Source organism: Bombina bombina, chromosome 5 (assembly GCF_027579735.1).
Source record: "Bombina bombina isolate aBomBom1 chromosome 5, aBomBom1.pri, whole genome shotgun sequence".
NCBI classification, from domain to species: domain Eukaryota; kingdom Metazoa; phylum Chordata; class Amphibia; order Anura; family Bombinatoridae; genus Bombina; species Bombina bombina.
The window spans coordinates 75,321,423-75,393,511 of NC_069503.1; the positions used below are offsets into that span (position 1 = coordinate 75,321,423).

The 72,089-nt window shown below is 37.2% G+C and overlaps 1 protein-coding gene across 1 annotated transcript; it reads right to left on the reverse strand.

Annotated features, from left to right (window-relative positions):
• Nucleotides 1-22,916: 22,916 nt before the first annotated feature.
• LOC128659902 (gastrula zinc finger protein XlCGF26.1-like) lies at nt 22,917-40,854 on the reverse strand. The gene is made up of 2 exons (XM_053713490.1): nt 40,742-40,854; nt 22,917-25,231 (listed from the first exon to the last, which is right to left on the reverse strand). The coding sequence occupies exons 1-2, from the start codon at nt 40,758-40,760 to the stop codon at nt 23,574-23,576; spliced, it is 1,677 nt and encodes a 558-aa protein (XP_053569465.1). The 5' UTR covers nt 40,761-40,854; the 3' UTR covers nt 22,917-23,573.
• Between the last annotated feature and the right edge of the window lie 31,235 nt (nt 40,855-72,089).

Below are 72,089 nucleotides of genomic sequence, written 5' to 3' on the forward strand. Positions count from 1 at the left end.
CCCTCTATGTACCATAATCGTGATGACATTAGTATCTTATAGGGTGTTTATCTTTAGCGATTTAATACAACCTTATGCTAAGGTCCAAGTATTGTACTGTTCATAATATATTTACCCTTCAATTATTATGATGCTATGGGTATAGGTGATGTACATTGTTTTAGTTAGTTTATATCATCAAACTGTGACAGTCTGTAATACTTTTCAACTGATATATTAGCATTTCTATATATAACACCCATGTTTTATGCTATTCAATTTCATATCTCAATTCTGTGCCATCCCAGAAGGCTCCGCCCCCCTCCCCTATTGAGAAAATAATTTGGCAATTTGTCACACAATTTTTATGTTATTGGCTTCCAGATATATATTTTACAAACGTGACTTAATTTCACTCATATATGTTATATTTTATATTCCAAGCGGTGCTAATTTGCTGCTTCCTATTAGCCACCATAAAGTCCAAAAGTGGCTGCTAATCTGACTACCATATGTCTTTCAGTTTTCACGACCAAATTGCCTATGAGTGGTCATCCAATTAGTCAGCCAATTAAGCTGTCCCATTATAAAATAGAGGTTTGAGAAGCCTATTGACTGTTATTCATTGTTGTGTTTATCTATTTTCCTACAAATATCAATGTCTCTTAAACAATGGTATATATGTCCTTGATGTTAAAAGGTAATCACTGTATATTGCTTATATCGCAAAAAACCTCAATAAAAAATTATTTTAAAAAAATAATCTCGCCATCCCAGAGACCTTTAGATATTCGGCACCATTTAATGTCCATCCTCAGAGTGCTTGTTTTACAATGACTTAGTTTCGCTCATTGAGTGCTTTGTCAGACGTCTCTGATGAAGTCACAATAAGAGGTCACAATAATGCTGCATCTTTCTAATAAAAGCCGCCTTGATCCATAGGGCTGTTCCCTGCTGTTTGTTTATTACAGTTTATATGCAGTGAATAGAGGAATCACTATAACAGTAAAGACCCTTTGTACCACTGAAGTGTTGGCGTGCAGCTGCCGGAGGAAACCTAAAGCAACACAGGAAACTCCCCATTACCGGAAGTGACTAGTAGCGCAAGCGAGTGGGATGCTCTTTCTGCATACAAAACGATAATTCAATCAGAAACAAAAAGGGAGTGATGCCCAGACATACCACAAGCAAGTGGATCACTTGCAGGGGCGGAGAAACATTAAATGGCTTCAAAATTAAAAGGGAAAATAAACGCAATTTTTTTCTTTCATGATTCGGATAGAGAGTGCAATTTTAAGCAACTCTCTAAATTATCTATTATCATTTTTTTCTTTGTTCTCTTGACATCTTTATTTGAAAAAGCAGGAATAAAAGCTTTGGAGCCAGACCATTTTATTTTGAGAACCTGGGTTGTGATTGCTGATTGGATGGCTAAATGTAGTCACCAATCAGCAAGCCCTATCCAGGGTACTAAACCAAAAATGGGCCAGCTCCAAAGCTTTCATTCCTGCTTTTTCAAATAAAGAAGCCAAGAAAACAAAGAAAAATTGATAATAGGAATACATTAGAAATTGCAGCTCTATCTGAATCATGAAAGACAATATTTGGGTTTACTGTCCCTTTAAATACTGAGTCAGTGACGTTATTTCTATGTGTTTATTGCATTATTAGTCACTGTACGTCTGTGACACACAGATAATATCCCAGCACACAGCTGATATAACAATACTATTAGACAATAAATAGTGAGTCAGTGAAGTTATTTCTATGTGTTTATTGCATTATTAGTCACTGTACGTTTGTGACACAGATAATATCCCGGCACACAGCTGATATAACAATACTATTAGACATTAAATAGTGAGTGAGTGAAGTTACCTCTATGTGTTTATTGCATTATTAGTCACTGTACGTCTGTGACACACAGATAATATCCCGGCACACAGCTGATATAACAATACTATTAGACATTAAATACTGAGTCAGTGACGTTATTTCTATGTGTTTATTGCATTATTAGTCACTGTACGTTTGTGACACACAGATAATATCCCGGCATACAGCTGATATAACAATACTATTAGACATTAAATACTGAGTCAGTGAAGTTATTTCTATGTGTTTATTGCATTATTAGTCACTGTACGTCTGTGACACACAGATAATATCCCAGCACACAGCTGATATAACAATTCTATTAGACATTAAATAGTGAGTCAGTGAAGTTATTTCTATGTGTTTATTGCATTATTAGTCAGTGTACGTTTGTGACACACAGATAATATCCCGGCACCCAGCTGATATAACAATACTATTAGACATTAAATAGTGAGTGAGTGACGTTATTTCTGTGTGTTTATTGCATTATTAGTCACTGTACGTCTGTGACACACAGATAATATCCCGGCACACAGCTGATATAACAATACTATTAGACATTAAATAGTGAGTCAGTGAAGTTATTTCTATGTGTTTATTGCATTATTAGTCACTGTACGTCTGTGACACACAGATAATATCCGGCACACAGCTGATATAACAATACTAATAGACATTAAATAGTGAGTGAGTGAAGTTATTTCTATGTGTTTATTGCATTATTAGTCACTGTACGTCTGTGACACACAGATAATATCCCGGCACACAGCTGATATAACAATACTATTAGACATTAAATAGTGAGTCAGTGAAGTTATTTCTATTTGTTTATTGTATTATTAGTCACTGTATGTTTGTGACACACAGATAATATTCAAAAAGCAGAAAAGAAGGATGACTCCTCTGTGGTTAAAATCCCAAGTTTATTGATACAGGATCAGACAAAAAAGACCACAACGTTTCGGGGTCAATACCCCTTAGTCATGTGATAAAAAAACACTCATGACATACCTGTTTAAATAGGCAAAGACAGGTAATTAACCCTTTACAAACTTTACACATATAATAAATCACAGTAAGATATTTTTACTGACCTCTACTGGCCTAGTGTGAAATGACATGTATATTAAAAACAAAAGACCAAGCCTCAGGACAACATTGGATATATACACCCTTATATGTGGTTACACACAACAATAATTCATATTCTATACGAAAGATGATATTGCATATTATATACAAAGCACATTATTTTTTCTTTCAAAAAGAAAAGAGAAGGAAAGGGAGAGAGAAAAAAAGTTAATTACTCATCCCAACAGAGAAATGAATGAACTCACATAAAATCATTTTGCAACCATTTTAGAAACTAGCGTTATGTACCAAAATTATCTGAAATGAACATTACCACTATTACAGAAACATGCTCCCAAGAATAATTATAGGACTTAGAGTGATAACTCATTGTCCATGAAGCATGACACAATATAATAGAGTGGGGGATATCACATCAATAGAAAACTGTCCAATTAATTTCTCTATTCATCCCCTTTGGTTCCAGGGTATCCAATTTAAAAATCCAATATGACTCACGCTGTTTCAACAGTTGTATTCTGTTACCACCACGTCTAGGTATCATAATGTGGTCGATAACCTGGAACCGAAGTTGACTGATATGATGACCAGCTGACAAGAAATTATGTTCTACAGGGGCCGTAGTTACCTTACACCTGATGTTGCTCTTGTGCTCAGTGATACGGTCACCCACCCTTCTAGTGGACTCGCCCACATAGGCCAGCCCACAGGGACACTTAATCAGATAAATGACATGGCCCACTTCTGCCGTAACCAAAGAATCTCTTAGGACTTTATTTCGCTTGTAAGCTGGCAGGACTCCTCAACAGGGATACATTACTAAGAAAAATTTGGAATGTTTCCCCTGCTTCGAGTGCGTTAACTGTGGATCAATCATTAAAAGTCCATACTTTGTATATCCACAAACAGGTCACAAATTTAAATATAGAGACTACTACACTTGTAACACTAGCTATGTCATTTATCTGATTAAGTGTCTCTGTGGGCGTGCCTATGTGGGTGAGTCCACTAGAAGGGTGGGTGACCGTATCACTGAGCACAAGAGCAACATCCCGTGTAAGGTAACTATGGCCCCTGTAGCACATCATTTCTTGTCAGCTGGTCATCATATAAGTCAACTTCGGTTCCAGGTTATCGACCACATTAAGATACCTAGACGTGGTGGTAACAGAATACAACTGTTGAAACAGCGTGAGTCCTATTGGATTTTTAAATTGGATACCCTGGAACCGAAGGGGATGAATAGAGAAATTAATTGGGCAGTTTTCTATTCATGTGATATCCCCCACTCTATTATATTGTATCATGCTTCATGGACAATGAGTTATCACTCTAAGTCCTATAATTATTCTTGGGAGCATGTTTCTGTAATAGTGGTAATGGTAATGCATGGGTTTTTGGCAAATAGATGGCCTCCAGGTCTATGCCTGTGCATACCTGGATGACATCGCCATCTATAGCAAGACCTGGAAAGACCATCTGGTCCACCTAGGCATCGTCTTTCTGGGTACTGAAGCTACTACCGGAGGTTTGTCCCCAATTACAGCACCCTCGCCAAACCCCTGACTGACCTGACCCATAAGCGACTTCCCCGATAGGTCCTGTGGTACCTCGAGTGTGAAAAAGCCTTCCAGAGTCTTAAATCTGCCTTAATCTCTGCTCCAGTACTGGCCGCTCCTAACCCAGCCAAACGTTTTTCTGTCCACACAGATGTCTCTATGTTCAGGTTAGGGGCCATACTAGGCCAGGCAGACAAGGAAGGACAGGACCACCACGTCACCTACATTAGTCGAAAACTGCTACCCTGGGAAGTAGGCTACGTGGTGGTCGAGAAAGAGTGTCTAGCACTAGTATGGGCTTTAAAAAAGTTGTAGCCCTACCTATATGGAAGACCCTTCACCATCCTCACTGACCATAATCCCCTTGTATGGCTCTGGGGGCAACGGGAGACTGTTGAGGTGGAGCCTAGCCCTGCATCCATTTAACTGACATTCAGTAATGACCGGGAAAGAGCAATGGGAATGCTGACAGACTTTCCCGGCGGACTGAAGTGGCATAAACTCCTCGGACATGCCCAGGCTGAACCGTGTGTGGATCTAGCCGGGTCTACCAAACTGAAAGGGGGGAGTTGTCACAGATACTGGGCTGCAGGGGTTGGACCATTACCCACCCCCCTACAACCTCACCCCTGTTGTTTCTCAGTGGTTTTGGGCTCCTCGGAGCAACCACAATCTCTGGAAGCTTTTGGTTGCTTATTTTGTGTTCTAAACTTGTCAAGAGAAGAGCTGGTGTATGACCAGGAAAACCCTCCAACGCTGACCATGCTCCTGGAACTCCCGGTCAGCCACACAACTTTACCCCTGGTCGCTCCAGCAACCATGTGCCTCAGAGCTCCGCTCTTTTGGGGATTGGTGGCCCCTGGGGAGCACAAGAGGTGGGGTAATTGCCAAAATGGAGCTCCTTTGGGAACCGGAGGTTTTGGACACCCCTACCCCCATAACTTCAACGGGCTGTATCTCCGGTCCCCAGTAATGAATGATGCCACTTTTTGGACTGTGGCATCTGGGGACTGAGAGCTTTCAAATGCCGCTGCTCCCCCAGGATCACCCCGAAACCCTCACCACTGGCTTCTGGGATTCTGTGGGACTATGGCTGCTATGGAGGCACAGGTCTGTCTGGAGGGGTGGGAATGGTGGGAAAATTGTGGGATTGTCCAGTGTATTAGCAATATGAGCTTTGTCTATAAAAGAAGTGTATGTTTTCCAATAAAGTCTGTTACTGTTTCACCTGAATGCTAGTATGTCTAATTATTTGGGTGGGCTCCAGCTAAAATCACTTTCCTGGGCTACATAGCAGCCTGTTCCAGGCAGAGGAAGGACCCGTTTGGCGGAGCTGCCCAGTCGGGGTAGCCGGGGTATCCATCACAAGTATCCCCTCAGTAATTCCTCTGGTAAATAATATGTATAATGTTTTTTTTTTTTTAACTTTTTATTAGGGAAAGTCAGCAAAATATGAGAGTCACAAGTCAAATTGTATATGCCACGCAGGGCAAAAAATAATAATATTGACCAAATTAATACATAGATATCAATCTAAACTTGATATTCATACATCATTAAACACGAGAGTTAGAGTCTTCAACATAAAATTGTCTAAAAGTACTCCTTAATGATGTGAACATATACTCTTTAGCTAGACAAACTTAAATCTTTCGGTTACATTTACATAATTACTATAACGTTAAATTAGGAGAAGTCCACAGACATGAAGAACATGGCTCAAATAATATATGCCACGCAGGGCTAATGACAGTCATCATTTATAACATATAAATCCTAATTAAACTCGTATCTTATGTGCATAGATACTTAATATCGTAACCCTAAATTGACTTGCGATAATCTTTGTGATATAAACCATAATTTTAACATGCTTAAATCTTTTTATCAAAATGATTAATATCAGAACCAGAGACTAACTTAATTTTTTTCTTTCTTTTCTTCTTTAACAAAAAACAGAACCAGTCAGATACTAAACAATAAGGGGGGAGAGAAAAAAAAAAAACAAAAAAAAAAAACACACACAACTCTCCCTCTCGCCCTCTCTTCTATCCCAAATCCTTGTTATACAGTGCAATCCTGGTTTATATTCAAGAGGTCCCCTGCTCCCTATAGCAGGAGACCCAAGATGCAGGGAATTCATTATGTAGTACAAATTCAGCAAAACTATCTGAACTTAAAAATGGAGACAAGATACGTTTTTGGATATTAAGTGTATAAGACTTAATAATAGGTAGCCAGTCTACTATAAATTTTTTAATTTTTTTCTCTTTGGCAGATTTAAGATGGTAGGATTCAAAAATTATTTGATTTTGTATTTCCTGGATGACTACGGAGAAGGGCGGAACCGATTTGGATTTCCAATTTTTTGCTATAAGATGTCTGATTGACAGCATGATAGATATCAGGGTTTTTAGCCTCAAATTGGAGCCGTTAATGTGAATATTGAAAAAAATAATATTTTCTGGACTAAATAGTATATCAATACCATAAGACTTTTTAAACCAAAAAGATAGTTTATTCCATAATTGTCTTAATCTGGGACAATAATAAAACATGTGTAATATATCAGCTTTAGGATATGAGCAACGAGGACAATTAGCAGATTGGGAGATATACATCTTTGACAGTCTTAGTGGCGTTATATAAGATCTATTTATAATTTTAAGATGTGATTCTTTCCAGCTCAATGAGATTCGATATTTGTTTACTAAGATACAGCTAGCTTTTATATCATCATCTTCAAAATTTGGGAAGTTGCGCGACCAAGAGCTAAGAATATTATTAAAGCTGAGTAGGCTCTGTTTATTGAGCATTATATCATACATGAGAGAAATTGAGGAGAGTCCTACTTTAAATTTTGAAATACATTTTTTTATATCAGACCATGCTAGACATTGATTAAGTTCCCAATTATGGCTACTGCAGTAATGCCTTAACTGAAAAAAAGCAAACATGTCCTGTCTACGGAGAGTATATTGTGAGACAAGAGATTCAAAAGAACGAATATAGCCGTCCTCCTGGAAGACTTGATATATATTAATGAGTCCTTTATCGGCCCATTTCTTGAAAACAGCCTGGGAATAGCCTGGAGAAAAATCTATTGTGCCAATTATTGGGAGAAATTCAGAGAAAGAATAATCAACTCCTATCAGAGTACAAAATTTTTCCCAAGCTTTAATAATATTTTTAATAGTTAACAAACCTTTAATATTATAAGGTAAATCCTTAAGTGGATAATGCAAGCTGGCTTTGATAGAAAACGGGGATAGCATAAAGTTTTCCATAGCCGCACAGGAAAAAATATTAGTATCTGCTAACTAGTCTATAGCGATTTTAGCTAGACAAGCGATATTATAAAGTTGAATATTTGGTAGTGCGAGTCCAGCTGACTCGCGATAGTGCATTAATTTTTTGAGCGCAATACGGGATTTTTTATTTTTCCATATAAATCTGGAGAGGATAGAGTATAATTTATGTTGATCTGACATAGAAATAAATAGTGGTAGATTCTGTAAGGGATATAATAGACGTGGAAATATAATCATCTTGATAAGACTGACGCAAGCTGATATTGACAAAGGTAATGAGATCCAGGATTCTAAATCGCTTTCGATTTTCTTAACAAGAGGAGGAATATTTAGTTTATACCATAACTCAGGATTGGCATGCAAGTGGATTCCTAAATATTTAAATGTTTCCGCTGATTTAAAAGGAAAATTAAACTTGGTAGAGCTGACCTTTTTAATCCACATTAGCTCACTTTTCTTAGAGTTAATTTTATATCCGGAGAAAGAGCTAAAAATATTAAGACTATCTAAAACTATAGGAACTTCCTGGCCAGGATTACCTAAAAATATTAATAGGTCATCTGCATAAATAAGTAATTTTAGATTTTGTGTGCCAAATCTAATACCGTTAATTGCATCTCTTAGCCATATCGCTAGCGGTTCTAAAGCAATATTAAATAAAAAATGCGACAGTGGGCAGCCCTGTCTTGTACCTCTGCCTAGCGTCAGTGGTGGGGACATACTAGAGTTAACTAGAAGATATGAGATAGGATTCTTATAAATATTATGTACGAAATGAGTAAATTGATTCTTAAAGCCAAATTCCTCAAGCGCTCTGAATAAATTATTCCATGTGATCACATCAAATGCTTTTTCGGCATCGAGACTAATTAAAGCTGTGTCTTGCTGAGATTGCCTCAGTTGGGCTTGATCACTATTATAGATATAATCAATGCATGTTAAAACTTTGCGGATATTTTTTGAAGAATTCTTAGTACACATAAAGCCTGTTTGATCCAGATGGATTATCTTATCGAAAGAGATTGAGAGCCTGGACGCTAAAATAGAGGTTAAGATCTTATAATCTGTATTAAGAACCGATATAGGTCTATATGACGCAGGATCTTCCGGGTCTTTATCTTTTTTAAGAATTAAAGAAATATTTGCTGCAGTAAAATTTTTCGACATCTGTTGACCATTAATGAAATAGTTATTAAACAATTTTTCCAGGGTCTCTATAATCTCTTCCGATAAGATCTTGAAGAATTCTGCTGGAAGAGCATCGGGACCCGCTGCTTTATTAAGTTTAGTTTTTTCTATGGCTTTCCTTATTTCATCTTGAGATATAGGAGCATTTAATGAAAGTAAATCTGTGTCTAGCATCTTTGGCGGCTTGATCCTTGACCAAAACATTTCTTCCTGTAAAACATCTGTTTCTGTACTTGAGTACAATTGCTGATAATATGAGTGGAAGAAATTACTAATTTCTTGAGGGTCTAGGTATTTTTTATTACCTTCTCTTAAAGATAGAATATAGTTTTTTTTTTCCTATTCCTGGTTAGCTTAGCCAAAAATTTAGCCGAACACCCGTGAAAGCTTTTATAATAGAGATTATTTTTTATTTCTTCCTCCTGAATTTTTTGCTTAATTGATACATCTCTTTCCTGCCTAGCTTCTGTGTATTTTTTCCAGTTTTGGTCACTACGCAAATTATTATATTTTTTATAGGCAATTTTAACTTGATTGGCCAAAAATATTTCTTGGTCTGCAGCTTTCTTTTTTTTATGGCACACATATAGGCTTTTATCTCTCCTCTTAAGACTGCCTTCGCAGTTTCCCAGAATATCTCTATTTTGCTAAGATAAGATAAATTATTAGTACAGTAGTCTCTCCATGCTTGCCTCAGCCATAAAGAAAATCTAGAGTTATTATAGAGATATCTAGGAAAATATAATGTTTGATTATTACTCTTGTTTGGAGTCAGAGAAGGTAACAGTATTGAGATACTAGCATGGTCTGATAAAACAATATCATTAACCTGGGGGACTGACTTAAAGATAGATAATGATTCCGATATTAAAATATAATCGATTCTAGAAAATGTTTTATATGTTTTAGATTCACACGTAAAGACACGGGATTCGGGATTCTTAATTCTCCATATATCAATAAGTTTCATCCTATAGCAAAAAGATTTGAAATATTTAGCTTGTCTATTATATTCCATTTTATTTCTACTATCAAATCTATCAAGTTCAGTGCAAAGAGACATGTTAAAATCTCCACCAACTATCATATGTTGATTAATAAAGGGAAATATTTTAAACTGAATTGTCTTCCAAAATTTAGGGGAAAACTTATTAGGGGCATAAATATTACATAAAAACAGTTCAGCATCTTGAACTTGGATTTGCAAAAGTATAAATCTTGTTTCCGGGTCTTTTTCAATCTTTGTAATTTTATAAGAAAGATTTTTATTAATTAGAATTGCAACACCACTTTTCCTGGTACTGCAAGGAGTGGCTAAGACTTCTCCTACCCATTTAGACCGGAGTTTAGATATCTCAGAATCTTTAAGGTGTGTTTCCTGAAGGAAAACAACACTTGGGTTTAACTTCCCGAGTCTTTGAATAACTGATTTACGTTTTATTGATGAGGTAATCCCTCCTACATTCCAGGATAGGAGTTTAAATTCTTCAGCTAAATCTAATCTTATAGAATTACTTATCTAAGATAGAAATATTCGGATGTGAACATATATTTTAAAATTTGGCAAAACAAGCATGGTTACCAATATCATAAACACAAGGGGGAGCGGAGAGGGGAGAAAGAAAAAAAACAAGAACACAAAAGGGCATGAATTTTAAAACTAAGATTGAGAGCCATCAGATAGATATTTTTGGGCTTCTTCTACAGAACTAAGCGTGATCCTATTACCTTCTTTCATTATTATTATTCTTGCAGGATAGAGCATACGAGCAGTTTCCCCTTTGTTAATCAATTGTGTACAGAAAGGGGCCATACTTTTTCTTTTCAAAGCAGTTTCGTTTGAAAAATCCTGAAATAATATTTTTTTTATTCGCTATAGTAAAAGGATCAGCTTTCTTGAACAGTTTAATCATTTGAACTTTGTCTTGAAATGTGAGAAGTTTAAATATACAAATTCTATTCCTGGCTGAACCATCTTGATTAGACCTCCTAGGGCCTATTCGATGGGCTCTCTCTATTGATAGAGGGAGTAGATGGGAGGGAAATCCTAATGCTTGTGGCAGGACAGTCGAGGTGAAATGCATTAAATCATCATACTCTGGGGTATCAGGCAAGCGGACAATTCTAATATTATTGCGCCTGGAGCGATCTTCCAGATCCTCTAGGCGAGTCTGTAAGATAGAAATTTTATCTCCTTGTTTTTGCAAAATATTATCCTGTGTATTAACTAACGGCTAGATTTAGAGTTTTGTCGGTAACGACCCGCGTAGCTAACGCTGGCTTTTTTCTGGCCGCACCTTTAAAATAACTCTGGTATTGAGAGTCCACAGAATGGCTGCGTTAGGCTCCAAAAAAGGAGCGTAGAGCATATTTTATTTTAAACTTTTATTTATAACCAATAAAGGTGCAAAGTTACAAGTAGCATCATCGGCCCGCCTCGCAGGGTGAGCCAAAAAAAAAAAAAAAAGAAAAAGAAGAATCAGATATAACAATACAAGCAGCTGCGATTTCATGCAATAATATACATGTAGCTTTGAAATTTACCATAGGTCAATCTAATAGATATGGGTTTGCACCACAATATTGGGGTTTTTAATATTTTTAACAAACAACCAAACAAACATAAAACAGGGGAGACAGAAGGGGGGGAGGGGGGATGTCAGGGGAGAAGGACGGGTAGAGTGGTAAGGGATGGGGGGGGGGACACAGCAAGTGTATACAGTCATATAAATAACATTCCTGCATGCTTCGCATAGCAATCCATGGTACAGCGTGTTAACATTAGTACAATACTAGGTCAACAATAGTGTTGGACCACTGCAGGTATATAATAAGGAAACTTGATGCGTATGTTGACATTTTGAACAGAATATAGGGTTGGCATTTATACTTAATAATAAGGGCAAGGGCTAGGCCCATAGAAGCATTAGGGCAGTAACGTGCTGCAGTCATGTAGGGGTTGATTTTATTCAGCTGCTATAATTAATATAGCGACTTGTGTCGCCCAGCCCTGATATGATACTAGTGCTCATGGGAGACATTAAGAGGAAAGTGTATGTACCTCAGGAGAGTAGGTATTAACAAACTACAATAACATTCCAAGATCTCCAAATATCAAAACAGCCCACAAACTAATAAGAAAACTGCAGGCATACAGTGAGGAAACTTGATAAGCATGCTGACATAATTAGACAGAATATAGGGTAGACACCTATGTAATGACAAGGGCAAGGGTTAAGCCCACAGACCATTAAGGCAGTAACGTGCTGCAATCGTATAGAAGCTAAATTTATTCAGAATAATGTAGCAACATGTGTCACCCAACTCTGATACGATATAAATGATAATATGTACATTGTTAGTCTAGTCTTAAGAATATTGCAATGGTTTATAAAATGAAAACAAATTGCCAGATCCCAGTTTAGTTCAAATGCTTCTGCAACGTTAGAGGGCAGTGTAGAGATTCAGTGCATGTCTAGTCATGACTGGCCAGGCTTTAATATTTTACAACCTAAGTAACGTAGCTATTAAGCAGGGATTTGTGCAGGTTGGTAAATTTCAGCAAGGTTACAAAGTAGAATCAAAGGCCACTCTAATTTTGTGTATTTCTAATCATGGTACTTTCTAAAATGTATAAACAGACACTGGCAAATAATAATAGTGCGTAAGTGTCATAAAGGAAAACATGTGTGTCAGGATTCAACACCCAAGATCACCCAGAGTAATGATCCGTTAAGTGTGAGGCAGACACATCAGAGACGAAATAAAGTAAAACTGCATACAGAGCGAGAACAGAAAAATGTAAATGCAGACACAGGCAAATTAGACAAATATCTGTTAAACCCAGTACACAAGTCCCAGCATTTAACCTATCAGATGTTGCCCATGACCAGTAACGCAACCTGATGTATATAGGAGATGGCAAAGCATAGAGTTAAAGTCTAACCGACCCCTTCACGGGTCATTCTACAATTATTGTCTAAATTGTCCCAGCTTTGCAGGTTCCATTGTGATCCTGGGCTTTTGAAGATATCCCCAGCTGGGTTCAGTCCTTCCCTTTCCCCTGAAGTACCGATATGCGCCATTGCTGAGTGGTTCATGTGGGATGCTGGCAGAAACAAGCCAGAGATCATGTGCATCAGAATGCCAGTGGGGAAATCCGTATCGGCTCGGTGCGCATCAAACTTGAAAGCAAGTGTCCGGGGAGAACTAGACATGGTCAGCGGTACAGTGGCAATTTGTCCCGCACAACGGGCCAGGATGGAGCTCTCCCGTGAAGTGCAGCGTCCAGCAGTTCCTACAGGGCTGCTCATCATCACACACAATGAAGACCTCGGGGGCATATCTTCTCCCTCCTATCGCATCTGGGAGCGATCTAAGGCAGGAGCGGGTGAGTCGTCCCTTGTGGCAATTCTATACAGATGAGTGCGGGGTGGGGTGCATGGATCGTGATCTGGAGAGTAGGCCTGTACCGGCTCCTTGTTTGTGAGATTAGGTTTCACAGCGGCAAGTGTTACTTTGTGTAGCCTGTCAAAACTCAGGAGTAAGCGATCTAATGAAGGCTGAAAAACTGCAAGTATCTGCACAGCCAGGTCACCCTCCGATTCCATTCCCTTGTGGCAATGGGCCTGCGGTTCACTATACATTAAGTCCCTCGTGGGATCCCTCTTGGGGTCTAGTTCAGTCAAATGACTTCCATGAGAGAGAAGATTGGGGTGTCTCTATCTGCTTAATATTCCCGGACAGCTTTCCTGTCAAGGGAGATGCAGATGGCATAGAATGATGGCAGTATAATGTAGATTAGAAAGAGAGTTCTTCAGAGCTACACAGGTTCGCAGCCATCTTCTAGAACCGCCCACCGGAAGTCGAGCGTAGAGCATATTTAACGCAACTTCAACTCTCGATACCAGAGTTGCTTACGGACGCGGCCAGCCTCAAAAACGCGCTTGTGCACGATTCCCCCATAGGAAACAATGGGGCTGTTTGAGCTGAAAAAAAACCTAACACCTGTAAAAAAGCGGCGTTCAGCTCCTAACGCAGCCCCATTGTTTCCTATGGGGAAACACTTCCTACGTCTGCACCTAACACTCTAACATGTACCCCGAGTCTAAACACCCCTAACCTTACACTTATTAACCCCTATTCTGCCGCCCCCGCTATCGCTGACCCCTGTATATTATTTTTAACCCCTAATCTGCCGCTCCGTAAACCGCCGCTACTTACATTATCCCTATGTACCCCTAATCTGCTGCCCCTAACACCGCCGACCCCTATATTATATTTATTAACCCCTAATCTGCCCCCCACAACGTCGCCTCCACCTGCCTACACTTATTAACCCCTAATCTGCCGAGCGGACCGCACCGCTATTATTATAAAGTTATTAACCCCTAATCCGCCTCACTAACCCTATAATAAATAGTATTAACCCCTAATCTGCCCTCCCTAACATCGCCGACACCTAACTTCAAACATTAACCCCTAATCTGCTGACTGGAGCTCACCGCTATTCTAATAAATGTATTAACCCCTAAAGCTAAGTCTAACCCTAACACTAACACCCCCCCTAACTTAAATATAATTTAAATCTAACGAAATTAATTAACTCTTATTAAATAAATTATTCCTATTTTTTTTTTTTTTTTTTATTTAGGCTTTATTCCACATTTACACATAATAATGTTTAACAAAAAGAACGGTTATAGAACTTCCTCATAATTAATAAATCATATTTAACACATTTGATCATTATATGTTCTTTTCTCCTTTCTATATTAAATTAAAGTCCATAATAGTCCATCAAAAGACCCCTTCAGGTTCCCTGGGGTCTCTTGCTGTCCGAGAAATCATTTTCCTTAACAAAAAGGCAAGTTAATAATTCCAAGTGTATGTAAAGCCTAACAAAAAATGAGAAAAAGAAAATATAACAAAGGAAGGTTATTCTCATGGATATAACCTTATATTATTATTTATAACGTCTTCAGCAACAGATAATTTTTATAACTACTTCAATATAATACATAAATATATTCCTCATATTTTCATTTGTAAAAGATTTTTTATATTATAATACAGGTCCAACTGATTCACTAATTGGTAATGTAATTTCTCCATGGATATAGAATATTGTATTTGCAACTGCCATTCTGTTATTGTTGGGGCTCTTTTCTGTTTCCATAGTCTCGGTATTGTCTGTTTTGCACTATTTAAAAGTATATATAATGCTTTATCATGTTCTATTGATAATTTTAAAACATGCTTGTACAATAGGACTATTGTTGGCTCTAATGGGAGTTGTATTGATAATAATTTATTTATTTCTCTGATTATTAAAGACCAATAATTAAATATTATTGGACATGACCACCAGATATGTATCAGTGTTCCTTTTCCTCCACACTCTCTCCAACATTGTCCTGAAGAATTAGGGAATATTGTTTTAATCCTATTAGGTGTTAAATACCACCTCATCAATAATTTATCATTTGTCTCCTGTATACTGGCTGATATTGAGGTTTTTGTATGACGTTGAAAAATTACCCTCCATTCTTGTGTTGTCGGTGGTACTGCTAGTTCTCGTGACCAAGCTTTGGTATATGTTGGTAACTCTAAAGTTGTTGCTGTAATCAATAATTTATATATCAAAGATATTGTCCCCTTTACTAATTGATTTCCTGAACATATTATTTCAAAGGGGGACCTTTGTCTAACTAATTCTATTCTCTTTGGGTGAGTGGTTAAAAATGATTTAAGTTGAAAATACCTCAGCCATGGACTTAAAATCTGCACCCCATTATTAATTAATTCTGGTTGTGGTTTTAGTATATTACCATCCATAAGTGTATAAATCGGAAATAGATCCTCCAGAGATCGTATATTAATATCTCCTATAAGTTCACAGAATGGTAAAGAGTAATTTAATATAATAGGTGTAAGTGGGGATGGAATAGTTGTTATTGGTTTTTCCATTTTAAGAATGATATTCCATGTTCGTAATAATTATTTTAAGATAGGGTATTCTTGCATTACTTTCGGCCAAGCTTTTATTGGTAGCCAGCACTTACCTCCTAATTGTTTACTCTGTATTAAATTGTGTTCCAATTGTACCCATTCTTTCTGTTCTATATTCTTACACCAATCAATAATCCTTTGTAATATAGATGCTCTCCTATATTTTATTAAGCACGGTACCCCTAACCCTCCTTTTTCCTTAGGAAGATACATAGTTAATCTTGATACTCTCACATTTGTGCCGTACCATATATATTTGTTTAATAAAGATTGGAATTTATCAATATAAGAGATTGGTAATGTCTGGAATAGGTGTAGCAGTCTTGGTAAAATAGTCATTTTCACCGCTTGAATTCTCCCAAGCCATGATAAGTTTCCATTTTTCCATCTGTTTATTTCTATTTGGGTTTCTTTAAACAGTTTATCCTAATTTAATATAACTAGTTCTTTCTGATTAGTTGCTATCATAATCCCCAAATATTTTATCGTATTTGAGGTTTCTTTTAAATTAACATTTTGTCTAATTAATTGCAAACTATTTCTATCTAATCCACAACTAAGCAATTCAGATTTCGACTGATTTATGGAAAAGTTAGAATATTTACCATAATCCTTAAGTGTATTTAAAACTGCAGGGATAGATTGAACCGAGTCAGCAAGTGTAAATATAACATCGTCTGCGTATAATGAGATTTTGAAGCTAATGTCACCTACATTAATGCCATGTATATCTTCATTTTGCCTTACTTTTGATGCCATGATTTCTATTGCTAAAACGAATAATATTGGTGATAAAGGGCATCCTTGCCGTGTTCCATTATTTATTTTAAATGGTACCGATAAAGAGTTATTGAATTTAAGAGTCGCATAAGGGGCGTTATATAGAGAAAAAATTTGTTCTACAAATAATTTACTAAAACCAAAATGATATAAAGTAAGACGTAAGAATTGCCAGTTAAGCCTATCAAAGGCTTTTTCAGCATCCATCGCCAGAATAATAGATGGTATACCCTTATTCTTTATATATTCTATGATCTGTAAAACTTTATTAGTGTTATCACGTGTCTCCCTTCCTGGGACAAAACCTACTTGATTTAAGTGAACGAGATAGGGTAAGAAGTTATTTATCCTAGTGGCCAAAATCTTACCATATATTTTTATATCCAAATTTAAAAGAGAGATAGGTCTGTAATCACTAGGCATTTCCATTAGTTTCCCTGGCTTTGGTATAACAGCAATCCTTGCCTCTAACATATTAGATGGAAATGGTTTTCCTGAGTCTATCTGTTGAAAAACAGCCAGTAAATGCGGGGTGATTATATCCTGAAAAATTTTATAATATTTCACTGTTAAACCATCTGGGCCTGGGCTTTTCCCAGCTTTTAAATTTTGGATAGTATCTATTATTTCCTTAGCTGAGATTGGTTGATCTAACATATTTCTCATCTCTGTTGTAAGGTGTGGTATATCTGTTTTTTGGATGTATTCTTTACTTTCATTTAAAAAATCTTCTGTAGTGTAATCATCATGTAGGTTATACAGTTCCTGGTAATAATTGCTAATCGTGTGTCCTATCTCCTTAATAGAGTTAACAGTTTTCCCCTCTTTAGTTTTTATTTTATGTATATAAGCTTTAAGGTTTTTTCTTTTAAGAGCTCTTGCAAGCAGTTTCCCTGACTTATTACCTTCAGTATAAAATTTCCTCTTTAAATAAAATGCCGATTTACATGCTTCTTGATTCAATTGATTTTGTATTGACTGTCTAACGTCTGTTAATTGTTTTAATATATTCTCATCCTTAGGGTGAAGCTTATGTAAATAATCTAATCTTGATAAATCCGTCGTTAATAAATTATATTTTTCTCTTTTTTGTTTCTTCAAATGGGCATTTATTTTTATGAAATCTCCCCTAATATAACATTTATGTGTTTCCCACAATATTAATGGGCTTATTTCCTGTGATTTATTTATAGTAAAAAATTCTTGGAGTGAACTTGATAGTTTCTGTATAATAGCTGGTTCTGATAACAAGAAATCATCCAGTCTCCATAAAAATGTAGTACTTGGTTTAGTTGGCCACTCCAGGGAAATTGTCATCGCAGAGTGATCTGACCATGTGGTATGGCTGATATAAGCTCCTTTAAGAAAATGTAAACACTGCTGATCTAAAAATATATAATCAAGACGTGAGTATGTTTTATTTGGGTTAGAAAAAAAAGTATAATCTCTTTTATTCGGATTTAAATATCTCCATGTGTCATATATATGCCTATTATAAAATTGAGACCAAATGTTTTTAATTATTTTTTGTGAGACTGCTGATTTTGAGGTAGACGTATCTAATTTGGGGTCCAAAGGGAAATTTAAATCCCCTCCCAAAATTAGCATTCCTTGTGTAAAGTCTAATATTCTATTAAATAATTAAAAAAAAAATCAGTATTAGTTTTATTAGGTGCATATACATTTATAATTGTTACTAAACTACCATACATTAATCCCTTTAATGCCAGATACCTACCCTCTTTATCCCTATCCACTTTATGTAGTGTAAATGGTAACCCCTTTCTAAATATAATACTGACTCCTCTTTGTCTTGAATTGTATGAACTGTAGTATCCAACATCAAAATTTGTATCAATATACTTTGGCTCTCTATTAGGTCGAAAATGTGTCTCTTGAAGTAGCAGAATATCTGCCCCTTTAAACTTGAAATCCAAAAATGCTTTCTTCCTCTTTTGTGGTATATTAAAACCCTTCACATTCTGTGAAATTATAGTTAATTGTTTATTAGTATGAACCATATATTAAATAGTAGTTATTGATTTCCTCCATCATATGTTGCTGAAGAGATTTATATTTATAAAAAAAACAGGTGTATAATTTGTACTATTATAAATCTATTATGCTCATTTATCCTGTTATTCATCAAAATTCCAGATATCCAAATACTGTGTATATAATTCAATTTATACCCATAAGAACTATAAAAATCAAGACATAACCAAAAAAAAAAAAAAATAATAATAAAAAAAAAACTTCTAAAAAAACCCACAACTTCATCCTATCGAGAATGAAGTTTAGAGAAGGACCTTGGAGACCATCTTCCTTTTAGAATTTGTAAAATGTATATCTATTTACTAAGCAAATATAGTAACTATAATAACTCACTTATTATTATTTTTTTCCAATATCTTAACAAACATTTTTATTTATTTAGTATATCATCAATATATTAATAAAGGAAAATAGAGAGATTATCATATATATAATATATTATCATATATGCTTATTTACTAGCAGAAAAAAGAGAAAAAATAATTCATCTCTTAGACAACCATCTTCTTCCACGTATAATTTAGCTCCCATATCCTTGGTATTTAACCTCTCCGTCGATATATCAGGGTTAAGAGTAGTCCTCTTTGTCTTAATCGGGATCCTTTTCCATTCTTCCTGTAATTTTCTCCTCGAGTTTCCATTGTCAGTGTTACTTTTATTCTGCGGATCTGTGGATAGTTCTGGTTGCTCTATTCCTAAGATTTTACAAAAGTCTTGTATTTCCACCGTTTTAGAGCAGGTTACTCTCTTGTCTTCATGTATCACTGAAATATGGAATGGGAATCCCCATCGGTAGTTTATTTGTTTTGCTCTTAACAGCCTAGTAAGAGGTGCAAACTCTCTCCTTCTCTGTAAAGTTCTTGGAGATAGGTCTGCATAAAATTGTAATTCTAGACCTCTAAATCTAACCGGTTGGTTCTTCCTGGCAGCTGTCATGATTTCCTCTTTCTTTAAAAAACTTTTAAATTTTATAATTATATCTTTTGGCGGAGCTGAGTCTGATGGTCTTGACCTCAGTGCTCTGTGTGCTCTCTCCCATTTAATGTTTGATAATGCAGGATCTCCCAGTACAAAAGCGAAAAGTGCTGTGAGATAATTTGGGAGTTCTTTTTGTCACCGACTCAGGAACTCCTCTAATCCTTATATTTTCCCTCCTGCTCCTATTCTCTAGATCTTCTACTTTATCCTGTAGAGAAGTAATTATATCCGCCTGTTGTTCTGTAACTTTTTGTATCCTAGATAGTTCTTCTTTTATATCTGACCCATTCTCTTCTAGTGCTTCTATTCTGAAGGCCATGGAATGAATGTCTTGATGAAGGTCCATTATTTCTTCCCTGATACAAGATCTGAGTTTTTCTATTAGATCTTTAGTTGACGCAAGTAAGGGTAAAGTGTTTGCATTCTGCTGAGTATTATCAACCAATAACGTGGAGGATGCAGAGGGAACAGAAGTCATAATGTCAGGGTTACTCCTGTTCGCTTCTTGTTTGTCCTGGGTGTTTATTTGTTGGCTGTAAAAAAAGTGCTTACTGTTTGCTCTTTATTACCGGTATTTTTTAACTGTTTTACCATCTTTGTTTATCTCACCCTTTTTTCTCCTTCTTCTTTTATTTGATTGGATCAGCCAATCGGATTGAACTTGATTCTGATTGGCTGATTCCATCAGCCAATCAGAATATTCCTACCTTAATTCCGATTGGCTGATAGAATCCTATCAGCCAATCGGAATTCGAGGGGCGCCATCTTGGATGACGTCATTTAAAGGAACCGTCATTCGTCGTTCAGTCGTCGGCCAGGATGGATGTTCCACGTCGGAGGTCTTCAGGATGCTGCCGCTCCACTCCGGATGGATGACGATAGAAGATGCCTCTTGGATGAAGACTTCAATCGGATGGAAGACCTCTTCTGCCCCGCTTGGATGAAGACTTCTACCGGATGGAGGACCTCTTCTTGCTCCGCTTGGATGAAGAATTTGGCTCGGCTGGGTGAAGACGACTCAAGGTAGGGAGATCTTCAGGGGCTTAGTGTTAGGTTTATTTAAGGGGGTTTGGGTTAGATTAGGGGTATGTGGGTGGTGGGTTGTAATGTTGGGGGGGGGGGTATTGTATGTTTTTTTTTACAGGCAAAAGAGCTGAACTTCTTGGGGCATGCCCCGCAAAGGGCCCTGTTCAGGGCTGGTAAGGTAAAAGAGCTTTGAACTTTAGTAATTTAGAATAGGGTAGGGCATTTTTTTATTTTGGGGAGCTTTGTTATTTTATTAGGGGGCTTAGAGTAGGTGTAATTAGTTTAAAATTGTTGTAATATATTTGTAATGTTTGTAAATATTTTTTTTTTTTTTGTAACTTAGTTCTTTTTTATTTTTTGTACTTTAGTTAGTTTATTTCATTGTATTTATTTGTAGGAATTGTATTTAATTTATTTATTGCTAGTGTAGTGTTAGGTTTAATTGTAGATAATTATAGGTATTTTATTTAATTAATTTATTGATAGTGTAGTGTTAGGTTTAATTGTAACTTAGGTTAGGATTTATTTTACAGGTAAATTTGTAATTATTTTAACTATTTTAGCTATTAAATAGTTCTGAACTATTTAATAGCTATTGTACCTGGTTAAAATAAATACAAAGTTACCTGTAAAATAAATATTAATCCTAAAATAGCTATAATATAAATATAATTTATATTGTAGCTATATTAGGATTTATTTTACAGTTAAGTATTTAGCTTTAAATAGGAATAATTTATTTAATAAGAGTTAATTAATTTTGTTAGATTAAAATTATATTTAATTTAGGGGGGTGTTAGTGTTAGGGTTAGACTTAGCTTTAGGGGTTAATACATTTATTAGAATAGCGGTGAGCTCCAGTCGGCAGATTAGGGGTTAATAATTGAAGTTAGGTGTCGGCGATGTTAGGGAGGGCAGAGTAGGGGTTAATACTATTTATTATAGGGTTAGTGAGGCGGATTAGGGGTTAATAACTTTATTATAGTAGCGGTGCGGTCCGCTCGGCAGATTAGGGGTTAATAAGTGTAGGCAGGTGGAGGCGACGTTGAGGGGGGCAGATTAGGGGTTAATAAATATAATATCGGGGTCAGCGGTGTTAGGGGCAGCAGATTAGGGGTACATAGCTATAATGTAGGTGGCGGCTCTTTGCGGTCGGCAGATTAGGGGTTAATTATTGTAGGTAGCTGGCTGCGACATTGTGGGGGGCAGGTTAGGGGTTAATAAATATAATATAGGGGTCGGCGGTGTTAGGGGCAGCAGATTAGGGGTACATAAGTATAACGTAGGTGGCGGTCGGCAGATTAGGGGTTAAAAAAAATTAATTGAGTGTCGGCGATGTGGGGGGACCTCGGTTTAGGGGTACATAGGTAGTTTATGGGTGTTAGTGTACTTTAGAGCACAGTAGTTAAGAGCTTTATAAACCGGCGTTAGCCCAGAAAGCTCTTAACTACTGACTTTTTTCTGCGGCTGGAGTTTTGTCGTTAGATTTCTAACGCTCACTTCAGAAACAACTCTAAATACCGGAGTTAGAAAGATCCCATTGAAAAGATAGGATACGCAATTGACGTAAGGGGATCTGCGGTATGGAAAAGTCGCGGCTGAAAAGTGAGCGTTAGACCCTTTTTTGAATGACTCCAAATACCGGCGGTAGCCTAAAACCAGCGTTAGGAGCCTCTAACGCTGGTTTTCACAGCTACCGCCAAACTCCAAATCTAGGCCTTAGTCCTCTAAGTCTGAAATTCTAGATTCTGCATCTGAAATTCTAGTAGCAAACTGTTTAACTTCTGATGAAATCAAGTCTAATCTAGAGGTAATATTAGATAGATCCTTTTTGATAGAGTCAAATTGAGGAATAAACAACTGACTTAGCTGTGTTATTAGTAATTGTGAGTCAGAGGGGTTAGCCATTGCTTCTGACATAAAATCTGGATTAGCTTCAATTAATTTGCTTTTCTTTTCTTTAGTTTTAGCAGGCATTATGGGTGAATTTTGCTTCACCTGAGTGACAAACCTTTCCGTTAAAGTGAATATAACTATACCAGTACAATATTGTAAATAATTCTAATAAAACAATCACATTTATTGTGTAGAGAAAAAAATAGGAGTCGGGCAGATTCCTGTGAATAAAATAAGTGATAAACCAAACACAAAAGCTAACAAATGTGTGTTTAAGTGTCTTTTTTTTTATGTATAACATGTATAATGTTAACCATCTATTGCTATAAGAAAAGGTTTATCCACATGATGTGCACATTAAATATATCTCCCAGATGTCAATCATTTGAGGCTGATATTCTTGTTTATATATTTTTATAACACTCTATTCATATAAAGACTCCTTTATTCTGTAAATATAATTATTTTCTCCTCTATGTAAAACAAACGTACAACTCCTAACACTGGCATATTAATAAACAACACTGGGGGTGCTTTGGTGGTGAATGGTTGTGTAAACTGGTCAGTATGAGGACAGAGTTGTATATTCCTGTGTGGTGTTTGGATTCTATCACATTGATATGAGAGAAACTGAGGTGCACATATAAGAGGAACAAAGGACAGCACTTCCAATCTGGGGCTTTTATAACTGGGATTTAGAAAGTAGTTTTTACAATAGGATCCTTTTGATGCTTCCATTTAGAGTTTGTCCTCTTTATGATAATTGTAAAAAGGTTTGTACACTGTACCTGATTTCAATAAAAACCTTTTTTTCCACTTTTTAAACATGTGAAAGGTTTCTTCCCTTGTGAATCCTTTCATGAGTTTTCAAAGTACTCATATGTGTAAAACTTTTTCCACACTCTGTACATGTGAAAGGCTTTTCTCCTGTGTGAATCCTTTCATGATTTTTCAGATCACTCTTTTGTGTAAAACTTTTTCCACACTCTGTACATATGAACGGCTTTTCTCCTGTGTGAATACTTACATGATATTTCAGACTACTCATTTGTATAAAACTTATTCCACACTCTGCACACGTGAAAGACTTTTCTCTTGTGTGAATCCTTTCATGATTTTTCAGATTACTCTTTGCTGCAAAAAAAATTCCACACTCTGTACATGTGAAAGGCTTTTCTCCTGTGTGAATCCTTTCATGATTTTTCAGATCACTCTTTCTTGTAAAACTTTTTCCACACTCTGTACATGTGAACGGCTTTTCTCCTGTGTGAATACTTACATGATATTTCAGACTACTCATTTGTATAAAACTTATTCCACACTCTGCACACGTGAAAGACTTTTCTCCTGTGTGAATACTTTTATGAGATTTCAGACTACTTATTTGTGTAAAACTTTTTCCACACTCTGTACATGTGAACGGCTTTTCTTCTGTGTGAATCCTTTCATGAGATTTCAGACCACTTATTTGTGTAAAACTTTTTCCACACTCTCTACATGTGAAAGGCTTTTCTCCTGTGTGAATCCTTTCATGAATTTTCAGAGTACTCTTTTCTGTAAAACTTTTTCCACACTCTGTACATGTGAAAGACTTTTCTCCTGTGTGAATCCTTTCATGAGTTTTCAGATGATGAATTTGTGTAAAACATTTGCTGCACTCAGTACATGTGAAAGGCTTTTCTCCTGTGTGAATCCTTTCATGCCTTTTCAGATTACTCTTTGCTGTAAAAAAATTTCCACACTCTGTACATGTGAAAGGCTTTTCTCCTGTGTGAATCCTTTCATGATTTTTCAGATCACTCTTTTGTGTAAAACGTTTTGCACACTCTGAACATGTGAAAAGCTTTTCTTCTTTGTGAATCCTTTCATGATATTTCAGACTACTCATTTGTATAAAACTTTTTCCACACTCTGTACACATGAAAGGCTTTTTTCCTGTGTGACTCCTTTCATGAGTTTTCAGATCACTCTTTTGTGTAAAACTTTTTCCACACTCTGTACATGTGAATAACTTTTCTCCTGTGTGACTCCTTTCATGAGTGTTCAGATAATTCATTTGTGTAAAACATTTGCCGCACTCAGTACATGTGTGTGGTTTCTCACCTGTGTGAATTTTGGAGTGTTCTAGTAGATGAGACTTCCATCTAAAGCTTTTCTCACACTCTGTATATTGAAAATGTTTCTCCTTTATTTGAATCATTTGGCTAGACTGTAGACTTTTCCCTTCTTTAATATGTTTTGAAAACTCAGTAAGTGTGTGTGGTTTATCCTCAGGGGTAATAATTTCACTAGATAAGGCATAAATGTTGTCCTCTTGTTTGATGACTAAATTACTCTCTGTACATAGTGATTGCAGACCAGTTCCAGTCAATTCACCATCTTCTCTAAATATCTGCTGTGATATCCCCAATGTTTGTGAATAGTCATTGGTGTCTAAGACTGTAGTGAAGGATAGATATGAACTATTGACGTGTTTGTCTACATGAAAAGAAATGGAATAAAGAAAAATAAGAATGTTTATTCATTTATAATATAATACATTTAAATAAAAAAAGATTATGTTTTATACTCAAAAATGTCTTCAGTTTTCTATTTTTAAATGTATTTACCTGTAAATCACAAAATTAAAAAAGCATGACATAGAATGTAAACATTACTACATCATAGCAACCTAAATAACTGATGAAAAACATAATTTATGTAAGAACTTACCTGATAAACTCATTTCTTTCATATTGGCAAGAGTTCATAAGCTAGTGACGTATGGGATATACAATCCTACCAGGAGGGGCAAAGTTTCCCAAACCTCAAAATGCCTATAAATACACCCCTCACCACACCCACAATTCATTTTAACGAATAGCCAAGCAGTGGGGTGATAAAGAAAGAAGTAAAAAGCATCAACAAAGAAATTTGGAATAATTGTGCTTTATACAAAAAATCACAACCACCATAAAAAAGGGTGGGCCTCATGGACTCTTGCCAATATGAAAGAAATTAATTTATCAGGTAAGTTCTTACATAAATGATATTTTCTTTCATGTAATTGGCAAGAGTCCATGAGCTAGTGACGTATGGGATATCAAATACCCAAGATGTGGAACTCCATGCAAGAGTCACTAGAGAGGGAGGGATAAAAAATAAACAGCCAAATGCTGAAAAAAATAATCCACAACCCAAATATGTCATTCTTATGAAGAAAAAACTTAAAACAACAGCAGAAGAATCAAACTGAAACAGCTGCCTGAAGAACTTTTCTACCAAAAACATACATAAAAACGGTAGAATTTAGTAAATGTATGCAAAGGGGACCAAGTCGCTGCTTTGCAAATCTAATCAACTGAAGCTTCATTCTTAAAAGCCCACAAAGTGGAGACTGACCTAGTAGAATGAGCTGTAATTCTCTGAGGTGGGGCTTGACCAACCTCTAAATAAGCTTGATGAATCAAAAGCTTTAACCAAGAGGCCAAGGAAATAGCAGAGGCCTTCTGACCTTTCCTAGGACCAGAAAATATAACAAATAGACTAGAAGTCTTCCTGAAATCTTTAGTAGCTTCAACATAATATTTCAAAGCTCTTACCACATCCAAAGAATGTAAGGATTTTTCCAAAGAATTCTTAGGATTAGGACATAAGGAAAGGACAACAATTTCTCTACTAATGTTGTTAGAATTCACAACCTTAGGTAAAAATTAAAATGAAGTCCGCAAAACCGCCTTATCCTGATGAAAAATCAGAAAAGGAGATTCACAAGAAAGAGCAGATAGCTCAAAAACTCTTCTAGCAGAAGATATAGCCAAAAGGAACAACACTTTCCAAGAAAGTAGTTTAATAATCAAAGAATGCATAGGCTCAAAAGGAGGAGCCTGTAACGCCTTCAAAACCAAATTAAGACTCCAAGGAGGAGAAATTGATTTAATGACAGGCTTAATACGAACTAAAGCCTGTACAAAAACAGTGAATATCAGGAATATTAGCAATCTTTCTGTGAAATAAAACAGAAAGAGCAGAGATTTGTCCCTTCAAGGAACTTGCAGACAAACCCCTGTCCAAACCATCCTGGAGAAACTGTAAAATTCTAGGAATTCTAAAAGAATGCCAAGAGAATTTATGAGAAGAACACCATGAAATGTAAGTCTTCCAAACTCGATAATAAATCTTCCTAGAGACAGATTTACGAGCTTGTAGCATAGTATTAATTACTGAGTCAGAGAAACCTCTATGACTTAATACTAAGCATTCAATTTCCATACCTTCAAATTTAATGATTGGCGATCCTGATGGAAAAACGGACCTTGAAACAGTAGGTCCGGCCTTAACGGAAGTGGCCAAGGTTGGCAACTGGACATGCGAACAAGATCCACATACCAAAACCTGTGGGGCCATGCTGGAGCCATCAGCAACACAAATAGATGTTCCATGATGATCTTGGAGATCACTCTCGGAAGAAGAACTAGAGGCAGGAAGATATAAGCAGGTTGATAACACCAAGGAAGTGTCAGCGCATCCACTGCTTCCGCCTGAGAATCCCTGGACCTGGACAGGTATCTGGGAAGTTTCTTGTTTAGATGATAAGCCATCAGATCTATTTCTGGAAGACCCCACATCTGAACAATCTGAGAAAACACATCCGGATGGAGAGACCACTCCCCTGGATGTAAAGTCTGACGGCTGAGAAAATCCGCCTCCCAATTGTCTACACCTGGGATATGAACCGCAGAAATTAGACAAGAGCTGGATTCCGCCCAAACAAGTATCCAAGATACTTCTTTCATAGCTAGGGTACTGTGAGTCCCACCCTGATGATTGACATATGCCACCATTGTGATATTGTCTGTCTAAAAACAAATGAACGGTTCTCTCTTCAACAGAGGCCAAAACTGAAGAGCTCTGAGAATTGCACGGAGTTCTAAAATATTGATTTGTAACCTCGCCTCTTGAGATTTCCAACCCACTTGTGCTGTCAGAGATCCCCAGACAGCTCCCCAACCTGAAAGACTTGCATCTGTTGTGATCACAGTCCAGGTTGGCCAAACAAAAGAGACCCCTTGAACTAAACGTTGGTGATTTAACCACCACGTCAGAGTGTCAAACATTGGGATTTAAGGATATTAATTGTGATATCTTTGTATAATCCCGGCACCATTGATTCAGCATGCAAAGCTGGAGAGGTCTCATGTGAAAACGAGCAAAAGGAATTGCGTCCGATGCTGCAGTCATGAGGCCTAAAACTTCCATGCACATAGCCACTGAAGGGAATGACTGAGACTGAAGGTGCCGACATGCTGCAACCAATTTCAAATGTCTCTTGTCTGTTAGAGACAGAGTCATGGACACTGAATCTATCTGGAAACCTAAAAAGGTGACCCTTGTCTGAGGAATCAAAAAACATTTTGGTAAATTGATCCTCCAACCATGTTTTCGAAGAAACAACACAAGTTGATTCGTGTGAGATTCTGCAGAATGTAAAGACTGAGCTAGTACCAAGATATCGTCCATATAAGGAAACACCGCAATACCCTGTTCTGATTACAGAGAGTAGGGCACCCAGAACCTTTGAAAAGATTCTTGGAGCCGTTGCTAGGCCAAATGGAAGAGCAACAAATTGGTAATGCTTGTCTAGAAAAGAGAATCTTAGGAACTGATAATGTTCTGGATGAATTGGAATATTAAGGTAAGCATCCTGCAAGTCTATTGTAGACATATAATGTCCTTGCTGAACAAAAGGCAGAATTGTCCTTATAGTGACCATCTTGAAAGTTGGTACTCTTACATAACGATTCAAAATTTTCAGATCCAGAACCGGTCTGAATGAATTTTCTTTCTTTGGGACAATGAATAGATTTGAATAAAACCCCAGGCCTTGTTCCTGAAAAGGAACTGGCATGATTACCCCTGAAACCTCCAGATCGGAAACACACTTCAGGAAAGCCTGACCTTTTACTGGATTCACTGGGATCCGTGAGAGAAAAAATCTTCTCACAGGAGGTCTTACTCTGAATCCTATTCGGTACCCCTGAGAGACAATGCTCTGAATCCATTGATTTTGGACAGAATTTATCCAAACATCCTTGAAAAACCTTAATCTGTCCCCTACCAGCTGTGCTGGAACGAGGGCTGCACCTTCATGTGGATTTAGGGGCTGATTTTGGTTTCTTGAAAGGCTTGGATTTATTCCAATTTGAGGAAGGCTTCCAATTGGAAACAGATTCCTTGGGGGAAGGATTAGGTTTTTGTTCCTTATTTTGATGAAAGGAACAAAAACGATTAGAAGCCTTAGATTTACCATAAAGTTTTTTATCGTGAGGCAAAAAAACTCTTTTCCCCCCAGTAACAGTTGAAATAATAGAATCCAACTGAGAACCAAATAAATTATTACCTTGGAAAGAAAGAGATAGTAATCTAGACTTAGATGTCATATCAGCATTCCAAGATTTAAGTCATAAAGCTCTTCTAGCTAAAATAGCTAAAGACATGGATCTAACATCAATTTTGATAATATCAAATATGGCATCACAAATAAAATGATTAGCATGTTGCAGTAAGCGACAATGCTAGATATGTCAGAATCCAATTCTTGTTACGCTAAATTCTCCAACCAAAAAGTTGAAGCAGCTGCAACATCAGCCAAAGTAATTGCAGGCCTAAGAAGATGACCTGAATATAAATAGGCTTTCCTTAGATAAGATTCAAGCTTCCTATCTAAAGGATCTTTAAAGGAAGTACTGTCTTCCATAGGAATAGTAGTTCGTTTAGCAAGAGTAGAAATAGCCCCATCAACTTTGGGGATCTTTTCCCAAAACTCTATTGCAATCACTGGTAAAGGATACAATTTTTTAAACCTTGCAGAAGGATTAAAAGGAGTACCTGGCTTATTCCATTCCTTAGAAATCATGTCAGAAATAGCTACAGGAATAGGAAAAACCTCTGGAGTAACTACAGTAGGTTTAAAAACAGCATTTTAACGTTTACTAGTTTTAATATCAAGAGGACTAGCTTCCTCAATATCCAAAGTAATTAACACTTCTTTTAACAAAGAACGCATATACTCTATTTTAAATAAAAAAGTAGATTTGTCAGTGTCAACGTCTGAGGAAGGATCTTCTGAATCAGATATATCCTCATCAGAAGTGGATAATTCATTATGTTGTCGGTCATTTGAAATTTCATCAACTGAATGAGAAGTTTTAAAAGACCTCTTACGCTTATTAGAAGGTGGAAAATGCAGACAAAGCCTTCTGAATAGAATCAGTAACAAATTCTTTAAAATTCATAGCTATATCATGTACATTAGAAGTTGAAGGAACTGCAACCGGCAATGTACTATTACAGATGGACACTTTATCTGCATGTAAAAGTTTATCATGACAACTAATACAAATTACATTAGGAGATATAATCTCCACAATTTTATAACAAATGCACTTAGCTTTGGTAGAACCGATGTCAGGCAGCAAAGTTCCAGCAGATACTTCTGAGGCAGGATCAGATGGAGACATCTTGCAGAATGTAAAAGAAAAAACAACATATAAAGCAAAATTATCAATTTCCTTATATGACAGTTTCAGGAATGGGAAAAAATGCAAATAACATAGCCCTCTGACATAGAAAAAGGCAAGAGGCAAAAGCAATGGGGCAATAAATAATGAAAAAAAGTTTGGTGGCAAGCATGACGCACAACATAACTGAAATTTTTTTTGCCGCCAACCATGTCCGGAAAGGACACACTCGCGCCAATAATGACGCAACCCTGTGCGAAACCATGCATCAACTACGATGCCGGAAATGACAAACTAGCGTCAATGGACGTGCCTTTTCGCGCCTAAAATTCTCGCGCCAAGAATGATGCAATAAAGTGTAGCATTTCCCGCAAGCCTAAGACAGCCTGCAATTTAAAACAAGTAGTCAATTGAAAAAAAGACTAAACCCCAGGTAAGAAAATATTTCTCAATATTAACTTTCCCAAATATGAAACTGACAATCTGCAAAAGGAAATACATGAACCTGACTCATGGCAAATATAAGTACAATACATATATTTAGAACTTTATATAAATGCATAAAGTGCCAAACCATAGCTGAGGTGTCTTAAGAAATAAAAACATACTTACCAAAGACACCCATCCACATATAGCAGATAGCCAAACCAGTACTGAAACAGTTATCAGTAGAGGCAATGGTATATGAGAGTATATTGTCGATCTGAAAAGGGAGGTAGGAGATGAATCTCTACGACTGATAACAGAGAACCTATGAAATAGACCCCCGTTAGGAAAATCACTGCATTCAATAGGTAATACTCTCCACGTCCCTCTGACATTCGCTGTACTCTGAGAGGAATCGGGCTTTAAACTGCTGAGAAGCGCATGTCAACTTAGAAATCTTAACACAAACTTACTTCACCACCTCCATAGGAGGCAAAGTTTGTAAATCTGAATTGTGGGTGTGGTGAGGGGTGTATTTATAAGCATTTTGAGGTTTGGGAAACTTTGCCCCTTCTGGTAGGATTGTATATCCCATACGTCACTAGCTCATGGACTCTTGCCAATTACATGAAAGAAACAAGTTATAGGGCCGCATTAAACAAGGTGCATGTGGATAATGTTCTCTGCCAGGGAACAAGTACATATATATTCTAGGCAAGAGAGGTGGCATCTATCATCCTCATTTAACATTGCACAAGCAATTTGAATTTTCACAACAGCAGAAGAACTATAAGCTAATTAATACTGTAATTCTATTAGCTAGGAATGCGCTTCTGACATCTTGGAAGCTCTCCCACCTCCCTTCTTTCATAAAATTTAAAAAAGAATTATTGAAACAATGTATGGTGGAACAATATGCAATATCTAAGTATAATGAGGCTCATATAAAGAGATTCCTAGAAAAATGGGGCCTAGTAATATTGTCACTTCCTGTTCAGGCACAGCAGCAGTTAATTAAGCCACTTAGCCAATCGGCCTACATGCGTGAATTGATTAATGCGGGCAGATACCCAGCAGCCTGGGTTGAATAGTGAAAGAGCAGAGCGGGTTGGGGGGCAATGCAGTTTTTTTTTTTTTTTTTTTTTTTTTTTTTTTTTTTTTTTTTTTCCTCTTTTTCGGTCTCCTTCTTTTTTTTTTTTTTTTTTCTGTGTCTTCCTTCTCTTTGCTTTTCCCCTACCCTCCCCCCCCCCGTAGTGACATCACTTAAAATTATGTTTAACCCTAGGACAGATATCTATGTATTTACGTCCTTATAGAGATTAGCTTTATATATTCCTTGGATAAACTCAAATTACGTGACACACAAGCTATAACTTTCCTTGGTCACACCCCCTTGAGACATCATTGTATTTTTTATTTTTAAGCTGTGCTTCTTTTCTCTTTTTTTTTTTCCCACTTACAAATTATTGTCATTGGCTTAAGTGCTATTTAATTTGTTAACATTTGTCTCTCCGCTGTAAACAATATTGTTTGTAATCTTGTTTCAAGGCTTGTAACAAGATGACTGTGTGTACGTTATCAATAAATAAATACTTTAAAAAAAAAAAAAAAAAAAACATTGCACAAGCAACTGCAAATACAGCCCTGCCAGGCTCATGCTCAACCAGTTGGGTGAGAACATGATGTCTTAATCATCACAGACTAATCATCAGTTTGAGATGTTTTGAGAGGGTAAGAATCAGTGACCTTATGATAATTTTTAGCTTTCGGCTGTGGTTGTTCAATTTATATAAACAGCCAAAAACTTTATTAGTTTAATAATACTCACTGTAAAATTAAGCACACAAATCAGTGGTGGTTCTGGGGTGGGGAACACTGGGGGAGTTGTGGGTGTTTCACACATGGGAACAAGGTAGGCATAAGTATAGTTATGGGTGTACAATGAGCGAGGCCAGGGAAGGGGAAGATGGAGTTGCAGCTGTTCTGAGTAATGAACCAGGTCAGGGGGTGAGGTTAGGCAGTTGTTGGACATGATCTGTCTAAAAGGACAGAGGGGGAGTAGTATTTTTTTACCCTCCTCCTCAGCCCAATGGATGTTGCTCCTTCTTTATAACGGTCACTGACACAAATGTACTTAAAAGATGCAGATATAAATATAATAGTTTATTTGTTTAATGAGTGATCTATTCTATTTTCCCAGCAATTAACCCCTTAAGGACTAACTACGTACAGGGTACGTCGTACAAAAAATGATAGTTAATGACCAATGACATACCCTGTTAGGGTTTTCAAGTGGTGGAAGCGATCCTTATCGTTTCCAGCCACTTTCATGTTATCGCAGTGATGCCTCGATATTGAGGCATCCTGCAATAACATATTTTAGCCATCCGATGTAGAGAGAGCCACTCTGTGGCCCTCTCTGCATTGTCCACCGATGGTCACAATCGTTGGTGGGTGGGAACAGTTGCAGGGAGGCGGGTGGGTGGCCATCAATGGGCGAGGTGCATCAGAGGGGGCGGGATCACATGCACAGGGCGGGTGGGAATGCTACACTATGGTACAATTTTTTTAGGTTAGGTGGGAGAGAGGAGGGGGGGGAATTTTTATCTAAGGGATCTGGGAGGAGGTGGGGGGTTGGTTATTGAGGGGGTGGCTACCCTACAGAAAAATATTTAAAAATAAAAAAATACCAAATTTTATGGCAAACTGGGTACTGGCAGACAGCTGCCAGTACCCAAGATGGTGCACAATAATGTAGAGGGGGAGGGTTAGAGAGCTGTTTTGGGGGGAGGATCAGGGAGATTGGGGACTAAGGGGGGGGGGAATCCCCCACAGCTGAATATGTTTAAAAAAAAACAAAAAACTTTTATGTTAGTACTGACAGACTTTCTGCCAGTACTTAAGATGGCAGGGACAATTGTGGGGTGGGGGAGAGGGAAGAGAGCTGTTGGGAGAGATCAGGGGTGGGGTGTGCAAGCTTCCTACAAGCTACCTAAATAATGCCTTTACTGCTGGGCATAATATAAGTGTGGTGCTCAGCGGCATTTAGCAGCCTTCTAATTTCCAAGAAGCAACGCCAAAGCCATATATGTCTGCTATTTCTGAACAAAGGGGATCCCAGAGAAGCTTTTACAACCATTTGTGCCATAGTTGCACAAGCTGTTTGTAAATAATTTCAATGAGAAACCTTAAATTGTGAAAAATGTAATGTTTTTTTTATTACATCGCATTTGGCAGTGAAATGGTGGCCTATATCAAATCTTTAAGTTGTCTACTACACTAAAGCTAAAACCATAATTTATGTAAGAACTTACCTGATAAATTAATTTATTTCATATTGGCAAGAGTCCATGAGCTAGTGATGTATGGGATATACAATCCTACCAGGAGGGGCAAAGTTTCCCAAACCTCAAAATGCCTATAAATACACCCCTCACCACACCCACAATTCAGTTTAATGAATAGCAAAGTAGTGGGATGATAAAGAAAGGAGTAAAAAGCATCAAAAAAAGGAACTGGAAATATAATTGTGCTTTATACAAAAAAATCATAACCACCATAAAAAGGGTAGGTCTCATGGACTCTTCCCAATATGAAAGAAATGAATTTATCAGGTAAGTTCTTACATAAATTATGTTTTCTTTCAAGTGATTGGCAAGAGTCCATGAGCTAGTGATATATGGGATAGTAATACCCAAGATGTGGGACTCCACAGAAGAGTCACTAGAGAGGGAGGGATAAAAATAATAACAGCCATTTTCCGGTGAAAAAATTAAATCCACACCCAAAAGAATATGTTTTTCTCATAAATGCAAAGAAAAAACTTAAAATATAAGCAGAGGAATCAAACTGAAACAGCTGCCTGAAGAACTTTTCTACCAAAAACTGCTTCCGAAGAGTCAAATACATCAAAACGGTAGAATTTAGAAAATGTATGCAAAGAAGTTGCTGCTTTGCAAATCTGATCAACTGAAGCTTCATTCTTAAAAGCCCACGAAGTGGAGACTGATCTAGTAGAATGAGCTGTGATTCTCTGAGGCAGAGACTGACCCGACTCCAAATAAGCCTGACGAATCAAAAGCTTTAACCAAGATGCCAAGGAGATGGCAGAAGCTTTTTGACCTTTCCTAGAACCAGAAAAGACAACAAATAAACTAGAAGTCTTCCTGAAATCTTTAGTAGCTTCAACATAATATTTCAAAGCTCTTACAACATCCAGAGAATGTAAGGATCTCTCAAAAGAATTCTTAGGATTAGGACACAAAGAGGGGACAACAATTTCCCTATTAATGTTGTTAGAATTCACAACCTTAGGTAGAAATTTAAATGAAGTCCGTAAAACAACCTTATCCTGATGAAAAAATCAGAAAAAGGAGACTCACAAGAAAGAGCAGATAATTCGGAAACTCTTCTAGCAGAAGAGATCGCCAAAAGGAGCAACACTTTCCAAAAAAGTAGTTTAATATCCAAGGAATGCATAGGCTCAAAAGGAGGAGCCTGTAAAGCCTTCAAAACCAAATTAAGACTCCAAGGAGGAGAGATTGATTTAATGACAGGCTAGATACGGACCAAAGCCTGTACAAAACAGTGAATATCAGGAAGCTTAGCAATCTTTCTTTGAAACAAAACAGAAAGAGCAGAGATTTGTCCCTTCAAGGAACTTGCAGACAAACCTTTATCCAGACCATCCTGAAGAAACTGTAAAATTCTAGGAATTCTAAAAGAATGCCAGGAGAATTTATGAGAACACCATGAAATGTAAGTCTTTCAGACTGAATAATAAATTTCCCTAGATACAGATTTATGAGCCTGTAACATAGTATCAATGACTGAGTCAGAGAAACCTTTATGACTAAGCACTAAGTGTTCAATTTCCATACCTTCAAATTTAATGATTTGAGATCCTGATGGAAAAATGGCCTTCGAGACAGAAGGTCTGGTCTTAAAGGAAGTAGCCAAGGTTGGCAACTGGACATCCGTACAAGATCCGCATAACAGAACCTGTGAGGCCATGCTGGTGCTACCAGATATACAAAAGATTGTTCCATAATGATCTTGGAGATCACTCTTGGAAGAAGAACTAGAGGCGGAAAGATATAAGCAAGTTGGTAAAACCAAGAAACTGCTAACGCATCCACCAACTCTGCCTGAGGATCCCTGGATCTGGACAGGTACCTGGGAAGTTTCTTGTTTAAATGTGAAGCCATCAGATCTATTTCTAGAAGACCCCACATTTGAACAATCTGAAAAATCCCATCTGGATGGTGCGACCACTCCCCCGGATGTAAAGTCTGACGTCTGAGATAATCCGCTTCCCAATTGTCTACACCTGGAATATGAACTGCAGAAATTAGACAAGAGCTGGATTCCGCCCAAGAAAGTATCTGAGATACTTCTTTCATAGGTATGGGTCTGTGAGTCCCACCCTGATGATTGGCATATGCCACAGTTGTGATATTGTCTGTCTGAAAACAAATTAACGGTTCTCTCTTCAACAGAGGCCAAACCTGAAGAGCCCTGAAAATAGCACAGAGTTCTAAAATATTGATTGGTAACCTCGCCTTTAGAGATTTCCAAACCCCTTGTGCTGTCAGAGATCCCCAGACAGCGCCCCAACCTGAAAGACTTGGATCTGTTGTGATCACAGTCCAGGTTGGACAAACAAAAGAAGCCCCTTGAACTATACAATGGTGATCTAACCACCAAGTCAGAGTCGAACATTGGGATTTAAGGATATTAATTGTGATATATTTGTATAATCCTGGCACCTTTGATTCAGCATACAAAGCTGGAGAGGTCTCATTTGAAAATGAGCAAAGGGGATCGCATAAAATGCTGCAGTCATGAGACCTAAAACTTCCATGCCCATAGCTGCTGAAGGGAATGATTGAGACTGAAGGTTCTGACAAGCTGAAACAAATTTTATTTGTCTCTTGTCTGTTAGAGACAGAGTCATGGACACTGAATCTATCTGGAAACCAAATAAGGTGACCCTTGTCTGAGGAATCAAGACACTATTTGGTAAATTGATCCTCCAACTATGTCTTTGAAGAAACAACACTAGTTGATTAGTGTGAGATTCGGCAGAATGTAAAGACTGAACTAGTACCAAGATATCGTCCAAATAAGGAAACACCGCAATACCCTGTTCTGATTACAGAGAGTAGGGCATCGAGAACCTTTGTAAAAATTCTTGGAGCTGTCGCTAGGCCAAATTGGAAGAGCAACAAATTGGTAATGCTTGTCTTGAAAAGAGAATCTCAGAAACCGATAGTGGTCTGGATGAATCGGAATATGAAGATATGCATCCTGTAAGTCTATCATGGACATATAATAACCTTGCTGAACAAAAGGCAGAATAGTCCTTATAGCCACCATTTTAAAAGTTGGAACTCTTACAAAATGATTCAAAATTTTCCAGTCCAGAACTGGCCTGAATGATTTTTCTTTATCTCGGACAATAGTTTTGAATAATACCCCAGACCCTGTTCCTGAAACGGAACTGGTACGATTACCCCTGAAAGCTCCAGATCTGAAACACACTTCAGAAAAGCCTGAGCCTTCACTGGAATTGTTGGGATGCGTGAGAGAAAAATCTTTTCACAGCAGGTCTTACTCTGAATACTATTCAATACCCTTGAGAGACAATACTCTAAATCCATTGATTTTGGACAGTATCTGCCCAAATGCTTTGGAAAAATATTAATCTGTCCCCCACCAGCTGAACAGGAATGAGGGCCACACCTTCATGCAGACTTGGGGGCTGGCTTTGGTTTCTCAAACAACTTGGATTTATTCCAACTCGAAGAAGGTTTCCAATTGGAACCAGATTCTTTGGGGGAAGGAATGGGTTTCTGTTCCTTATTTTGTTGAAAGGAACAAAAAAGGTTAGAAGCTTTAGATTTACCCTTAAGTCTTTTATCCTGAGGAAAAAAACTCCCTTCCCCCCAGTGACAGTTGAAAAAAATCAAATCTAACTGAGAACCAAATAAATTATTACCTTGGAAAGAAAGAGATAGGAATCTAGACTTACATACCATGTCAGCATTCCAATATTTGAGCCACAAAGCTCTTCTAGCTAAAATAGCTAAAGAGATAGATTTAACATCAATTTTGATGATATCAAAAATGGCATCACAGATAAAATGATTAGCTGTTGCGCTAAACTTTCCAACCAAAAAGTTGATGCAGCTGCAACATCAGCCATAGAAATGGCAGGCCTAAGAAGATATCCAGAATATAAATACGTTTTCCTTAGATAAGATTCAAGTTTCCGATTGAAAGGGTTTAAAGGAAGTACTATCTTCCATAGGAATAGTAGTATGTTTAGCAAGAGTAGAAATATCCCTATCAACTTTGGGGATCTTTTCCCAAAACTCCAATCTAACTGCTGGCAAAGGATCCAATTTTTAAAACTTGAAGAAGGAATAAAAGAAGTACCAGGCCTATTCCATTCCTTTGAAATCATATCAGAAATAGCATCAGGAACTGGAAAAACCTCAGGAGTAACCACATGAGGTTTATAAACAGAATTTAAAGGTTTACTAGTTTTAGTATCAAGAGGACTAGTTTCCTCAATATCCAAAGTAATCAACATTTCTTTTAACAAGGAACGAATATACTCTATTTTAAATAGATAAGTATATTTGTCAGTGTCAATATCTATGGTAGGATCTTCTGAATCAGACAGATCCTCATCAGAGGAGGATAATTCAGTATGTTGTCAGTCATTTGTAATTTCAACTTTATGAGAAGTTTTAAAAGACCTTTTATGTTTATTAGAAGGCGGAATAGCAGACAAAGTCTTCTGAATCACACCAGCAATAAAATCTTTTATATTCACAGGGTTATCATGTACATTATATGTTTAAGGAACAACAGGCATAGTACTAGAACTGATGGATACATTCTCTGTATGTAAAAGCTTATCATGACAACTATTACATAACACAGCTGGAGAAATAATCTCCACAAGTTTACAAAAGATACACTTAGCTTGGGTAGAACTGTTATCAGGCAGCAGGGTTCCAACAGTGGTTTCTGAGACAGGATCAGATTGAGACATCTTGGAAATGTAAGAGAAAAAAAACAACATATAAAGCAAAATTATCAATTTCCTTATATGGCAGTTTCAGGGAAGAAAATGCAAACAGCATAGACCTCTGAGCATAAAAAAGAAAAAGAGGCATAAAGGAAGTGGGGTGTAAATAATTAAATTATTTAGCGCCAAGTATGACGCACATGAAATTTTTGGGCGCTAACAACATCTGGAAATGATGCACTCGCATAACTGAAGATGCAACCGAGTGCAAGGAAACTCTGCATCAACTAAGATGCCGGAAATGATGAATTCACGTCACCGGACTATCTTCACACCAAAAAGATTCTCGCGCCAAAAATGATGCAATAAACATCACCATTTTCCGACCTCTCAAGCCTAATTTTGCCAGCAAAATTTAATGACAAAGCAGTCAATTTGAAAAAAAGACTATACCCCAGGTAAGAAAAATATTTTCCTAAATATGTTTTTTCCTAATTTTGAAACTGATAGTCTGCGAAAGGAAATATACATAAACCTGACTCATGGCAAATATAAGTACAATACATATAATTAGAACTTTATATTTAATACATAAAGTGCCAGACCATAGCTGGGAGTGTCTTAAGTAATGAAAACATACTTACCGAAAGACACCCATCCACATATAGCAGATAGCCAAACCAGTACTGAAACAGTAACAGTAGAGGTAATGGAATATGAGAGTATATCATCAATCTGAAAAGGGAGGTAGGAGATGAATCTCTACGACAAATAACAGAAGCTTTGAAATGATTTCCCGTGAGGAAAACCATAAAATCAATAGGCGATACTCTATTCACATCCCTCTGACATTCACTGTACTCTGAGAGGAAACGGGCTTCAAAATGCTGAGAAGCACATATCACAGATGAAAATCAAGCACAAACTTACTTCACCACCTCCATAGGCAAAGTTTGTAAAACTGAATTGTGGGTATGGTGAGGGGTGTATTTATAGGCATTTTGAGGTTTGGTAAACTTTGCCCCTCCTGGTAGGTTTGTATATCCCATACTTCACTAGCTCATGGACTCTTGCCAATTACACAAAAGTAATTAACCCTACAAGCTCCCTAATTAACCTCTACACGTGTGGTGCTCAGTGGCATTAAGCAGCCTTCTAATTACCAAAAAACAAAGCCAAAACCATATGTCTGCTATTTCTGAACAAAGGGGATCCCAGAGAAGCTTTTACAACCATTTGTGAAATAATTGAACAAGCTGTTTGTAAATAATTTCAGTGAGAAACCTAAAATTGTGAAAAATTTTCCTATTTTTTTTTTATTTGATTGCATTTGGCGGTGAAATGGTGGCCTAGATCAATACTTTGGGTTGTCTACTACTCTACACTATAGCTGTTTGTAAATAATTTCAGTGAGAAACCTAAAGTTTGTGAAAAAGTGAACTATTTTTTTATTTGATCGCATTTGGCGGTGAAATGGTGGCATGAAATATATCAAAATGGGCCTAGATCAATACTTTGGGTTGTTTTCTAATATATATATATATATATATATATATATATATATATATATATATATATATATATATATACACATGACAAGGGATATTCAGGTATTCCTGACAGATATCAGTGTTCCAATGTAACTATCGCTAATTTTGCTAAAAAATGTGGAAATAGCAAAGTGCTACTTGTACTTATTACCCTATAACTTGCAAAAAAAGCAAAGAACATGTAAACATTGGGTATTTCTAAACGCAGGATAAAATTTAGAAACTATTTAGTATGGTTGTTTTTTGGTGGTTGTAGATGTGTAAATTATGTGATATGATGAAAATAATGGTATCTTTCGAAAGTCTATTTAATGGCGAGAAAAACGGTATATAATAATATGTGTGGGTAGTGGGTACAGTAAATGAGTAAGAGGAAAATTAAACAAACACTGCAGAAATGTAAAAATAGCCCTGGTCCCAAACATGGTGGTCGTTAAGGGGTTAAAGTCAGCATAATATCTATTTTACTCACCTAACACATATGAGTTCATGCTGATAACAGGCTTCAATGTCTGTGCTCAGGAAGGTTCCCTTATTCACTCCAGTTACATCAATACCTGATATCTCTCAGTGCTCTGCCGTTTCTGTAAAAAGTATATTAAATGGTTTAAAGAGATAATAATAATAAATAATGGTTCTGATTAACTGTACGTATGGTATAATTAAAGGGACAGTTGAGTCCAAAAAAAAGTTTCATGATTCAAATAGGGCATGTCATTTTAAACAACTTTCCAATTTACTTTTATCACCAATTTTGCTTTGTTCTCTTGGTATTCTTAGATGAAAGCTAAACCTAGGAGGTTCATATGCCAATTTCTTAGACCTTGAAGGCCGCCTCTAATCTGAAAGCATTTTGACAGTTTTTCACCACTAGAGGGCATTAGTTTATGTGTTTCACATAGATAACATTGAGCTCACGCACATCAATTTACAGAAGAGTGAGCACTGATTGGCTAAAATGCAAGTCTGTCAAATTAACTGAAATAAGGGGGCAGTCTGCAGAGGCTTAGATAAAAGGTAATAACAGAGGTAAAACGCATTATTATAACTGTGTTGGTTGTGCTAAACTGGGTAATGGGTAATAAAGGGATTATCAATCTTTTTAAATAACAAAAAATTCTGGTGTTTACTGTCCCTTTAAAGTCTCACATAACAGTTCATGTGATACAGATCAGCTGATTAGGTTATTACATATGTGCTATTGATTCAGCACAAACATTTAGTACAGTTAGCTCTGTGGGTGTTATAATTGCCCCTTAAATATGAATCTTCCCAGATCTATACAACATAATGGTAGAAAATCTATTTAAGTGGGGCCCTATCACAACTTTACAAATATATTATAATCTTTGTTTTCTATCATTTATATGAAACAATATTTACTCCTGAAAGAAATGTTAAATATCAGTTGTTTAAATAGAAGTTAAATTGCATACTGCAGTATTGGTATTGTACTTCCTACTAATTCTCACTGTCAGACATTTTGTCATGTGCTCCACCCCTAGTCCTTTAACTTCTCTTGGTCAATACAGAGTTGTGTTAAATCACACTGCAAGGGGGTGTGGGAGAGATAGGCACTAAAATATTAATTTCAATTGTTATCTTGGATGGAGTTAAGAAAATAAAGAATTTGTGTTTACATAGAGTGATAATAAAATGAGATGTTCTTTTAGCAAATTCAGTCCATTTAAAAAGGACCATAAAATATAGAATTGCAAAACCACAGATGCATAATAAAAATACAATACAATAAAACGTACTATGAATTTAAAAAGAGAAGTAGATTGTTTTCTGATAAATGTAGTTTTGCACCTGTACCATGTGACAGCTATCAGCCAATAACAGACTCATATTTTTTATATAATGTGATCTCCTGCATATGCTAAGTAGGAGCTGGAGCCTCAGGTCATTTAAAGGCTGTGTACAATTTAATAATGAAAATAAATTACAAACAGCAAACAGTTATTTTACATAAAAATAAAGCTAAAGGTGCATTGCTCCCAGTTGTGCATTGCTGCTGCTTCAATAAAGGATATCTAGAGAATGAAGCAAATATCACAATAGAAGTCAGTTGGAAAGTTGTTAAAAACTATGGCCTAGATTTGGAGTTCGGCAGTAGCCGTCAAAACCAGCGTTAGAGGCTCCTAACGCTGGTTTTGGTCGCCCGCTGATATTTGGAGTCAGTGATTAAAGGGTCTAACGCTCACTTTACAGCCGCGACTTTTCCATACCGCAGATCCCCCTACGCCATTTGCGTAGCCTATATTTTCAATGGGATCTTTCTAACGCTGGTATTTAGAGTCGTTTCTGAAGTGAGCGTTAGAGCTCTAACGACAAGATTCCAGCCGCCTGAAAATAGCAGGAGTTAAGAGCTTTCTGGCTAACGCCGGTTCATAAAGCTCTTAACTACTGTACCCTAAAGTACACTAACACCCATAAACTACCTATGTACCCCTAAACCGAGGTCCCCCCACACCGCCGCTACTCGATTAAAATTTTTAACCCCTAATCTGCCGACCGCCACCTACGTTATATTTATGTACCCCTAATCTGCTGCCCCTAACCCCGCCGACCCCTGTATTACATTTATTAAACCCTAACTTGCCCCCCACAACGTCGCCGCCAGCTACTTAAAATAATTAACCCCTAATCTTCCGACCGCAAATCACCGCCATCTACGTTATCCCTATGTACCCCTAATCTGCTGCCCCTAACATCGCCGACCCCTATATTATATTTATTAACCCCTAATCTGCCCCCCTCAACGTCGCCGACACCTGCCTACACTTATTAACCCCTAATCTGCCGAGCGGACCTGAGCGCTACTATAATAAAGTTATTAACCCCTAATCCGCCTCACTAACCCTATCATAAATAGTATTAACACCTAATCTGCCCTCCCTAACATCGCCGACACCTAACTTCAATTATTAACCCCTAATCTGCCGACTGGAGCTCACCGCTATTCTAATAAATGGATTAACCCCTAAAGCTAAGTCTAACCCTAACACTAACACCCCCCCTAAGTTAAATATAATTTTTATCTAACGAAATAAATTAACTCTTATTAAATAACTTATTCCTATTTAAAGCTAAATACTTACCTGTAAAAGAAATCCTAATATAGCTACAATATAAATTATAATTATATTATAGCTATTTTAGGATTAATATTTATTTTACAGGCAACTTTGTATTTATTTTAACCAGGTACAATAGCTATTAAATAGTTAAGAACTATTTAATAGTTACCTAGTTAAAATAATAACAAATTTACCTGTAAAATAAATCCTAACCTAAGTTATAATTAAACCTAACACTACCCTATCAATAAAATAATTAAATAAACTACCTACAATTACCTACAATTAACCTAACACTACACTATCAATAAATTAATTAAACACAATTCCTACAAATAAATACAATTAAATAAACTATCTAAAGTACAAAAAATAAAAAAGAACTAAGTTACAGAAAATAAAAAAATATTTACAAACATAAGAAAAATATTACAACAATTTTAAACTAATTACACCTACTCTAAGCCCCCTAATAAAATAACAAAGCCCCCCAAAATAAAAAATTCCCCACCCTATTCTAAATTAAAAAAGTTACAAGCTCTTTTACCTTACCAGCCCTGAACAGGGCCCTTTGCGGGGCATGCCCCAAGAATTTCAGCTCTTTTGCCTGTAAAAAAAAACATACAATACCCCCCCCCCAACATTACAACCCACCACCCACATACCCCTAATCTAACCCAAACCCCCCTTAAATAAACCTAACACTAAGCCCCTGAAGATCTTCCTACCTTGTCTTCACCATCCAGGTATCACCGATCCGTCCTGGCTCCAAGATCTTCATCCAACCCAAGCGGGGGTTGGCGATCCATAATCCGGTCCAGAAGAGGCTCCAAAGTCTTCCTCCTATCCGGCAAGAAGAGGACATCCGGACCGGCAAACATCTTCTCCAAGCGGCATCTTCGATCTTCTTCCATCCGGAGCGAAGCGGCAGGATCCTGAAGACATCCAGCGCGGAACATCCATCCGGACCGACGACTGAACGACGAATGACTGTTCCTTTAAGGGACGTCATCCAAGATGGCGTCCCTCGAATTCCGATTGGCTGATAGGATTCTATCAGCCAATCGGAATTAAGGTAGGAATTTTCTGATTGGCTGATGGAATCAGCCAATCAGAATCTAGTTCAATCCGATTGGCCGATCCAATCAGCCAATCAGATTGAGCTCGCATTCTATTGGCTGATCGGAACAGCCAATAGAATGCGAGCTCAATCTGATTGGCTGATTGGATCAGCCAATCGGATTGAACTAGATTCTGATTGGCTGATTCCATCAGCCAATCAGAAAATTCCTACCTTAATTCCGATTGGCTGATAGAATCCTATCAGCCAATCGGAATTCGAGGGACGCCATCTTGGATGACGTCCCTTAAAGGAACAGTCATTCGTCGTTCAGTCGTCGGTCCGGATGGATGTTCCGCGCTGGATGTCTACAGGATCCTGCCGCTTCGCTCCGGATGGAAGAAGATCGAAGATGCCGCTTGGAGAAGATGTTTGCCGGTCCGGATGTCCTCTTCTTGCCGGATAGGAGGAAGACTTTGGAGCCTCTTCTGGACCGGATTATGGATCGCCAACCCCCGCTTGGGTTGGATGAAGATCTTGGAGCCAGGACGGATCGGTGATACCTGGATGGTGAAGACAAGGTAGGAAGATCTTCAGGGGCTTAGTGTTAGGTTTATTTAAGGGGGGTTTGGGTTAGATTAGGGGTATGTGGGTGGTGGGTTGTAATGTTGGGGGGGGGGGTATTGTATTTTTTTTTTTACAGGCAAAAGAGCTGAAATTCTTGGGGCATGCCCCGCAAAGGGCCCTGTTCAGGGCTGGTAAGGTAAAAGAGCTTGTAAGTTTTTTAATTTAGAATAGGGTAGGGAATTTTTTATTTTGGGGGGCTTTGTTATTTTATTAGGGGGCTTAGAGTAGGTGTAATTAGTTTAAAATTGTTGTAATATTTTTCTTATGTTTGTAAATATTTTTTTTTTTCTGTAACTTAGTTCTTTTTTATTTTTTGTACTTTAGATAGTTTATTTAATTGTATTTATTTGTAGGAATTGTGTTTAATTAATTTATTGATAGTGTAGTGTTAGGTTAATTGTAGGTAATTGTAGGTAGTTTAATTATTTTATTGATAGGGTAGTGTTAGGTTTAATTATAACTTAGGTTAGGATTTATTTTACAGGTAAATTTGTTATTATTTTAACTAGGTAACTATTAAATAGTTCTTAACTATTTAATAGCTATTGTACCTGGTTAAAATAAATACAAAGTTGCCTGTAAAATAAATATTAATCCTAAAATAGCTATAATATAATTATAATTTATATTGTAGCTATATTAGGATTTATTTTACAGGTAAGTATTTAGCTTTAAATAGAAATAAGTTATTTAATAAGAGTTAATTTATTTTGTTAGATAAATATTATATTTAACTTAGGGGGGTGTTAGGGTTAGACTTAGCTTTAGGGGTTAATCCATTTATTAGAATAGCGGTGAGCTCCGATCGGAAGATTAGGGGTTAATAATTGAAGTTAGGTGTCGGCGATGTTAGGGAGGGCAGATTAGGGGTTAATACTATTTATGATAGGGTTAGTGAGGCGGATTAGGGGTTAATAACTTTATTATAGTAGCGCTCAGGTCCGCTCGGCAGATTAGGGGTTAATAAGTGTAGGCAGGTGTCGGCGACGTTGTGGGGGGCAGGTTAGGGGTTAATAAATATAATATAGGGGTCGGCGGTGTTAGGGGTAGCAGATTAGGGGTACATAGGGATAACGTAGATGGCGGCGGTTTACGGAGCGGCAGATTAGGGGTTTAAAAACATATGCAGGGGTCAGCGATAGCGGGGGCGGCAGATTAGGGGTTAATAAGTGTAAGGCTAGGGGTGTTTAGACTCGGGGTACATGTTAGAGTGTTAGGTGCAGACGTAGGAAGTGTTTCCCCATAGGAAACAATGGGGCTGCGTTAGGAGCTGAACGCTGCTTTTTTGCAGGTGTTAGGTTTTTTTTCAGCTCAAACAGCCCCATTGTTTCCTATGGGGGAATCGTGCACGAGCACGTTTTTGAGGCCGGCCGCGTCCGTAAGCAACTCTGGTATCGAGAGTTGTATTTGCGGTAAAAATGCTCTACGCTCCTTTTTTGGAGCCTAACGCAGCATTTGTTTGAACTCTCGATACCAGAGTTAATTTTATGGTGCGGCCAGAAAAAAGCCCGCGGAGCGTTAACAGCCCTTTTACCGCCGAACTCCAAATCTAGGCCTATATGTTCTAATTAAATAATGAAAAACCATTTGGGGTTTCTTGTTATTTTAATGGAAAACCAAATTTACAGGACACTGTCCCTTTAAGTCTGTGATCATGTGACATAAACAGCAACAGCTGAAGGTGCAGAATACACTTACTAAGGTCTTTACTAACAACAAGAATCAGTCACAGATCAGTGGGATAAACGTTCTGATGATAAACAGGTGCAGCTAATAGAAATAAGAAATGTATTATAAAATAACCTCATTAGAAATAAAATAATATGCAGATCACAAGATATGTATAATTAGATCAGTATTTGTGATGAGACTGATACAACAGGGCCATAAGCTGAGTGATATTTATTACTGGAGCAAACAGCAGCTTCAGACTAATATTAAATGAAAATGGTTTATCTGGGCTCTACAGTTAATTATAAACCTAAAGGGAAATACAGGATTCTAATTGGCTGATACTTAAGAATCTGTTGCTCATTGGATAACAGGAATAACCCCCACAAATGTATTATTGGACACAGCTCCTCAAGCTTCAAAATATGGTTTGGTTCTGCTACAAACTGCTGTAAATCATTATGTATTACATTGGGCTTTTTAAATGAAAGAACTTAACGTTAAATTCATTAACACAGCATGAAAAATACAGAAAACAAATTAAATACAGTTGAGTTTTTTATATAAACTCAGTTTCTTATATGAAGTGAAATATTTTATCTTTATCACAACAAAATACAGAACAATATTTTCTCATCATTATATAAAACACAACAGTGTGAGGCTGTTAATAAAGATTGATGTCAGGGTTTGCATATTACTGTTTAGCAGAAGCTCTGTAAGTATGAAGTCTCTCTGGTTCCTCCTGTGATATCACTGAGTGTTACACAGATATTTATACTAATGTGGGAGTGTCACCTTTCTCTGTGTGACTCACATGAGTACAACTTGTCAGTTGGGAGACAATGAGAGGGTCACACCTGGGCTTTTGTTCTCATATAGATGTCTATTGTCCCCTCTGGTGTCACATGAATACAGAGTCTCTGCCTCCCCCTCAGGGTGTGATTATCATATGGATAAGTAAGGAGGAAACAAACTGTTTATTTAAATGTGAGATTTTTCTGTTGTGTCCTAAAATATCTCAGGATACAGCATTATATTATGTTTTTATTGATGGAAATTGTTATTTTAACAGAACTTAGTTGCAAACAGATGTATAATATTAACATTTTATTAGATACATGTGAGATACAATGCTGAGTATTTCAATATTAATAATTTAACCCTTTTAATGTTTCTTTTTATAATCTTTCTGGCATAAATTATATTTCTTCTGACTATATTTTATTTTACACATATAAATTGCTGTACTTAGTCATTGTGTTACTTTTTGTATTTAAAAGAAGTCCGCAGCAGATATATAACATTTATTTCCATACATATAATATATACTTGTATACATGTACACAAACCATATTGCTCTAACTTTTTTCAATATAAATCCAAACTTTGGAAAAGCCTAAAATTAAATATTTTACACTAATTTCTAAAGTAACAGACCTACAGATTTGTATGTTTGTTATAAATTGCTTCATCTATTACTTTTTTATTTTTAAAAATAAGAAAATAGTAAAAAAAAAAAACATTTAAAATGTTAAATGACTCTAAAGCTGCATATAATAAAATTAAACTTTTAGCGCCGTTATTGCCTTGTATTTCGTCCAAACGGCACTGGGCTTTAGCGCCGTTAGGACAGAATCAACATCATAGCCGTTTGGCTGTCCTGAAGCCAACAGCGCTTTCTGGATGTTATCGGGGTCTTGTGAGCTTGCCTAGCTTCAATAGGGACGCCCCCCTTACCCGATCCCATAATTTAAATCTCGCGACCGCGTGCACGATCGCAGGATTTCAATTTGTCTAAATCGGAACATTGTACCGATGTAGACATTATTACCCTGTCATGAAAGGGTTAAAAGGTTCAGCTTTATATTTTTTAATGTATAAATATTACTACCTCTTAAAACACACAACATTTTACATCTAAAAAGTCACCTTACATGGGTCTCCAATATAATGTTATTCAATTGTTTTTACAGTCACTGATTTCATCTAAATGTTACCAGACTCAGTATTTTCAGATTGTTAGTTCCCTAATAAAAATAAACATAGATTTGCACTGAAATCAAATAGAATCTGCATGTAACACATTTTATCTAAATCTGGGCTCCTTTCACTGCTACGCCAGTCAAGAATATATGTTTTTTTAATTAGAAAACTATATTAGAACCTACTCTAGTTAAACACATAAACAGTGAACAAAAAAATGATATAAGAAACTGTTTCACAGTTTTTTTCATATGTTCAGAGACTATCATGAAATAAACAAAAACTCAACCACAGGGATAACATAACAATAATTTATTCAGTGTTAGGGGCTGATTTATCATATACATCTTTTTCCGTGCTAGCCTTCAGGCTCACCAGGAACAGGAGTTAAGAAGCAGCGGTCTTCAGACTGCTGATCCTTAAAGGGACACTGAACCCAGTAAATTAGAAAGATTCTTAAAATGTCACGCTCTAACTGAATCACAATAGAAAAAAATTGGATTCAGTGTCCCTTTAACTCGTCTGCCACCTCTGAGGCGGCGGACAGCAATCAGCCTAATCGCATACGATTGGGTTGATTGACACCCCCTGCTAGCGGCCAATTGGCCACAAATCTGCAGGGGGCGCCATTGCACAAGCGTTTCAAGCAAATGCTACAGCGGATCATGTCCGTCTGCACATTAATAAATCGGCCCCCAAGTCAGTAGCGTCCCTAATGTGTCTGAATACAGCTTATTCGCTTACCCAATGCTGCTAATTTATAACACGTGCAGCTAATAATTTCATGCTATTTTTATTACAGTCATATTTAATATCTATATTTCTCCATTTAATAACAATTATACATGATTATTTAGATGTCTATTTAATATTTTTCTTTATTTAAATTGTGTGATTTGAGTTTAATTATAAACTTTTTTTTTTAAATGAGAAAACTATTGAGTTTTATTAACCAATGAACTGAGCTGTACAAAACGTTCATATTAAAAATATGTTGTGTAAACAGCCCAAAAAATTCTACTGAAATGAGAAAGAGATGGCTTTTTAAAAAGTCTAAGGTAATAAATAACTTGAAAATATGGTGCTAAAATACAAGAGAAATGTATTTTTATGGGTTATAATAACAGTTTTATATCGTCCCCATATCAGTCATTTTAACCCTTTGAGTGCTAATGACAGCTCAGAGCCATCGCCAGCACTCACCCACCTTGAGGGCAATCTGGGGGCTCCTATCAACTCCCACCCCGGCTTCACGTTTTGCGAAGTGACGTCATGTGCAATGATGTGATGACATCACCGCGCAACTTTTTTGAAAAATTACAATGGACATTATAGGGAAATGGGGGAATGCTGCTTACAAGCCTGTATCTCAGGCATCTAAGCAGCTACAGACCCCCAAGACCCACCGCTAGAAAGGTAATCGCCTAACCTTTCCAACTGTATAAGGTTTGGGGATCTGAAGAAAAAAAAAATCCAGCTTAGCACCCAGGTGGGAAGTTACTCAGCACTCAAAGGGTTAAAGCCAAAATAAAAACCTGTACAATGCACTTTGGGTTAGATTTTGAGAGGAACGCAAATTTGTCCTTTTGCAAGTGCTTTGTCTGCGTTCAACTTTTTTTTTACCATTGCACATGTATTACAGGTCACAGGTAAATTGTTTGCTCTCTCACAGTCACATCCCCAATGTCAGAGGCAAACCAGGTTTTCTTCAAAGCAATTAGTGAAATTTATTGACGTTTCGGGGAACAAAACTCCCCTTTTTCAGAACACAAATAAGCCACACAAACTGTGCTTAAATAGAGTGAAACACAAACAGGTACCTCCTTCTTCCTGTCAAAAAAGGCACCAAAATGACATTATTTCCGGTTTAGGTTAATGTGACCCTGGAAGTTTACAACATCTACTTCCGGGTAATAATAATCTTTATACGTACAACAATTGTGAACAAAAAGGGGATCACTAGTGTCTCCAGTGGCCCCGTGTATTAAAACAACTCACCATTAATAAACCTAGTTCTACATTGTATGTTAAAGCACAATTTACAATGTACCTCGTTCCATATATTTCGTATATGACGCATAGGGTGTGCAGTGCTTCACTATACGTGTTTACTTATACTTATGCCGGAAGTTGCGTCACTTCCGGTTGCACCGGAACTCTACCATCGTGACGTCACTTCCGTGACAAATATGTACACTATCACACGTGTAATACGGTATCAGTGTTTACATGACAAATAAGCAATTAGGGCACTGGAGGCGTCCCTTCCGCGTTACCTTCATATCATCATCTGAGTAACACTTTATGGGATCTGAAATGACCAGAAGGTCCCTGAGATTAGTATTGCGTTTGTAGCCCTTTTAAGGGCAATGCCCAAACAAATGCCCTTTTCAGGGCAATGGGTAGTTTAGGTTTTTTAGTGTTAAGTACTTTTATTTTGGTAGAGTGGGGGGGGTTAATTTTAGGTGGGTGTAAAAAAGCCCCTTTTAAGGGCTACTGGTAGTTTATTCTTAGAGTAGGGGGGTGTTTTTATTTGGGGGGTCTTTTTATTTTCATAGGGATTAGGTTTAATTTTGTTAAATTTGGTAATTTGATTTTTTATTTTCTGTAAAGTTAGCATTTTTTATTTATTTTAAACTTATTTTTTTATTTTTTGTAACTTTAGAATGTATTAGTTTAAGTAATGTGGATTTATTTAACGGGGTGTTAGGTTAGGGGGTGTTAGGTTAAGGTACCTAGGCCTAGATTTAGAGTTGGGCGGTAGCCATCAAAACCAGCGTTAGAGGCTCCTAACGCTGTTTTTTACTGCCCTCTGGTATTTGGAGCCAGTCATTAAAGGGTCTAACGCTCACTTTCCAGCTGCGACTTTTCCATACCGCAGATTCCCTTACGTCAATTGCGTATCCTATCTTTTCAATGGGATCTTTCTAACACCGGTATTTAGAGTCGTGGCTGAAGTGAGCGTTAGAAATCTAACGACAAAACTCCAGCCGCAGAAAAAAACCAGTAGTTAAGAGCTTTCTGGGCTAACGCCGGTTTATAAAGCTCTTAACTACTGTGCTCTAAAGTACACTAACACCCATAAACTACCTATGTACCCCTAAACCGAGGTCCCCCCACATCGCCGCCACTCTATTAAAATGTTTTAACCCCTAATCTGCCATCCGCACGCCGCCGCAAGGTACGTTATACTTATGTACCCCTAATCTGCTGCCCCTAACACCGCCGACCCCTATATTATATTTATTAACCCCTAATCTGCCCCCCACAACGTCGCCTCCACCTGCCTACACTTATTAACCCCTAATCTGCCGAACGGACCGCGCCGCTATTATAATAAAGTTATTAACCCCTAATCCGCCTCACTCCCGCCTCAATAACCCTATAATAAATAGTATTAACCCCTAATCTGCCCTCCCTAACATCGCCGACACCTAACTTCAAACATTAACCCCTAATCTGCCGACCGGAGCTCACCGCTATTCTAATAAAATTTTTAACCCCTAAAGCTAAGTCTAACCCTAACCCTAACACCCCCCTAAGTTAAATATAATTTAAATCTAACGAAATAAATTAACTATTATTAAATAAATTATTCCTATTTAAAGCTAAATACTTACCTGTAAAATAAACCCTAATATAGCTACAATATAAATTATAATTATATTGTAGCTATTTTAGGATTTATATTTATTTTACAGGTAACTTTGTAATTATTTTAACCAGGTACAATAGCTATTAAATAGTTTATAACTATTTAATAGTTACCTAGTTAAAATAATTACAAAATTACCTGTAAAATAAATCCTAACCTAAGTTACAATTAAACCTAACACTACACTATCAATAAATTAATTAAATAAAATACCTCCAATTACCTACAATTAAACCTAACACTACACTATCAATAAATTAATTAAATACAATACCTACAAATAAATACAATGAAATAAACTAACTAAAGTACAAAAAATAAAAAAGAACTAAGTTACAAAAAATAAAAAAATATTTACAAACATAAGAAAAATATTACAACAATTTTAAACTAATTACACCTACTCTAAGCCCCCTAATAAAATAACAAAGTCCCCCAAAATAAAAAAATGCCCTACCCTATTCTAAATTTAAAAAGTTCAAAGCTCTTTTACCTTACCAGCCCTTAAAAGGACCTTTTGTGGGGCATGCCCCAAAGAATTCAGCTCTTTTGCCTGTAAAAAAAACACATACAATACCCCCCCAACATTAAAACCCACCACCCACATACCCCTAATCTAACCCAAACCCCCCTTAAATAAACCTAACACTAAGCCCCTGAAGATCTTCCTACCTTTTCTTCACCTCGCCGGGTATCACACCGATCCGTCCTGGCTCCGAAATCTTCATCCAAGCCCAAGCGGGGGCTGGCGATCCATAATTCGGCGGCTGAAGAGGTCCAGAAGAGGCTCCAAAGTCTTCATCCTATCCGGGAAGAAGAGGCGATCCGGACCGGCAACCATCTTGATCCAAGCGGCATCTTCTATCTTCATCCGATGACGACCGGCTCCATCTTGAAGACCTCCACCGCGGACCCATCTTCTTCTTCCGACGACTTCCCGACAAATGACGGTTCCTTTAAGGGACGATAGGATTCTATCAGCCAATCGGAATTAAGGTAGGAAAATTCTGATTGGCTGATGGAATCAGCCAATCAGAATCAAGTTCAATCCGATTGGCTGATCCGATCAGCCAATCAGATTGAGCTCGCATTCTATTGGCTGATCGGAACAGCCAATAGAATGCGAGCTCAATCTGATTGGCTGATTGGATCAGCCAATCGGATTGAACTTGATTCTGATTGGCTGATTCCATCAGCCAATCAGAATTTTCCTACCTTAATTCCGATTGGCTGATAGAATCCTATCAGCCAATCGGAATTCGAGGGACGCCATCTTGGATGACGTCCCTTAAAGGAACCGTCATTCGTCGGGAAGTCGTCGGAAGAAGAAGATGGGTCCGCGGTGGAGGTCTTCAAGATGGAGCCGGTCGTCATCGGATGAAGATAGAAGATGCCGCTTGGATCAAGATGGTTGCCGGTCCGGATCGCCTCTTCTTCCGGATAGGATGAAGACTTTGGAGCCTCTTCTGGACCTCTTCAGCCGCCGGATTATGGATCGCCAGCCCCCGCTTGGGCTTGGATGAAGATTTCGGAGCCTGGAATGATCGGTGATACCTGGTATGGTGAAGACAAGGTAGGAAGATCTTCAGGGGCTTAGTGTTAGGTTTATTTAAGGGGGGTTTGGGTTAGATTAGGGGTATGTGGGTGGTGGGTTGTAATGTTGGGGGGGTATTGTATGTTTTTTTTTACAGGCAAAAGAGCTGAATTCTTTGGGGCATGCCCCGCAAAGGGCCCTTTTAAGGGCTGGTAAGGTAAAAGAGCTTTGAACTTTTGTAATTTAGAATAGGGTAGGGCATTTTGTTATTTTGGGGGTCTTTGTTATTTTATTAGGGGGCTTAGAGTAGGTGTAATTAGTTTAAAATTGTTGTAATTTTTTTCTAATGTTTGTAAATATTTTTTTATTTTTTGTAACTTAGTTCTTTTTTATTTTTTGTACTTTAGTTAGTTTATTTAATTGTATTTATTTGTAGGAATTGTATTTAATTTATTTATTGATAGTGTAGTGTTAGGTTTAATTGTAGATAATTGTAGGTAGTTTATTTAATTTATTTATTGATATTAAAGTGTTAGATTTAATTGTAACTTAGGTTAGGATTTATTTTACAGGTAATTTTGTAATTATTTTAACTAGGTAGCTATTAAATAGTTCTTAACTATTTAATAGCTATTGTACCTGGTTAAAATAAATACAAAGTTGCCTGTAAAATAAATATTAATCCTAAAATAGCTACAATATAATTGTAATTTATATTGTAGCTACAGTAGGGTTTATTTTACAGGTAAGTATTTAGATTTAAATAGGAATAATTTATTTAATAAGAGTTAATTTATTTCGTTAGATAAAAATTATATTTAACTTAGGGTGGTGTTAGTGTTAGGGTTAGACTTAGCTTTAGGGGTTAATACATTTATTATAGTAGCGGTGAGCTCCGATCGGCAGATTAGGGGTTAATTATTGTAGGTAGCTGGCGGCGACGTTGTGGGGGGGCAGATTAGGGGTTAATAAATATAATATAGGGGTCGGCGGTGTTAGGGGCAGCAGATTAGGGGTACATAGGGATAATGTAGGTAGCGGCGGTATACGGAGCGGCAGATTAGGGGTTAAAAAAAAATATGCAGGTGTCAGCGATAGCGGGGGCAGCAGATTAGGGGTTAATAAGTGTAAGGTTAGGGGTGTTTAGACTCGGGGTACATGTTAGAGTGTTAGGTGCAGAAGTAGGAAGTGTTTCCCCATAGAAAACAATGGGGCTGCGTTAAGAGCTGAACGCTGCTTTTTTGCAGGTGTTAGGTTTTTTTTTCAGCTCAAACTGCCCCATTGTTTTCTATGGGGATATCGTGCACGAACACGTTTTTGAAGCTGGCCGCGTCCGTAAGCACCGCTGGTATCTAGAGTTGCAGTGGCGTTAAATTATGCTCTACCCTCCCTTTTTGGAGCCTAACGCACTGAAAACCCAGCCATTCTGTGAACTCTAAATACCAGCGGTATTTAAAAGGTGCGGGAGAAAAAAAAGCAAGCGTAGCTAACGCACCCCTTTGGCCGCCAAACTCTAAATCTAGCCGCTAGTTATTTATCTAGTTATTTGTATTTTGTTTTTTGACGGTTTAAAGGGTTAATAAATTAATTAGGATTATTGCGATGTGGGAGTTTTGTGGTTTAAGAGTTAATAGTGAAAATAGGTTTATTGCAATGTAGAGGTTTTGCGGTTTAGGGGTTAATAGGGAAATTAGGTATATAGCAATGTGGGGGTTTTGCTGCTTCGGAGTTAATACTTCATGTTGGATTTTATTTTTGCTATATTTCATGCGGGCGGTGTTTTTGTTTTAAAAAAAAAAATACTTGATGCAGGCTTTTTTTTTTTTTTAATACTTGATGCTGGCGGTTAGTTTTTTTTAAAATACTTTAATGTGGGTGATTAGTTGTTGCTTCTGTAATGCTCCATTTGCCTTCGCTACATCCAGGTGAATTATTTTGTCCTCGCGCTGCCAACATTCCATTGAGGATGCGTGCGCAACTGCCGACGGACATTACAAACGTAATTATAGTATAGATGTTATTTAATCAATATTTTATTATAAGCACATCATGTTCAAAATATTTTGCTGCATCCTTAATAGCATTAAAAAAAATAAAGATCCAGAGGAGATCGGTTCATACAGACCAATCTTGTTATTAAATTGTGACTACAAAATTCTTATGTGTATTATAGCAACTAGAATTAAACTTGTTATTGTGTCTCTTATACATAAAGATCAAGTAGGTTTTATGCCAGACAGAAACTCCCCTCGTAATTTCCGTAAACTTCAACTATTATTAAGTTTCTTTCAAGTTCAATTAGAAAAGAAAGAAAGAAATTATATAACTGGTGTAGATGCAGGGATAATTTCAATAGATGCAGAGAAGGCCTTCGACTCCATTGCTTGGGACCATTTGTTTACAACTTTAAAGAAGTATGGGGTCGAAGGACCCTTTCTGCAGCTTATTCGTTTAATCTACAATTCATCCATGGCTTCTATTATTAAGATACCCCCTCAGACTACTTCTCATTACATAAGGGATCAAGACAGGGGTGTCCACTTTCCCATTATTTATTTAATTTGGCCCTCGAGCCCCCAGCTATACAATTAAGGAAAGAACTAGAAGGGATTAAGATAGGTAAAAGAAAGATGACAACGTTACTATATGCTGATGACCTTTTAGTTCTAAGTAATACCAAAAAAACATACCAATATTAACCCAAATTTACAGTTTGTTGGCTACCTTTTCAGATTACAAAGTTAATACTCTGAAAACAGAAATTTATTGGTTAAATAAAAATAGAGATTTCTCCCAAATTAAACTATCCAAGAATAATAATTAATGGTACAAGTCTTCACTACCCTCCAATTTTCCTTAAAATAAAGCATGATATGGAAAAATGGGCAAAATTTTATTTATCCCTAACTGGTGAAATAAACTTAATAAAAATGCTGTTATTCCCTAAACTGCTTTATCTTATGCAAAATCTTCCAATTATTATTATTAAAAAGAAGGACCTAATTGCATCTAAACAGGCAGCATTACAATTTCTGTGGGGAGGGAAACGAAGAGCTATTGCATTTAAAAAACTCTCTCTTTTTAGAACTGATGGGGGACTCGCAATGCCGGATATTGAAATATATAACTTAGTATGTATTGGAAAGATTGCAATGGATTGGTTAGTGGGAGCTGATTACTATGCAGTGTCTCAGTTGGAGGAAATTTTAGCACAACCTTATTCTATTGCAGCTCTCCTCCATACCACACCCGATAAATTCCCTATTAAAATTAGACAACTTATGGTTATACAAAACATGATAGTGGCATGGTGGAAAATATTTAAATTCTAGATATTATTTCTTGATTCTCTAAATATTTACCTTTTAATAGGTAACCTCAACTTTATACCACCAATAGATTCTAAAAATGTTAAAAACTGGGCATTAAAAAGAAATAAAGTTTGTATATCAATCTATAGACAAAGATTCAAGTCTTCACTAAACTAAAACAAGAATTTGACATATCGAAGCTTTTCAATGCGGGTAAACTCACCATTTCAGTTATTTATAAGATAATTATATATTTCTGTGGCCAAAGTAATTTACAGGGAGTGCAGAATTATTAGGCAAATGAGTATTTTGACCACATCATCCTCTTTATGCATGTTGTCTTACTCCAAGCTGTATAGGCTCGAAAGCCTACTACCAATTAAGCATATTAGGTGATGTGCATCTCTGTAATGAGAAGGGGTGTGGTCTAATGACATCAACACCCTATATCAGGTGTGCAAAATTATTAGGCAACTTCCTTTCCTTTGGCAAAATGGGTCAAAAGAAGGACTTGACAGGCTCAGAAAAGTAAAAAATAGTGAGATATCTTGCAGAGGGATGCAGCACTCTTAAAATTGCAAAGCTTCTGAAGCGTGATCATCGAACAATCAAGCGTTTCATTCAAAATAGTCAACAGGGTCGCAAGAAGCGTGTGGAAAAACCAAGGCGCAAAATAACTGCCCATGAACTGAGAAAAGTCAAGCGTGCAGCTGCCAAGATGCCACTTGCCACCAGTTTGGCCATATTTCAGAGCTGCAACATCACTGGAGTGCCCAAAAGCACAAGATGTGCAATACTCAGAGACATGGCCAAGGTAAGAAAGGCTGAAAGACGACCACCACTGAACAAGACACACAAGCTGAAACGTCAAGACTGGGCCAAGAAATATCTCAAGACTGATTTTTCTAAGGTTTTATGGACTGATGAAATGAAAGTGAGTCTTGATGGGCCAGATGGATGGGCCCGTGGCTGGATTGGTAAAGGGCAGAGAGCTCCAGTCTGACTCAGACGCCAGCAAGGTGGAGGTGGAGTACTGGTTTGGGCTGGTATCATCAAAGATGAGCTTGTGGGGCCTTTTCGGGTTGAGGATGGAGTCAAGCTCAACTCCCAGTCCTACTGCCAGTTTCTGGAAGACACCTTCTTCAAGCAGTGGTACAGGAAGAAGTCTGCATCCTTCAAGAAAAACATGATTTTCATGCAGGACAATGCTCCATCACTCCATCACCCAAGAAAGGGTATAAAAGAAGAAAATCTAATGACATGGCCTCCTTGTTCACCTGATCTGAACCCCATTGAGAACCTGTGGTCCATCATCAAATGTGAGATTTACAAGGAGGGAAAACAGTACACCTCTCTGAACAGTGTCTGGGAGGCTGTGGTTGCTGCTGCACGCAATGTTGATGGTGAACAGAGCAAAACACTGACAGAATCCATGGATGGCAGGCTTTTGAGTGTCCTTGCAAAGAAAGGTGGCTATATTGGTCACTGATTTGTTTTTGTTTTGTTTTTGAATGTCAGAAATGTATATTTGTGAATGTTGAGATGTTATATTGGTTTCACTGGTAAAAATAAATAATTGAAATGGGTATATATTTGTTTTTTGTTAAGTTGCCTAATAATTATGCACAGTAATAGTCACCTGCACACACAGATATCCCCCTAAAATAGCTAAAACTAAAAACAAACTAAAAACTACTTCCAAAAATATTCAGCTTTGATATTAATGAGTTTTTTGGGTTCATTGAGAACATGGTTGTTGTTCAATAATAAAATTAATCCTCAAAAATACAACTTGCCTAATAATTCTGCACTCCCTGTACTAAGTCTAACTGCTAATTGGCAGATTCCCCCCCAGAGAGAATTCAAGAAAGCTTTAAACAGATACAGCGCGAGTTTCCTCATCATGGAGAGAAACCCATACTAAAATGTATAAATAAAGCATATATTACACCAGAGGTGAAAACCAGATGGGTTAAAAAAGGGGTATGCTGTCCGAGATGAAAGATTTTAAAAGAGGATTGTTTTTGGAATTGTATTAAAATTAAAAAATGTTGGCATAAGATAAACAATTGGGTTAACAAAATGAATCAGAGTAATATTCAAATAATCGATAAACGTTTATTTTTTGTTGGCCAAAAAGAAAATGTCTTTAAAAATACACGTCAGTTAAATATTATAATTATAACAGGCAGACTCTTGATCTTAAAATATTGGAAATGTAGTAAAACTCCTAGCTTAAGGGAATTTATATAGAAACTCAAAAATCTAATTATATTGGAACAATTGGATATCACAGTAAGCTCTGAAATGCAAATTAACCCCTTAATGACCACAGCACTTTTCCATTTTCTGTCCATTTGGGACCAAGGCTATTTTTACATTTTTGCAGTGTTTGTGTTTAGCTGTAATTTTCCTCTTACTCATTTACTGTGCCCACACATATTACATACCATTTTTCTTGCCATTAAATTAACTTTCTAAAGATACCATTATTTTCATCATATCTTATAATTTACTATAATTTTTTTTATAAAATATGAGGAACAAATGGAAAAAAATCACTTTTTCTAACTTTGACCCCCAAAATCTGTTACTCTTCTAAAAATACCAAAAAACACCCATGCTAAATAGTTTCTAAATTTTGTCCTGAGTTTAGAAATACCCAATGTTTACATGTTCTTTGCTTTCTTTGCAAGTTATAGGGCCATAAATACAAGTAGCACTTTGCTATTTCCAAACCACTTTTTTTTTTTCAAAATTAGCGCTAGTTACATTGGAACACTGATATCTGTCAGGAAATCCCTGAATATCCCTTGACATATATATATATTTTTTTAGAAGACATCCCAAAGGCCTCTAGTTATCAAGGTGTCTACTTACCTGCCTTCATCGGCCCCAATACGCCCGCCTAAGCTCGCCTACCATCGCCGCCGCGGACCTGAATACGCTCTCCAAAGTTATCAATAAAGCTGTCAAAAAGCCGCGCACCAAGTATGGGGCGATGAGCAGCGGACTGTGATAGTTATCACTTATCCGATCTCGCTGCTCTTCGGCTTTTTCCCAGCTTTATTGCTAGCCTGTCACTAAGCACCCACACTAAACTACACTGTTCTACCCCCTATACCGGCACCCCAGAGCCCCCCGCAACTAAATAAAGTTAGTTTACCCCTAAACCGCCGCTCCCAGACACCGCCGCAACTATAATAAATGTATTAACCCCTAAAACCGCCGCTCCCGGAGCCCACCGCCACTTACATTATACCTAGTAACCCCTATCCTGCCCCCCCTATACCGCCGCCACCTATAATAAATGTATTAACCCCTATCCTGCCGATCCCGGACCCCGCCGCAACTAAATACATTGTTTAACCCCTAAACCGCCGCTCCCGGACCCCGCCGCCACCTATATTAAACTTATTAACCCCTAATCTGCCCCCCCTACACCGTTGCCACCTATAACACATTTATTAACCCCTATCCTGCCCCCCCTACACCGCCGCCACTATAATAAAATTATTAACCCCTAAACCTAAGTCTAACCCTAACACCCCCTAACTTAAATATTAATTAAATAAATCTAATAAATATTACTCTTATTAACTAAAATTAATCCTATTTAAAACTAAATACTTACCTTTAAAATAAACCTTAATATAGCTACAATATAAATAATAATAATATTATTGCTATTTTAGGATTTATTTTTATTTTACAGCCAACTTTCAATTTATTTTAACTAGGTACAATAGCTATTAAATAGTTATTAACTATTTAATACCTACCTAGTTAAAATAAAGAGAAATTACCTGTAAAATAAAAACTAACCTAAGTTACAATTACACCTAACACTACACTACACTATACTTAATTATTCCTATTTAAAACTAAATACTTATCTGTAAGATAAACCCTAAGATAGCTACAATGTAATTAATAATTACATTGTAGCTATTTTAGGGTTTATATTTATTTTACAGGTAACTTTGTATTTATTTAGCTAGTTAGAATAATTATTAAATAGTTATTAACTTATTTAATAACTACCTAGCTAAAAAAATACAAAATTACCTGTAAAATAACTTATTAGGCACCATCTTGGGGTACTGGCAGCTGTCTGCCAGTACCCAGTTTACAAAAAAATAATTTTTTTATTTATTTTTTATTTTTTCTGTAGTGTAGCTTCCCCCCCAAAGACAAACCCCCTCCCAGATCCTTAGATAATTTTTATTTGTATTTCCCTCCCCCCCCTCTTCCCACTTTTGACAAATATTTTCTGTAGTGTATCGGTTCCCACCCGCTCCCTCTCTGTGTGCAGGCGCCGACGACTCCACCCCCCTCTGCTGCAACAAACCATCAATGGCTGGCCACCCACCCACCTCCCACATCAGCTCCCACCCACCAACGATTTTGTCCATCGATGGCCGGTGCAGAGAGGGTCACAGAGTGGCTTTCTCTGCATCGGATGGGGAAAAAATGTTATTGCAGGATGCCTCAAAAGCGATCAAAAAATATGGGGTACCTTGAATTCAATCTTCAGTGTGCGACGGACGATCGCATGAAGATGAGCCTTAATGTCCGCTGAGGGCCGAGGAACACCGCTGAGGGATCCATAAATCGGGGAAGCTAGATCCGCACCTCTGCTCCGGATGAAGATAGAAGATGATGGAGTCGCCTAGAAGAAGACCTTCTCCGCCGGACTTCAGGAACGGTGAGTACCTATTTGGGGCTTAGTGTAGATTAGGGATTTGGGTGCTGTTAAAGAGCTCAATGTCCTTTTTAAGGGAAATGGCCCATACAAATGCCCCTTTAGGGGCAATGGGTAGTTTAGCTTTTTTTAGTGTTAAGTTTTTTATTTTAGGGGGTTTGGTGTGTGGGTTTTTTTTTTTACTGTTAGTATTTTTAAAGGTAAAATAGCTGTTTAACTTAGGGCAATTCCCTACAAAAGGCCCTTTAAATGGCTATTGGTAGTTTAGGGGGTGTTTTTATTTTGGTGGGGCTTTTTATTTTCATAGGGATTATTTTTTTATTTTATTTTTGATAATTTTGTTTATTATTTTTTCTGTAATTAAAAAAAAATTGTTGTAATTTTAGATTTTTTTGTTAATTTAATGTTAGGTTTTATTTAAGTGTAACTTAGTATTGGGGTTAATTTAGGGGTTATTAGGTTAGAGGGTTTAGTAATTAGTTATTTGCGTTGTGGGGGATTGTTGGTTTAGCGGTTAATAGGTTAATTAGCTTTATTGCAATTTGGGTGGTTGGCGGTGTAGGGGTTAATAGGTTAATTAGGTTTATTGCGATGTGTGTGTTTGTCAGTGTAGGAGTTAATATTTTAATTATGTTATTTGCAAATTAGGAGTTAATTACTTTGATGTTGGGGTTTGCGGTTTAGGGTGTTTTAGGTGCAGGATGTTAGTTTTTTGTTATACTTTGTGCGGGCGGTTATGTGTTTTTTATTTATTTCGTATGGGTGAGTGCGTGTTTTTGTTTAAAGCTTTGGGTTTGCCTACGCTGCATCCAGGTGGATTCTTTTGGCTGCCTCGCACAGCCAACATTCTTTTGAGGATGCGTGCGCAACTGGCGACGGACACGCTACAAATGTGATTATACTATAGATATAACACTTTAGCTGTTGTCTGGTTTACAAATGAATAAACTACACCTGTGTGATGAAACGTGAGCTGTACATTATACACATTACATGATACTCAGTGTCTAATACTGATTTATATAATGTTTTATCTTATTCCCCTGCCCTGTGTGTAGCTGATGTAAATGACTAACTCATAAACATAACTTGTGCTACAGTTGTGCTTCTGTGTGTATTAACCCTTCACTGGCACAGAGAGAAGCACAGTGTGTATTAACCCTTCACTGGCACAGAGAGCTGCACAGTGTGTATTAACCCTTCACTGGCACAGGGAGCTGCACACTGTGTATTAACCCTTCACTGACACAGAGCAACACAGTGTGTATTAACCCTTCACTAGCACAGAGAGCTGCAGTGTGTATTTTTTTTTTTTTTTAATTCTTTTTATTTACATTTAGCCACTACAAACAAAAGAAAAAAAAAGACACATGTTCTCAACATAAACAATGTCACGCAGGGATACATAATATATCAAATCTGATACAAAAACATATTAAAGAAACATCCTCCCCAATATGAATAACCTTGTCCCACTTGTCCAAGAATAATCAAATTGAAGTGGCTAATTTTGCAAACATACATAAACTAAAATGCGTCTGAAATAATACAGAGAAAAAAAAAAAAAGAAAAGAAGAAGAGAAAAGAGAGAGAAAAAAAAAATAAAAAAAAATAAAGAGGAGAAATGCCCCCCCCCTCTCCAGGATCCTAATATAATACTCTATATCCTCCAACTATGGAATCTTAACCTAACTTAATCAATATCACTACTATTTCTTATCCATGTATCTGGAAATACCTGGAGTATAACCAACTCAGCAAAACTTACTGAGGCTATAAAGGGCAATAAAATTTGTCTCTGCACAGCCAACGGATAATGATTTAATAACCGGGGCCCAGCCTAACAGAAACTTTCTAATTCTCTTTTCGGATAACTGCCGTAAATGGAAAGATTCGAAAATAATCTGAGCTTGGATGTCCCTCAAAACTAACGATAAACAAGGAGAGGTCTTAGATATCCATTTTTTAAAAATATTATACCTCACCGTTAGAATAATTGTATTAAGGGTACGTAAACTAGCATCACCTCTCTCATCTGTAAAAAGTAACACTATATCCTCCAGAGCTATGGAAATAGTACTTTCAAAGACTCTATTATACCAGAATTGCACCTTTTGCCATATTGAGAGATTTTACGGCAGGCCCATAACTATGGAGGAGATCAGCCCGAATATATGAACAATGCTCACACTTGAAAGCTTTATCAGGGAAATATTTAGTTAAAAGAGCTGGAGAGATATAATAGTTATTTAGTAATTTGAAATGAGATTCTTTCCAACTTACTGGCACCGGATATTTCGCTACTGTCACCAGGCTATTAGATATTTTCTCACGATCTATAGAAGGGATATAAGGCCACCAAAGTTTAATTAATTTATCCTCCTCCAATATACCTTGTTTAGTCAACATAATGTCATAGATTAAAGAAATTGACGCGTCTCCACCATTAAATTTCTAATGCAGATTTTGATCTCGGACCAGTCCTCTCTACTAAATGCGTGCCAATTTTGAGAACCAATAAAATGACGGATTTGGAAGTAGGCAAATCGGTTCGACCTAGGGTAGCGAGAATTGTTCCCTTATAGTCTCCCAGGGGAGTATCTGCAAATCGTTGTTAACTAACTGATACACATATTCGAGCCCACCACCCTGCCAGTCTTGAAAGCACTTTTGATCACACCAGGTAAAAACAGCGGATTCCCCATGCCAAACTTAATAAAGCTGCAGGCCCTGATGGGCTACCAGTTGAATGGTATAAAAGTTTGGCGGATCAGGTTATACCGATATTAGAAAAATTATATAATAATTATTATATACTTGGTAATTCAATTTCTGTTTTCTTTTCTGCTGCTAATATTTCTCTTATATTGAAAAAAGGAAAAAAACCCAGAGGACCCGGCCTCTTATAGGCCTATTTCAGTCCTCAATGCTGATTATAAAATTCTAGCTTTTATTTTAGCCCAGAGATTAACTTCCTGCTTGGATAAATTGATCCACCCAGACCAGGGTAGGGTTTATGTCATCTCGGAGTTCCGCTAAAAATATAAGAAAGTTAACAACTTTAGTTGATTTTATTTGGAATTCAGAACAGACAGAGAAAAATGATCTTAAGGATATAGCGGTCCTTACTTTAGATGCGGTCAAAGCGTTTGACTGCATCTCTTGGAGACATCTTTTTTCAACACTAATTAAATTTGGCTTTGCAGACAACTTTTTAAATTTTATTCAAAGATTATACCAGAACCCGGTCTCATATCTTTGGTGAATGGTAAGGTATCTCCTAGGATATTATTTGCAAAGAGGTACAAGACAGGGTTGTGCCTCTCTCCCCTGCTCTTTAATATGATTTTGGAACCACTGCAATTAAATTGCGAGAGATCCTTCCCGAGATTCCGTTGGGTAGTCAAAATTTGAAAATATTACTCTATGCTGATGACATCTTACTATTTTTGAATAAAACGGCAATTAACGATTCCGAAAGTGGTTCGTACGATAAATATTTTTAGTTCTTTTGTGGGTTATAAAATAAATATGGAGAAGAGCAACGTGATGTGGCTCGGTCAGAAGGAGGTAGATTACCCCAATACAATAGTCCATAAAGTTAATTCTATTAAATATCTCGGATTAGAGATCAATAGAAATCCAAAACTATGGTACCAGGCAAACTTTAGGCTGCTCTTTCAAAAAATTCAAGATGACCTCAAGCTCTGGACCGCTTTTCCTCTTTCACTTACTGCTTCTATCAATTTAATTAAAACTATAATTTTCCCTAAAATTCTTTACTACCTTCAAAATTTACCCCTTATAATCTCAAATAAGGACTTGAAGAATCTGTCTTCCTGGTTTTCGAAGTTCTTATGGAAAACCAAAAAAAACGGCGTATTTCGATCAATAGGTTTGTCCCAGAAATATACGGACGCAGGCCTGGCCCTACCAAATATTAGATTATACAACTGGGGCTTCCCTGATTAAAATTGCAGTTGACTGGATTGCTCAGACCAATCTGGTCTCTACATACGAGCTTGAATCATATATGGTGAAACCGTGGTCCTTAAAAGCCCTCCTACATTGTCCTCTGCATCTATTACCTTCAGGATATCTTCCATTATCTCAGTCAGGAACATAGTGGTGATTTGGCAAAAGTTCTGTAAACTTCTTAAAATTAATCCTTCTTTTTCGGATTTTTTTGCCTATTAGGGGGAATCCTGCAGTGTGTATTAACCCTTCACTAGCACAGAGATGTGTATTAACCCTTCACTAGCACAGAGAGCAGCACATTGTGTATTAACCCTTCACTAGCAGAGAGCGTTTCATAGTGTGTATTAACCCTTCACTAGCACAGAGAGCAGCACAGTGTGCATTTACCCTTCACTGGCACAGAGAGCAGCCAGCACCGTGTGTATTAACCCTTCACTAGTACTGAGAGATGCACAGTGTGTATTAACCCTTCACTAGCAAGGAAAGCTGCACAGTGTGTATTTAACCCTTCACTAGCACAGAGAGCAGCACAGTGTGTATTAACCCTTCACTAGCACAGAGAGCTGCACAGTATGTATTAACCCCTTCACTAGCACAGAGAGCTGCACAGTGTGTATTAAACCCTTCACTAGCACAGAGAGCTGCACAGTATGTATTAACCCCTTCAGTAGCACAGAGAGAACACAGTGTGTATTAGACCTTCACTACACAAAGAGTTAAACAGCACTTACTATCCATTGCCAGGCACAAGCAGATGAGTAACATGCATTAATAGAACAACATTTATAACAATTATAAACTTTTTAAGAAGACCAGAAAGTCACTAAAACGTTTTATCACACAATACACACAGCCTGACTCACTCACCCAGCAACAGCTGCACAGACGTAGATGGGAGGGGAACAACAGAAAAGAAAGGAGTCTAGCTGCAGACTGGAGCTCCACTCTAGACAGGAAACATGTGACCTCCACTACACCGACTCTAGACAGGAAACATGTGACCTCCACTGACTCTAGACAGGAAAACATGTGACCTCCAGTCAAAGCTTTTTTTAATGTAACAAACAACCTATAGACAATCATTCTAACAACAAAACATTTTGCAGCTTTCTCATTCTTATGTTCATTCACAGTGGTTTATGCTGATTGTCATTTATAAAATAGCCACTCTGGCTGTCATTTATACGGTAACCACCGTGAGTGTCATTTATAAGGTAATCACTGTGACTGTCATTTATACAGTAACTACTGTGACTGTCATTTATACGGTAACCACTGTGAGTGTTATTTATAAGGTAACTACTGTGACTGTCATTTATACGGTAACTACTGTGACTGACATTTATAAGGTAACCACTGTGACTGTCCATTTATACGGTAACTACTGTGACTGTCATTTATACGGTAACTACTGTGACTGTCATTTATACGGTAACTACTGTGTAGGGTTGCCACCTCAGCCATGTTTTCCTGGACACTTATGAGTTACACATGCTGCAGGGTGTGCAGGGGAGGAACATGTATTGTGTGTTCTGGACAGCACTATTCATATTCCTCCCTGCACACCCTGCAGCATGTATAACTTATAAGTGTTCTGTATTTTAAGGGACACGGTGGCAACCCTAACTGTGACTGTCATTTATACGGTACCACTGTGAGTGTCATTTATAGGTAACACTGTGAGTGTTATTTATAACGGTAACCACTGTGAGTGTCATTTATAAGGGTAATCACTGTGACTGTCATTTATAAGGTAACCACTGTGACTGTCATTTATAAGGTAACCACTGTGACTGTCATTTATAAGGCAATCGCTGTGACTGTCATTTATAAGATAACCACTGTGACTGTCATTTATAAGGTAACCACTGTGATTGTCATTTATAAGGTAACCACTGTGAGTGTCATTTATAGATAACCACTGTGACTGTCATTTATAAGGTAACCACTGTGAGTGTCATTTATACGGTAACCACTGTGAGTGTCATTTATAAGGTAATCACTCGTGACTGTCATTTATACGGTAACCACTGTGAGTGTCATTTATAAGATAACCACTGTGACTGTCATTTATAAGGTAACCACTGTGAGTGTCATTTATACGATAACCACTGTGAGTGTCATTTATAAGGTAATCACTGTGACTGTCATTTATACGGTAACCACTGATGAGTGTCATTTATAGGTAACCACTGTGAGTGTTATTTATAAGGTTAATCACAGTGACTGTCATTTATAAGGTAACCACTGTGCCGTGTCATTTATAAGGTAATCACTGTGACTGTCCTTTATACGGTAACCACTGTGAGTGTCATTTATAAGGTAACCACTGTGAGTGTCATTTATACGGTAACCCACTGTGAGTGTCATTTATAAGGTAACCACTGTGACTGTCATTTATAAGGTAACCACTGTGAGTGTCATTTATACGATAACCACTGTGAGTGTCATTTATAAGGTAATCACTGTGACTGTCATTTATACGGTAACCACTGTGAGTGTCATTTATAGGTAACCACTGTGAGTGTCATTTATAAGGTAATCACAGTGACTGTCATTTATAAGGTAACCACTGGTGCGTGTCATTTATAAGGTAATCACTGTGACTGTCATTTATACGGTAACCACTGTGAGTGTCATTTATAAGGTAACCACTGTGAGTGTCATTTATAAGGTAATCACTGTGACTGTCATTTATACGGTAACCACTGTGAGTGTCATTTATAAGATAACCACTGTGACTGTCATTATAAGGTAACCACTGTGAGTGTCATTTATACGGTAACCACTGTGAGTGTCATTTATAAGGTAATCACTGTGACTGTCATTTATACGGTAACCACTGTGACTGTCATTTATAAGGTAACCACTGTGACTGTCATTTATAAGATAACCACTGTGACTGTCATATATAAGGTAACCACTGTGATTGTCATTTATAAGGTAACCACTGTGAGTGTCATTTATAAGATAACCACTGTGACTGTAAATTTATAGGTAACCACTGTGAGTGTAAATTATACGGTAACCACTGGTGAGTGTCATTTATAAGGTAATCACTGTGACTGTCATTTATACGGTAACCACTGTGAGTGTCATTTATAAGGTAACCACTGTGAGTGTTATTTATAAGGTAATCACAGTGACTGTCATTTATAGAGTAATCACTGTGAGTGTTTATTTTATACGGTAACCACTGTGAGTGGTCATTTATAAGGTAATCACTGTGACTGTCATTTATAAGTAACCACTGTGAGTGTCATTTATAAGGTAACCACTTGTGACTGTCATTTATGAGGTAATCAACTTGTGACTGTCATTTATAAGATAACCACTGTGACTGTCATTTATAGGTAAACCACTGTGATTGTCATTTATAAGGAAACCACTGTGAGTGTCATTTATAAGATAACCACTGTGACTGTCATTTATAAGGTAACCACTGTGAGTGTCATTTATAAGGTAATCCACTGTGACTGTCATTTATTACGGTAACCACTGTGAGTGTCATTTATAAGGTAACCACTGTGAGTGTTATTTATAAGGTAATCACAGTGACTGTCATTTATAAGGTAACCGCTGTGAGTGTCATTTATACGGTAAACCACTGTGTGTCATTTATGAGGTAACCACTGTGACTGTCATTTATACGGTAACCACTGTGAGTGTCATTTATACGGTAACCACTGTGAGTGTCATTTATAAGGTAACCACTGTGAGTGTCATTTATACGATAACCACTGTGAGTGTCATTTATAAGGTAATCACTGTGACTGTCATTTATACGGTAACCACTGTGAGTGTCATTTATAAGGTAACCACTGTGAGTGTTATTTATAAGGTAATCACAGTGACTGTCATTTATAAGGTAACCACTGTGCGTGTCATTTATAAGGTAATCACTGTGACTGTCATTTATACGGTAACCACTGTGAGTGTCATTTATAAGGTAACCACTGTGAGTGTCATTTATACGGTAACCACTGTGAGTGTCATTTATAAGGTAACCACTGTGACTGTCATTTATACGGTAACCACTGTGACTGTCATTTATAAGGTAACCACTGTGACTGTCCATTTATAAGATAACCACTGGACTGTCATTTATAAGGTAACCACTGTGATTGTCATTATAAGATAACCACTGTGAGTGTAAATTATACGGTAACCACTGTGTAGTGTCATTTATAGGTAATCACTGTGACTGTCATTTATACGGTAACCACTGTGAGTGTCATTTATAAGGTAACCACTGTGAGTGTTATTTATAAGGTAATCACAGTGACTGTCATTTATAAGGTAATCACTGTGAGTGTTATTTATACGGTAACCACTGTGAGTGTCCATTTATAAGGTAATCACTGTGACTGTCATTTATAAGTAACCACTGTGAGGTGTCATTATATACGGTAACCACTGTGACTGTCATTTATGAGGTAATCACTGTGACTGTCATTTATAAGATAACCACTGTGACTGTCATTTATAAGGTAACCACTGTGATTGTCATTTATAAGGTAACCACTGTGAGTGTCATTTATAAGATAACCACTGTGACTGTCATTTATAAGGTAACCACTGTGAGTGTCATTATAAGGTAATCACTGTGACTGTCATTTATACGGTAACCACTGTGAGTGTCATTTATAAGGTAACCACTGTGAGTGTTTATTTATAGGTAATCACAGTGACTGTCATTTATAAGGTAATCACTGTGACTGTCATTATACAGTAACCACTGTGAGTGTCAATTTATAAGGTAACCACTGTGACTGTCATTTATACGGTAACCACTGTGAGTGTTATTTATAAAGTAACCACTGCGACTGTCATTTATACGGAAACCACTGTGAGTGTCATTTATAGGTGAACCACTGTGACTGTCATTTATAAGGTAACCACTGTGACTGTCATTTATAAGGTAACCACTGTGACTGTCATTTATATGGTAACCACTGTGACTGTCATTTATAAGGTAACTACTGTAACTGTCATTTATAAGGTAACCATTGTGACTGTCACTTATAAGGTAATCACTGTGACTGTCATTTATAAGGTAACCACTGTGACTGTCATTTATAAAGTAACCACTAGTGACTGTCATTTATAAGGTAACTACTGTGAATGAGCATTGAGAACAAGAAAGCTGCAAAATGTACAAGGCTGAAGTGGTCTTCTTATTCAGTCAGCTTTCTATTCAGGCAACTGATTACAATTTGCAAAAATAAAGATATCTAGCATTATTTTTTATTTTAAATAAAATAATACACTTTCCAAAAACCTAAACAAACTTACATTTTAATAAAAAAAAAATCTTATATTGCAATAATCAGATGGCAAACATGGCATAATTTTGATTGTTTCTAATAAGTACCTGATATTATAAAAGGGTATAAAATCCTATGTGCCACTCATTTATGTGTGGAATAACAATTCGTGAGCCTCTCCACAGGACGGACACGTTATCAGTCTTGGCCAACGCTCTTTAAGGCAAACAAATTGGTGCCAACCAACCTTGCCACTATATTTTACCTTTTCTAAATAAGTCATTGGTATTTAAAAATGGATAAAATCCTTTGCGCCACTCATTTATGTGTGTGTATATATACACAAGGCGTGATCCCATCATAGGATAGACATGTTATCAGCCTGAACAGCGCCCTTTATTGCAAACAAATTGTGCCAACCTTGCCACTTCATTTATTTTGACCTTTTCTGAAAAAGTAATTGGTATTTTAAAAGTGTTTAAAATTATTTGGGTCACTCATTTCTGTGTTAAATTATATACAGGGGGTTTAACCCCATTTATAGGAATAGACGTATTTTCAGCCTGACCCAATGCTTTTTAAGGCAAACAATCTGGTGCCATCCTTGCCACTTCATATAGTTTACCTTTCTGTTATAATAACTGGTATTTAAAATGGTTAAAACCGTTGGGCTTTGGGCCACTAATTTTTGTGTGGAGTACATACACAGCCGTTGAAGGCCCTTCAAAGGATAAGCAAGTGTTTTTAGCCTGTGGCCCAATTGATTTTTATAGCAAACAAGCTTGTGCAAACTTGCCATCTCATATATATTTACCTTTCTGAAATAAGTACTGGTAACTTGAAAAGGTTTAAAATATTTTGGGGTCGGGGGGCGGAGCATCTAGCCGCGAGGAGTAGGACGGCATATCTCAAGAGCTCTTACAATATACCAGGATTCTAATGA